General features: G+C 37.9%; 2 long non-coding RNA genes across 3 annotated transcripts; one reads left to right on the top strand and one right to left on the bottom strand.

Annotated features, from left to right (window-relative positions):
* Positions 1-37,132: 37,132 nt before the first annotated feature.
* LOC139041047 (uncharacterized) lies at positions 37,133-63,526 on the bottom strand. Its single transcript, XR_011495526.1, has 3 exons — positions 63,374-63,526; positions 61,752-62,022; positions 37,133-41,203 (listed from the first exon to the last, which is right to left on the bottom strand). It is a non-coding gene; the product is annotated as an uncharacterized lncRNA (long non-coding RNA).
* On the top strand, positions 62,351-70,173 carry LOC139041048 (uncharacterized). Of its 2 annotated transcripts, none has more exons than XR_011495527.1 (3): positions 62,351-63,321; positions 64,634-64,810; positions 68,220-70,173. It is a non-coding gene; the product is annotated as an uncharacterized lncRNA (long non-coding RNA). The 2 variants fall into 2 exon arrangements; XR_011495528.1 differs by having other exon boundaries at positions 64,026-64,810.
* Positions 70,174-72,089: the final 1,916 nt, after the last annotated feature.

Below are 72,089 nucleotides of genomic sequence, written 5' to 3'. Positions count from 1 at the left end.
CAATGTAGAGTAGATTCCAAGAGTCTACATTATGTCTCAGTTTTGTTGCTGAGCTAAATTCCTATACAACGCAAGCTGGTGTGAGGAAGTTGGACATTTTGGAAAGGTGCATAACTCATCCAAGCTTTCAGTCTTTATGCACAAGCCGGCCTCCATTTTCTTATTATGTGATTATTCCTAACTTTAAATGAAAAATCTAGCCTTTTACAACAAGTCTCAACAATTTTGTATTTGTAGACCGCGTCAGGAATTTTTGCATATATGGAAGGGTTCTTTTTTTCTGATTTAATACAAAAGTTCACAATAGCTGTACAGCCAGTTACCAATAATGAAATCCTTCATATCTAAAATGACATTCTTAATTAAGAGACTCTAGATACCAATACTTTGTAAGTTTTACCATGGTTCCTGGTACAAATCAGGTGCTAAATGCATACAAAGTAAATAAGTGAATTTCTCACCAAGTTTTGTTCATTATTTTTGTACACATGCCAAAGTACTGAGATTAATCAGGGTATTTTTGTGGGAAAGGAAAAGGACAGTATAGAGAGTTGTCTTTTATTTTCTAGTTAGGAACTTTCCAGAGCAGAGGAAGCACACTTGTTGGAAGTATTGACTTGTTAGGAAATTTTCTCAACAGTTTCCCTGAGAACATAAAAACTTTACCTTTTGCCAACAACGAATGTAGTCGAATTTCGGTTCAGTATTTACACAGTCGGAAAACTCTAGGAGCCTCAACAGTGCCTCTGGTGTTGGCTAAATGCTTTTAAATTAGAGGCAGTTCTTGTCTTGTCCTAGTTGTTTACTTAAAGCCACCTAAAAACAAATGAATGACAACAATGGAGGTGCCACTGGGTGCCAACCTTATTGAATAACTTGACAGTAAATAACTTGGCAATGACAGTCTAATGGCAGAAAACATATTCAATCAGTGTTGTAAGCATTTACAGTGCAGCGGCTTAGAGACTCCATAATGTCAGAGTAACTCGTGTCAAACTAACCCTTCTACTGACAAAAATGATAAACTTTAAACAAATATAAAAAGTAACTTATTTGAAGGTACTGGAGAGTGACCAAGGGAAGGAAGAAACCAGAGGAATTGCAAACCTTGAAAGAAGGGAAATCCAGGGGGTAAGATCCACACTTAAATGCTCTTTTTCCCTAAGGGTGCTCCCCAGCCCACTGGGGAGTAAGCAGAATAGAACTCAGGCAGAAAGCAGCAGTCTCACTGGGTGGAGGAGTTTGAGAGCAGAGGGCCTGCAGGAGCAGTAAGAAAGTCAGGGGAGAAATCCTCGATCTGTCTGGTCTTTCTTTTTCCAGCTTTGATTAGCTCCATCACGCGCATATGCAGATCAATACTCAGGCTCCAGGGCATCCTTCTGCAGAATCCTAGGCCTTCTCTGCGCAGCTCCCTACTCTCCAGCGTTTTTCCCTGTCAAGTGTAGCCACCTCAATTTCCGTGGACTCCAGCTCAGTGAGATTGCCCACTCTGTCCTGTGGTCTTGAACTCCTCCAGCAGGCAGTACACTAGGCCAGTAATAGGGCTCACCTCATCTGTTTCCCTTCTCTCAGGGATCACTTGTCTTCACTGCTAATTGTCTTCTTTTTACTGCCTTATTCTCTCTCTTTCTGCTTCTAGGACACCAATTACACGTATCTATCATTGTTCTACAGTCTTTAGATGTTCTTTTCTTCTTTTTTTTCAGCGTTTTGTTTATGTGTCTCTATGTGTGTGTCTTAATTTGAGTAATTTCTAACAACGTATCTTCATGTTCACTTTGCCTTTCATTAGACACACTGCTAGATATTTGATGTTTCTTTTTGATAGTACTTAAAGGATAATTTTTTGAACATTTTATTGCTTATTTATTGCTGGTATAAAGGAATACAACTGATTTTCCCGTATCAATATTAGATCCAGTGGCTTTGCTAAATTCACATGTGAATTTTATTAGATTATTCTTTGGACTCTCTAGGTACTCAATTACTAGTCTTCAAATTATTTCTTCCTTTCCAATCATCATAAATCTAGTTTCTTTTTCTGGTCTTATACCACTGCAAAGACCTTTAGTATAATGTCAAATATAATGTTACATTTTCAGTCTCATGGCAAAGCTTTAAATGCTTCACATTTGTTAAGTATGATTTTATTCCTAGTGTATTGAGAGCTTTTCCGATGGTGAATATAAGTACCTTTTCTGTACCTTTTCAGATGATTGCAAGGCTTTTCTTTTCTATTAGGTTAATGTGAAGAATAACGTTAGATTTTAAAATGGTAAGATGGCTTTGCATTTTATGAATACACTCTATTTTGTCATAATGGGGTATTCTTTTTATACACTGCTGGATTCAATTTACTCAGTTCGTATGGGATGATTTGAGTTTCAGAACCAAGTTTTGTTGTATATAAAGATTTATTCATATTTTTATTTATTTTAGGTCTGTATTTTTTTCTGAGAATTTAAGCATTTTATCTAAATTATGAAATGTATCAGGGCCTGTCCAGTGGCACAGCGGTTAAGTTCGGTGGCTCAGGGTACGCTGGTTCAATTCCCGGGTGCAGACTCACACGCTGTTTGTCAAGCCACGCTGTGGCAGGCATCCCTCAAATAAAGTAGAGGAAGATGGGCATGGATGTTAGCTCAGGGCCTGTCTTCCTCAGCAAAAAGAGGAAGATTTGTGGGAAATGTTAACTCAGGACTAATCTTCCTCAAAATAAATAAATAAATAAATAAGTGATGAACTGTATTGACATACAGTTGTTCGTATTACACTCAAATGTTTTATATCACATATACCCATATGTAGGTAGACATATCTTCTTTTTTATTTCCAATACTGTAATTTGAGCCATTTCTCGCTCTCTCTCCCCTTGCTTCTCTCTCTCTTTTCTTCTCCCCTCCCCCCTCTCTCCTCTCCTTTTCTCTTCTATTTTCTCTTCTCTCTCTTCTTTTTCTAAATTAGCTTTGCTAGAGACTTATGAAATTTATTAACGTTTTTAAAATACAATATTTGGAATTTGTTTTTTTCGCCATTGTTTTTATTTTCTACTTCACTGGTTTCTCCTCTTATCATTATTACGTCCCTCTGTCTACATTCTTTTGGTTAATTTCCTTTTCTTTTTCTAATTTCTTGAGATAGATACCTAGATCATTGATTCTGTGGCCTTATTTTCGTTGAATTATGCACCTGAAGCATTTTCCTTTAAGCATTGTTTAGTTGTATCCTATATATTTGATACATATTTTTTCATAATTATTTATAAGTATTTTCTAACTTCCATTTAATTACTTCTTGCAATCCAGGGTTGTCTAGATATATGTTTATTATCATCGAAACATTTGATAGTCTTCAAATATCTGTTTGTTACTGATTTCTTATTTTTTCTGTGGTATGAAAACATACTCTGAATTGTTATAATTCTTTCAAATCGATTAAGATTTGCTTTATGGCACTTCTTATAGATGATTTTGGTAAATGTTCCTTGCATACTTAAAAATAATGTATATGTGCACTATACAATTTCCATTGGGACACATTTATGAATGGAGATGTGCAAATTTTATATACCATTTTTGCTCTTCCTTTTTCACTTGAATTCCCAGTTACTTAGAGAGGAGTGGTAAAATCTCCCAGTATAGCTATGAATTTGCCTGTTTCTCCTTTTAGTTCTGTCAAATTTTATGTATTTGCACTTTGTAAATTTTAACATATTTTGTGAGTTTTTCATCATGTGCATAACAATTAAGACTCAACTAATGTAAGTGATAAAGATTCATCATTGGCTCCAGCATTATAAAACTATTGGTGACCTTAACAAAATTAGCATGATTGGAGTGGTAAGCAATAAAGGCTAATTGGAGTGCAATCAAGAGAGAATGAAAGGAGACATATGGAGACAGGTTATAAACAGCTATACTCAAAGATTTATTCTTTAAGAGCATAGAAATGTGATGGTGGTTAGAGATGAAATGAGAGCTCAAAGGAAGTTGTGTATGCGTACATGCATGTGTGTATTTAAAAAGGAAATTATTCTAGGATTTTTTATGTGGATGAGAAAGATGCACGCAGAAGAGAGAAATTTGACAATGAAGGAGAGAGGAGGATTGACTGCAAAAGGAGGTCCTTGAGAGAGTCTGCAACCCAGCATACAATGACGAGCAGTTCCTCCATTGCAATACAAAGGACAAAAGAGCAAATGGACCCACATATGAGTAGATCAGTCAATTTTGTGTCAGACACATGTGGAAGTTTTTTTCTCACTGTTTCTATTTCTTCTGTGGAATAAGAAATGTCATCTGAGAATGTGGAGGTGAGGGGATATTGGGGATTGAGAATAGAAGGGAATGGTAGGAGTGGTTTTATGAGATAGTGGGAGAATAAATAGCTAGAAATATGTAGTAGGATAAAAAGGCATCAGTGAGGACCTCCTTGAGGATGGTGGCTATGAAATAAAAGTTGGATCAGCTTCGTGTCTGTAGCCGCCCCTGACGCAGGAAGGGTTAATAATCACTGGAAAAGGCTTGCCAACAAACTGTGACCCGGAGGTGAGAAGGACGGTTAGCCAATGACGGGTAAGACCTCCAGGGGGAGGCAACCTAAGCCAAGCATCGGTCACCCGGGGGCACAGATGGAGAAACGATATCGATATCGGGAGCATGAGGTGCCGTTGCCTAGGAGGCCTTGCCTGCTCCGAGATAAAAATATACGAGCACAGCAAAAACATGATAATATCAAAACAGAGGCTGAGGGAGGGCTCCTTGAGAAATCACTAAGAATTCTTGGCATTCGCTAATTACTTCATCCAGAACACCTGTGTATGTTTAACAGACGTAAGCTATGTATATATTGAAACGCTGGTTATAATAAACTCAGAGTGGCTATCAGCCCTCTCCGCATCTATCCTGATGTGTACATTGGATTGTGACACCGACAATGTCCCAGGAAGAGAAAAACCTGAACAGCCGAGGAGGTCCAATCTAAATCTGAGGGCACGGCACAAAATTCTTTCCCCCTTTCTAAATGAACCTTCTACTCCTTGTCTGGAAGCTTATCTATTACACAGGGGTCATCCACTGCATGACTCAATTTAGTGCCATTTGCCAGACCACAGGTTTTGTGCCTACCGTAAATTTCCTGCAAATTTTGCAAACCCATTAACTTTTAATCCTAGTTCTGAGTGTTGTAAGGTCTTGATTTTTTGCTTTCAGTAGGAAATTAGGAAGGATTGAGCAGCTGATTTTAACAGATGTCGTTTTGAAACCGAAAGAAGTGGGAAGACTTGTTTATTATCCACCTGATGACACATTTCTACTTTATGAAAATGTGTCACATTACCTTGCAGAAATATCACGTCTTCACCATCACTTTTTCTATTTTGCACCTTTTTGTGTCCTTTTCACTGAATCGTTAAATATTAATCTGATTGTGACTCTCTCAGAGCTGCTGTCCAAGGATTCAATTGGTACTTCTTCGCGTCCCAGGGTCATCTAAAAGTCAACTCTCCTTCATGATGAGATGGCTCTATTTTTGTGCTAACTCAACGTGTCTGAAAAACTAATTTATGTGACAGATTAAAGTGACAGAAACAACACTCTAGGCACAGCCATTTCACATGATACAGCAGATTTCCAAAATAAAACAGCTTTTATTTCAACCTAGTACCCTCGAGAGGATCGGATACTGTTTGGCTATTAAGTCCTTCACACATCATTAATTCCCAAGCAAAAAGGTGATAAATCTCACCACAAAGCTAGTTCAGTGCACATAGGAAGACAAATAGAGCTCATATGATATCTGACTTGATCACAGACTGTAGGAACAGTCAAAAATAAACATGAAAGTTGCATACAAATTCTGGTTGGCAAGAAAAATGTAATCCATGTAAAGGCTATGAAGGGTATAAGTTCAAACATCACCTCTCCACATGCTCCCTCTCTCTGTATCAACAGGTCCACCTTGGGGCGTTACTTTCAGCATTCTATAAAGACAAACTTTTGCAGATATTTCACGGATTCAATATACATACTTAGAAGCAAGAATGGTTGTTGATTGCGTCCTTCATAATCACCTATTCTTGTAATTACCTCTTCTATGTATGGACATAATCTAGCAATGTCTTGGCATAGTTTCCATTTTGGACCAAATCAGAGACATCCTTGTGGCAGGACACACTCTGGACTTATTCCAAGTCATGAGACATTACAGCACTGACTACTTCTAGCCAATAGCCTGGCATAGCTTGAACCCCCAAGGAAGAAACCTTTATCGGCAATGCAGCTCGGGATAGAAAGTCTGAGACAAAAACCAGGTGAGAAAGCTGAGGTTGTTGATAATTTTGTGGATTTCTTTCTTTAGATGAGAGTTTAAAGAGGTTAATGGCATCTGGAGAACTATCACCACTGGTCTAAACAATGAATCCATTCAAAACGCTGTCCATGAAATGTTATGTTTTTAAGGGGCAATATGAAATATTCAGTAAAAAAGAGAAAAAGAATACTCTTGGAACCCAGTTGCAGATCATTCCTCCTCTATGACATTTTAAAAGCAAAAACCAAATTCAATATACAAAGGATTGAAGAAAAACCTTAAAGATCCACATGAAACATTTCTCATTTTACATTCAAGTAATCACTACCTAAATGGTAAAATTGCTAATTATGATGTGAGAAGATACATTTTCATTTTCTTCTAGCTGGTTTCCGATATAATGGTTGCTCACTAAAATATAATCAAGAAAATGTCTCCTGTAGTTCAAATTACCCGAATCAACTTTAATGGGAGAGAGCACAAGATGAATTCAATTCTGGAAAGTTGGTAAAGAAATATGATTTCACAAAAAACATTATTCTTGAGTTTGCACTCACATCATCCAGTACAGTATTTTCCACTTCAATTCTGCAAATCTCTTTAGTACCAGCTGTGTTATACCAGCCATGGGCATCAACCCAATTAGTGATGATGATAATGGAATAAAATTACCCCAACAGGGAAAATGCAAACCAAGTAGATTGACAAAAGTGAACCTATTTGTCTATATGATTCTTGGTGTGACACCTCTCATACTGCAAAATGAATAACTTAGTGGATCTATCCATTGCCTGACATGAGAGAGACTGTCAGGAGAATGAATTAAAGATAGGCTTCAAGTAGACTTCCTGACATTGTGACATGGACAGCTTGAAAAGTTTCCAAAGATATGTCTTACGTTAACATGAGTGCAATTGATGCACTGTTGTTCAATATTCAGTTCCTTCTGGGAAATATAAGAAAGAAGCATCCCTAATGGTGTCTGTCTTAGCAATTTGCTTATGTGAAAATATGCTGCACTCTGTTAGTAATTGTGCTGAGCTGAGATCTCATAACTCGTATAAAATGTAAGGCAGCTATTGACCGGCACTGGTATTAAAGTCCTGGAGAAGCCACACACTCCATTTTTATGCAATTTTTAAAATTAATTAATTCATCAATGATTAATTGATGAATTGATTGATTGATAATCTTTTCTGTTTTAAATACCATTGTAGGCACTCAAGGAAGGCACGGGTCATTTCAAAATGGTAAACATTAAAACAAATTTGCAAGCCCGACTTAATAACTGAAAATGCCAATAAATATCTGCTCTTTATTTGACTTTATTTTCCTTCATATGTTTTTATTATGTATATTTAAAAATACGCTGGTCTGTACAAATTTTGCTCTTTATTCAATGTTTAGACTCAAACAATGTCATGCTTCATCAATGTGTTCGGTTCCATTTCTCACTTTACCAAGGTGTGAAAGCACAGACACATTTTCTAGCTTATAGAGAGTCCAAACTGAACACTCCCTGAAACCATAACAAAAATGCAATAAGATGAAAGAAAAAATATATTTGCTTGTTGTGCCATCTCCCAACCCTCAGCTTTTTTTTCTTTCTTTTTAGACATGTTTGTAATTGGACTAATTCTCTTTAGACTTGAGCCATTTTTGGCTGGTCTAGCGTGTTGTTTTGTTATTTTGCTTTCAAGCACCATTTTTCTAAATTTAAGTGTAGTACTTATTCCTTGTAGAATCTTTGGACAGTACAGGAAAGCTAAAAAAAAAAGAAAATGCTGACAATATTTCCTTCCAGCCTTTAAATACAATTTAGAAAGTTCTCATTTTCCTGAGATAATTGGCACTACAAAAATGATGCAAACAAAATCCATTTAAAATGGATATTATCGTATTGAGGCTGCCACATTTAACAAATATAAATATACAGGACATCCAGCTAAATTTGAATGTAAATAAGCAACAAATAATATTTTTAGCATCAGTACGTTCCATATAAACATTGCATAAGACATTTATATGGGACATACGATAATAAAACTTTTTCATTGTTTATATAAAAATCAAATTTAACCAAGTGTCCTGTCTTTAATTTGGCAATCCTATAATATACAAGGGAAAGGCTGATTTTGACTTGGTTTGAAAACTATACACAAGTTATATCTTGTATTTAGCCAAAAATTGTAATTATAGCCATAATAGTGCATTAGTTCTTTAAATGAATTATGTGTTTTTTTTTTTCCTTTTGGGGTAATTTTCACTTCAAAATGGTATGCAAGCATGACAGGACATCTTTTACTTTACATCTTACTCTCCAAAATAAAATATCACACGAATAGATTTTACTAATAGGTATTTAAATGGTTTCACTTTTAAGCAGTGATAATCGTATGTCCATGTTCACTCTCTTCTCCAATGGTTATCTAGTCAAGCTTGCTAGATCCTCAGTTGTTGAAGACATTGCTGTTGATCTGAATAGCTTTCATTATCTTTTGCATTGATTCAGGAAATCTTGCATTGTTTACAAGTTTTCAGTTTTACTCTTCAATTGATTTGCTCTGTATTTGCCATTTTGGATAAACCCTATAAAAAGCAAGAGACAGATAAACGATAGTATTAATTCAATGAACAGGAACACCAATTGTTTTAATCAAGGAGAAATGTTGAAAAGGGACTAGTTTTATGAAAACGGTCATTGGTGATATGTTTTCTTGGCTTTCTGATGACTTTTGCCTTTCTTCAAACCCTCACAACCAACTGGTTTTGAAATTTTCATGATGAAGGAAAATAGCTTTACCACAAAAACTCTCATTCTACCATTGTGACAAAATGACATCCTCAGCATGGCATCTTGAGGATCCTTTCAGAAATTTTTCAGCATATGCAAAAGATTGTGAGTGTATGTCCATGTAGCTATGTGGTGTTTGGCCACCATATCTGTATAGGGTGGGTTGCTTGGGGGTATATATGCATTTACCTGTGTGTATACTTGTGTGTATGTGTATTAATGCTTCTACTTAAATATCTAAATCACAAATAGTAGCCTCCTAGACACATAGCTCTATACATTTTCTTTACTAGGTAATGAATAAGATTCTTCCCTATTAGTCATAAAAAAGCAGTATCATTCATTTTAACGGCAAATGTATTACATGAATATATACTATTATTTATTTAAACGGTTCTCCCGTGGTGGATACTTAAGCATTTTGAAAAAACTTTGCTTATTTATAAACAAATATGATTAATAATGGTAATATAATTTATAGATAGATAGGTGTAATTTGTACTGTTTCACACTGCACACATGTGGAAATGTATTTATGTGATAATATCCTAGAAATAAAATTATTGGGTCTATAAGTTAGGGATTGCATTCAGCTGTAAGAATAGACACAATATGGCTTAAACTCATAAGGGTTTAGTCTCTCCTATTAAAGGAATCCATGAGAAGGCAATACAGGACTGAAAAGCAACCATAATATTTTCCTTAGGGACCCAGGTTCATCTCTTTTGGCTCCTCCAATCACTCAGATTATGGCTTCTGTCTTCAAGTTCACCTCAAGATTCATAATGTCTGTGTAGCTCCAACCTTCGTATCCAAGTTTCAGGCAAAAAGAAGCTCTGTCCAGCAGAATCAGACTTTTTAAGGGACTTAAGAATTTAAGAGACTTTCTAGTAGTCACACAATAAGCGTTTAATTTGTATTTTATTACATAAAACTTTTTCACCTTGCGGTGCTTAGGTGCCAGGAATGTTGGGAAATGTAGTCCTCATTGCAGACACCTAAATCTATGTTCCAATCCTGACAAGAAAAGAATGAACAGTGTGTAAGTACTTATAAACCCCTGACATACTTGAACAAAGTGCATATGGGTCTTAAATTTTGATAGATATTTCATAAAGATGCCAATTTTCTTGAAATTATACTACCACCAATAATTCATGATAGTGCCTTTTTCATAAGATCCTATCAGCACATTAACATTAAAAAAAATTGGTAATCTGTCAGGAGAAAAGTGGTATTTCAATGTATTTTATTTGCGTTTCCCATTTGATTGATGAGAATGCATATCTAGTGCTATAGTTAATAGCCATTTGTATGTCCCTTTCTGTGAACATTCAGCTTATGTCTGTTTGCCATGTTTGTTTTTGGGACACCAATCTGTTTCTTACTAGTTGGTAGGAGTTCTGTATACATGAGGAAAATTATGCCTTTTGCTGTCAGTATTTTTTGTGTGTATATGCATTACAAATTTTTTTCCAAGTCTATGGCTTGCTCTTTTCATTTTCAAAATGGTGTCTTTTCATGATAAGCAGTTTTAATTTTGGCTAAGACCAGTTTATCAATTATCTTATGTTAGTGCTTTTTGTGATCTGTTTAAGAAATCTTCACTTACCCCAAAGTCACAAAAATATTTTCCTATATTTGCTTCTAGGAGCCTCATAGATTTCTAGCTTTTATTTTTGGCTTATGCTCTCATTTCAAGTACATTTTATACATGGTGTGAGGTAGGGGTCAAAGTACGTGTTTTTTTCCCAACAGATATCTACTGATTTACCATCACTTGTTAAAAATGTATTTTTTCCCCATTGAATTGCTTTGCCACTTGTGTTGAAAGTCAATTGTCTGTATATATGAGAGTCTGCTTCTGGACACTCTATTTTGCTCTGTTGTTGTACCTATCTGTATTTATGTCAGTATCACTCTCTTAATGACTTTATTTATAGTAAGTTTTAAATGAGACAGTTTAAGTTGTCAAGATTTGTTCTTTTGTTAGAGAGCTTTGTGTACTTTAAGGCTTTTATAGTTATAAATTTAGCTATCAGACTGTCAATTACTACTAAAAAAAGTTAGGATTTTGAATTAAATTTAGAAATTTGAGGAAATTGATATCTTCACATCATCTAGTCTTCCAACCCAGAAGCAGGGCATACTTGTCCATCTATTTAGCTCTTTAATTTTTTTCAGCAATGTTGTGTAGTTTTTAGTACAGTGATTTTTGACATTTTTCATTATATTTATTCCCAAGTTTTAATGGTTTTTGGTGCTAATACTAATAGTGCTGTTTAATTTCTTTTCTTATATTTAGTATGTAAAACTATAATTGATTTTTTGTATATTGAACTTGCACCAACATATTTCCTGAATTCATTTAGTAAACTTTTTTTTTTAGACTCCCTATGCATATTTTTACGTACATGTTGACTGAGAATAGACTGCTTTTTTCTTAGTATGCATGCCTTATTCTTCCAGCATTAGTACATTTTCTAGGACTTCTAGTATAATATTGAATATAATTGAGAGAGGAAACATTCTTGACTTTTCTCCCATCACATGTGGAAAGCATTCAATGTTTCTCCATGAACTATGGTGATAGCTGTTGGTTTTTCTTAGATGCCTTTATCAGATGGAAGTTTCCTTCAATTCCTAGTTTGCTGATACATTTTGTGTTGTGTATGAGCATGTGTTGAATTTTGCCAAATAATTTTTCTCCCTTTTCGAGGTGATTGTTTATTTTTTCTCAAAGGACTGAACTACTTTGACTGATTTTTTTTTATGCTAAACTAAACTTGAGTTCCTGGAATCAACTCGGCGTGTGTATGAGTGTGTGTGTGTGAGTGTGTGTGTGTGTGTATGTACTGACACACCTTCAAGGAGTTTAGTTTGTTGTTGGATCCAATTTGCTAATACATTGTTAAGAATTCTTGAGTCTATATGTGTGAAGGAAATTCATCTATAATTTTCTTTTTTCATGATGTTCATGCTCAGTTTTGATACTAGAGGTACACTGGTTTCCTAAAAACAATTGGGAACTGTTTCTTCCTCCTATGTGGTTTTTTTTCTTAACTTAATCCAGTAGCTCTGGGCCTCAGATTAAATGTTGACTATCAATGGTAAGTGTAGGAATTCTTGCCCTTGTCCTTATCTTCAGGTACACAGTTCCGTCAATACCATGTGTGCTTCTAGCTGTAGATTGTTGTTAGATGCCCTTTATAAGATTTAAGTACTTCTCCAGTTTGCTAAAAGGGTTTTTTCCATCGTAAGAGAGTGTTAAATTTTTTCAAATGATATTTCTTCATCTATGTATGTGATCACATAGTTACTGTCATTTATTCTCTTAATATGATGACTTGCATTGATTGCCTGTCAAACGTTCAACAAACCAAACTTTCATTTGTGGGATAAACCCAACTACATCATGATGTATTATTCTATTTATATTGCTAAATAATTTACCAATTTTAGTAGTAGTAGTAGTAGATTTTAACAAAGTACCACCGACTGGGAGGCTTAAACAACAGAAATTTATTTTCTCCCAGTTCTGGAGGCCGGAAGTCCAAGATCAAGGTGTCGGCAAAGTTGATTTCGTTGGAGGGTTGTGAGTGAAGGATCTGTTCCAGGCTTCTCTTTGGCTTGTAGGTGTCTGTCTCTTCCCTGTATCTTCATGTCGTCTTTCTTCTGTGCGTGTCTGTGTCCAGATCTCCTCTCCTTATAAGGACACCAGTCATATTGGACTAAAGCCCACTTTATTGACCTCTTTGTAACTTAATTACCCGTTTAAAGAGCCTCTCTCCAACTTTAGTCACATTCTGAGGTACCACGTGTTAAAACATCAACATATGAACTGCAGTGGGAACACAATTCAGCCCATGACGTCAATACATCGTAATATTTTCTTAAGGACTTTTGCTTCTTTATTCATGAGTGATATAGTATGAAATTTTCCTTTCTTTATTTTTTGTAGTGTCTGTCAGATTTTGTTATTAGGGATATACTGATCTCTTATAACGAATTGGGCAATGTTCACTTCTTTGTTTTCTAAAAAGGATTTTTTTATAACTGATGTTATTGCTTCTTTGAAATGTGATAAAATTCCACTAGGGCCTGGAGTATTCTATTTGGGAAGGTTTTTAACTTAATCATTTAAGAGATATTTAGAGGGCTATTCAGATTATCTATTTCCTCATGGGGGAGTTTAAGCAGTTTGTATCTTTCAGAGAATTTGTCCATGGCATCCCAACTGTAGAATTTACTCATACTATTTTTTATTATTCGTTCAACGTTTGTAGCACCTGCAGTGATATCACCTCTCTCATTCTTGATATTGCTAACTGTGTCCTCTCTCTTTTATCCTTGATCAGTGGTATTAGAGGTTTATTAACTTTAATGATATCTTCAAAGCAGCAGATTTAGTTTTGTTGATTTTTTAATGAATTTTCTGTTTTCTATTGTATTGAGTTCCCTTCTGATCTTTAATATTCTCTTTTTCTCTGCTTAAATTGTGCTTCATTTGCTCATCCTTTGCTCTTTTCTTAAGGAGAATGCTGAGGCTCTTGAGACTTTTCTTCTTTGTTAATAATGGTCTTAAGTGCTATAAATGTACCCCTAAGTACTATTGTAGTACCTAGTAGCATCTCACAAATTTTGACATGTCTTGTTTTTATTTTCACTCATTTCAGGATACTTTCTAATGTCCCTTCTGATTTTTTCCTTAACCCATGCTTTATCTAGAATAACAACACCTGTTTACCCAAAACTTCAGGAATTTTCAGAGATCCTTCTGTTATTGATTTCTGTCTCAATTCTATCATGGTAAGGAAACCTGCGTACAATATTCCTTGCATTCTTTTAAATCTATTGATACTTGCTTTATGGCTCAGAATATGCTCTATTTTGGAAAATGTTTCACATGTATTTGAAAACAAGGTGTATTTTGCTGTTCTTGGTTGGAGGGTTCTATAAATGTCAACTAGATCAGGTTAATTGATGGTGTTCAAATATTCCATATCTTTACTTATTTTCTGTATGCTTGTTCTATCAAGTATTGAGAGAGCAGAGTTGAAATCTTTGACCACAGTTTTGGATTTGTCTATTTCTCCTTGAAATTCTAAAAGTTTTTACTTCGCACATTTTGGAGCTTTGTTATTAACTGCTTAAACGTTTAAGATTGTTATGTCTTCCTGATAACAGAACCATTTAACATTATGAAATGACCTTCTTTATCCCTTGTGATATTCTTTGCTCCAATATCTGCTGTAATTATATTAATATAGCCATTCTTTCCAGAATTAACACTAGCTTGCATTCCAATCAACAGATTATAACTGTGTCTATTAACAATACCCTCACCTTCATTGAGAATAATCATTTTATCAAATAACCACTCATTTGATAGGTGAAAATGATATCTTATCTAAATCTGTATTCCTTAATTTTTCATGAATTTTAACATCACTTTTGTGTTTGTTTCAGGCATTTGTATTCTGTCTTACTTGTTAGTCTCCTATTGATGTTTGCCTATTTGCCTATGGAAGTTTTAACACTTTTGCATTTGGTTTGCTTGATTTGTAACCTGCTATTTCTAAGAGTTATGGCAAATGTATTTCCAATATTGTGGTATGCCTTTTAATTTCTGCAGTCCTAAGATTTTATTATATCTAGGTAAATAAATTTGTGATTTTCTCTGTGATGTATGTCATTGAATATCTGTCTTCCCAATACAAAATTAATTTAAAGGTTCTTGACCTTTGTTTTCTAAATTTTTTCAGACAAAATTACTAATCCATCTAACCTCTGAATTCTATTAAGAAAATCTTTCTAGTAGCAACAATTTATGTGATCAGTAGATACTAGTATTTGAAAGTACAGTGAATAAACCAAGTATCATGAAATGTCATTATTAAGCAAACCTAAAATTTAAAAAATATTAAACATGAACTATACCTTGTTATTGCAGAAGTTAAGGGATATACTAGTTACTCAATATTATTTACTGACCTGAATTGGAAATTTCAGGTTAGAAGTTCAGTCAAGGTGTAGTCTCTTCATGTTGCTTGTTACTCTCTTTCCTCTTTATACCATCGAGTGAGATTGGTGAAACACCCAAACTGCCAATTGTTCTGCGTTTTCATTCTTCAGTCAGTGTCCTGTCTAAGTTCCCTGAATTGAGCCCAGGAGTTGGGAAAGTAGAAATAGAGGAAACTAAGATAGACAGAGCTACCACGAAAATCTATTCTTTTACGTGTTTTTCATTTAAATGTCACCTCAACATTTTGAATTACATATTGATTAATTTTAATTTATTGAATGGTTACTATGTGCAGCCAGTTTGCTAAGAGCATTATCTGGACTATTTCATTAAATATTCACAGTGACCTTTGAAGTATGAATGCTGTGCTTACATTTTCTCAATTATCAAGTAAAGGAGAGATAACTCATAAGAATACTTTTCAGAAATGAAATGAGGATAAAGACTGATAATATGTGCAATGAAGCCAAGGGCACATCTGGTATTTAGTAAAGTCGGACAAATTAGCCATAAATATTAAATTGTGCATGTCCCATTACTTGAGCTCCAAGCTAATGTTAGTAATATAAAAAGAAAATCTGCATGCAAATAAAACCAGTGCTTACTAGGGGCAGAGAAACCTATGCTCTAACTAGCTCCATCATGAAGGAATGTCTAAAGACACATCTGTGTATAGTTTGAGGATAAGAACAGAGAGCTTGCAAGTTGTTTTCAGTTTTCAGTTGAAAACTCAGTTTTCAAGTTTGTGAACATCATAGAACTGGGGTATCTCCCATTTATTTGGTCAATGAAGAAATTTAAATACTTTAAATCTCGGTACTGTCATGTGCTCTAAATACATGATCATTGCCATATTACAGGAAATAACAAAATTGAGAGACTGTTGAGCTCAGTCTCCTGGTGTGGTAGTGTTTGCAAATTAGCTTGGGTACTTAGCAATATGGCCGCCTCCTGCTTTGAGTGCTTCCTCCAGTCATAAAGCATTGCCCCGACCAAGATAATCAACAGGAAATTTTAGGTGTAGAGTAGGTAACTAAATTGCACAAGCCGAAAAATGAGCAAGAGCGAGAGTCAATTACAGTTAGTCAGGCCATCTGACCCCTCAGCCCACCTTATTAACTACTGGGCTGTACCACTTTCCTTGGGCTCCCAAAAGCCAGGGGAGCATGGACAAGTGAAAGGTTCTATGAGCCTCTGGAAAGTCAATAGGTATTGGCTTCAAGGCCGCAAGAAGCCTATGACACTGGGAGCATTTTGGAATCCTAAAGAAAAAGTGAAACAAATATCTCAGTCTGATGATTTTATTTATCTTGTACATTCCTTTGTTCTTCTTTTTCCATATGTCTTCATGCTTAAAGTATGCCTAATCTCCAAGACCTATCTTACAATCTATCTTTAGTTGGGAAAGGCTTTTCAAATCCCCCTGTGTTTCTCTTCCCTCAATAGACTTTCAAACTTTCACGTGGTTTCAGCTTTGGAAATTGGAAAGCAGAAATGAACTAGTAAGGAATAAAACATAACAATACTTTTACAAAAACAATTAACTGGAATGTCATTTGCTTTATCCTAGTGGTCTTTAATTAATAGAAAATTTCCTAAAACAGATCATACTTTGTTCCTTGTAGAGGAGCTATAAAAATCATCACAAATCAGAGTTCTAATCAAAAGCAATTGATACCTGGTAAAAGCATTACAAGAGATACCTGTGGTAACAATTCATAAGGGCACATTTTAATATGCCTTTTTATAAGTTTTAATATTGTATAAGAATCTAATAAAGTTATATTGACCAAAACCGAAACCAATAAAATTTCCCTCTAAGTTTTCATGTCCTCAGTTTGCAAGACATCATTATCATGCTGTAAAAATAAAGTGACTGTTCAGTAATTTCAGGACAATGTAATTGCTGATCTTTACCTCTTTCCAGGGCCTCACTAAAAATCTAAATAAAGATTGTGATTTAAAAGAACCTATGAGTCTCTTGTATGGCCTGGTGCATATTTATTGAATCTCAGCTTGAAAACAGCATCATATTTAAACAACAACGGAGCTCATACTTGTTTTCTTCCCTCGGCCAGATGGTGCATCATCTTGGAAAATGCTGTAACCTGTCATGATGTATAAGTGTGATCTTGTGTGAAAAAATTCTGCAAGCTTGGGATACTATCTGGGGAAGCCACATGCTGTCTCTCATTATCTCAAATAATTAAAATTTTGCATTTTCCCTGACAACACATCATTGAGATGAACAATTAAGAATCAGTGACCAGAGTCAAGGAAGCATAAGAATTTGATGGTTAGAAAGGAAGTTTTCTAATTTTTTTCTATCGTGTATACATCCATATATGTTAAGAAGATACTAAGATCTGAGAAAGAGTTTGCTCTTGAGCATGCCCAAACAATAAAATACCACAACCATATGTGTAGAGAAAGTATGTGCATTTGGGATGGCATATAGATTTTCTTCTTGTGGATCAGCACAATTTATAAGACCTGGGGATTTATTTTTAAATGTGATTTTCTTAAATTCCTGATGGAATTTTAAGACAAAGGGCTCTGTTCTTGGGAATCAAAAGATATAATTCAAGTTGTATTTCTGCCATTTTATATTTGACCTTAGGTGAATAACTTATGTTCTCTGTCATCTGTGAAGCAAATTATGATTTTAAAGAATCTAAACCCAATATTAATGTGAGGATTGAATGAGACAATTGCTGCGAAGTAATTTATAAGCTGCAGAAAGATGACTGCGTGGCATTACTATTCTACAAAGAAGGAAAGTAATATTTTTTCTCTTGTATATCCCTTCTATTTCCCTAGTTTTTCTTAAAGTTATAGAGCAGATTACTGAGATAAATAGCTTGAAGTAGTTTAATAATTTACCAACAGTAACAGTCAGCATGCACCCAGGGGAATAGGAAACCGTTCTCAGTCTTTCAAGCAGAGAGGAGTGTAATGCAAGGAATTGCTTAACGTCAGAAGGGTAGAGGAGTGAATGGGACAGAGAGGCCACCGGAGGAGCCCAAGAGAGGAAGGGCTTATCCAGAGAGATGGAAGCTGTTACCTGCCCTGAGCTGGAGTCTAGCTCTCACATGCCCTTGCCCTGATGGAGTCAATGTCCTTGCTGTTGCTGCTGCTCTGAAATTGTACCAGTGTAACTGAACAGGTGCTCAGGAGCCTACATACCCTCTTGCACACAACTCCCAGAAGCACTGCCATATTTATCCCTTTCTCTCTATTCCAATATCTTGCCAGTCCCTCTCACTGACAAATCAAACCAGAACCTAGCTGGCAAGGGAATCTGGGATATTCAATAAGAGATTATTCCTTTGTCTTTGTCTATGAATTTCCACCCACTTGGAATCAGAGTCTTGACTGGAGCTGAAGGCCAACACGGTACACATATTTCACGTGATTTATTTGTACAGCTCATGCTCTTATCTGGTAAATCAACCAAATCTACTTAGTTTCAGACTACCACTCATGTTTAGCTTAGACTATTAGTAGAGAAAACTCACTTTCTTATACTTATTGTGGGCAAATATGTCTTACCAAAGTGTTTGTAATGTAGATAGATTTTAGACTTTCAACATGTTTAAAGAAGCTCTTCTCAAAATGTGATCCATGGACCACCTCCATCAGAAGCTCCTGATGCACTTTGTGGTAAAACAAACAAAAAGAAAACCCCAAAATAGGTATCTAGACTCCACCCTAGATATTCCAAATCGTAATCTCTGATTATAAACTCTGAGAACTTGGTTTTATTTAAGTTCTCTTTGGAGTCAGTGTCCAGTCAGTGTTCCTGCAGCAGAATAGGCACCCACTCTAGCTTTTTCAAGCAGAGAGGGATGCAATGCAAGAAATTGCTTATACAAGTGTTATATGCGCTGGTTTAGAAAAATGATTCTCAGGGATTAGGTGGTGCTATGGATTGAATAGTCTCCCCCCTAAATTCGTATGTTGAAGCTCTAACACCACCATGTGACCGTATTGGAGATGCAGTCTTTAGGGAGCTGATTAAAGTTAAATGAGGTCATAGGGGCGAAGCTCTGATCTGATAGAAGTGGTGTCCTTCTAAAAAGAAAAGGAGATCCCAGAGCTCTCTCTCTGCCGTGTGAGGACACAGGGGTAAGGTGGCTGTCCGCAAGCCAGGAAGAGAGCTGTTATCAGAAGACAAACCCTGATGGAACCCTAATCTTGGACTTTCCAGTCTCCAGAACTGTGAGAAAATAAATGTCTGCTGTTTAATCATCCAGTCTATGGAATTTTCTTATGGCCACTGAAGCAGCTAAGACAGATGGTGAGCAGGAGCGGGGCTGTGGGGACTCAGCAGAATCCTTACTCTCTACTCCTCACCTGGGTGAGAACGTTATAGAGATGCGCTGCAGCACACACTCTGCCAATGCCGGAATATCAGCTGTGGACACTGTGACCCACCGCTGCTCCCTGCATTATACAATCTCGGAGATGAAGCTGCTGGTTACAGTTTTACAAACAAATTGAGGTACGAATAGTCAAAACAGCTTTCCATTGTTTTCTCACCTACTCACCTGTTCCAACCTGTTCCAACCTGTTCTCCCTGATCCAAGGACTCGCTTCTATTTTCTCATCCAAACCTTCTGTGATCCCTGCTTCATGAATTTTTATCTCAGGCTTCATCTGTTTTATATCGATGCCTGACACCCTCAGTTCTGGAAATGTGGTTGGAAAGCACTCTCAGAAATTAATGGCCAGAATGCACTTCTCGTCAGTCTTGTCCCCATAGCAGCCACCCACGGAAATGCTGCAGCTTTTAGAGTGAGCTGAGCTGAGGTTCCGCTATGTGTATAGCTGCCCCTCAATGGCTCTAAAGCTAGCAGCTGGTGTTACAGTTGATGCCAAAATTCAATCCAACCCACTGGGCAAATGATGTTCTGCTTGATGCTTAGTGAGATATTTTCCCATTCTAACAAGCTAATATAATGATTGCACAAAGAATGCTAAGTGTTTGACTTTCATGAAAATATCTGTTGCTGTGATATGAATGTTTGTGTCATCCTTAAATTCTTACATTGAAGTCCTAATCCCCAATGATGATGATATCAGGAGCTGGGGCCTATGGGAGGTTCTTAAGTCATGAAGGTGGAGCCCTCATGAATGGGGTTAGTGCCCTTATAAAAGGGACCCCAGAGAGCTTTCTCACCCTCTTTCCACATGTGAAGATACAATGAGAAGTCAGCAGTCTGCAAGCGAAGAGGGCTCTTACCCAAACCAACCATGCTGATACCCTGATCTCAGACTTCCAGCCTCCATACCTGTGAGAAACCAATTTATGTTGCTTATAAACTATCCCATCTGAGGTATTTTGTTATAGCAGCCTGAACGCACTAAAATATCCATCATCATCCCTTTACTTTGCGGGAAGATGATTAAACCCCATTGAGAAACCTAAATATACAAGGATGAAGTACCGCTTCTAACCCTCATCCATCCTGCCTTCCGCTCTCAGCACACTGACCCCTCAGCCTCACAGGCTGCTCTTTTCTAAATTTCATCTGGTGTGTTCCAAGGTTTGTGTGCCCAATCTCTAGCTCACAATTTGGCAAGTATTACTAGACTTAGAAAACTCATTAGGGATTATTCCCTAGTCTTTGTCAGTCAGACGTTTATGTGATCAATGTGGTTTTTCTTAGCAAAATCTCTCAAACCTTCCTCCATTCTCAGTGTTTTCCCCACCAGACAAGTCCCCTCTGCCTGGGGGAAAGTGACTTCACAGAAAAATCTTTTGAAAACAGAATGAGGGCATAATTGAGGACAAAGCTGACTCAGAGGGCGAGAACAAGGACAAAGAAAGGAGAGAAGCTTCGTTCTGTGTTCCCTACTTTATGGAAGACCGAAAAGGAGCAGGAATCAGTGTCCTGGGTGCCCTCCAGCAGTGTCAGGGTAACTTGCAGTTATGGATAGCAGTGAGAACATCAGCATCCCAACGCCGCCGGCTGGAGCCTGGGAGGGGGACCAGGGCTCCAGGCTCTGTTCTAGCCACAGCCCTGCTTCCTGCTGGATCTTCTCTACTTTATAGATAGCGGTGCTGGCACTGCAGCTTCTCTAAGGCAACTGCAGCTCTCAAGATCCAATAAATCTGTTTCCTTGGGTTCGGCCATCTCCAGCTCTAAGCATTTTTAAAACACTATTTGTCTAATTAGAAATGTTTTGAGACATTGTTGAAGCATAAAATACATACAGAAAAGTAAATGTTCGTAAGAGTATACCTTGATGAATTTGTGTATACTGAACACACCTGTGCCTAGATCATGAAGCAGAACATTCTAGAAACCCAGAGACCCTCCCATGGCCCCTTCCAGTCACACCTCCCCAAAGGGTGCTATAATAACATAAGTCAAGGTAGTTTTCAATAAAATGTATATTGCCGGAGGAAAGAAAATGGCATTTTATGATGATAAGAGGATTGATTTATCTGCAGCACATGACAATAGTAAATGTGAACATTTTATAAAGGCTTTAACGCACAGGGAGTACTGAAACCCAGTCCTTCGGTTGTGCAAGTGTCCTGCTGGAGTTTTAGTTGCTCTGCTCATTGCTGACTGCAGCCTGCCCTTAGCTAAAATTCATTAAAATAGGGGACACTCATGCCACGTCATGCTCTTCTTGCTCCTGATCTCATCTATTTAATATCTGTTCGTTTTTGTGGCACTCACGTGATTTTAGATTATCTTCCCCCCAGTATTTATGTTTGTTACCTCTAGGGTAGTTGTTCTGGAAAGACCTTATTTGGCCGTAGCGGAAGTGGAACATTCATTAATGTTTTATATAGTCCCGTGTAGAAATCTTATACATCTCATTATATTTATTTACTATTTATTTGAGTGTTAAGTATTTAAATATTAGTGTAAATGGAATAATTTTCTTGAAATTTTAATCCTATACGTCTAACTTACAGTAATACAATTGCTTTTGTATATTGGCCCTGTGACCAGTGACTTTCTAAATTAACTTATTCTACTGGTTCATTGGTAGATGATTTTGTATGTCTAGGTCATAGCCAATCACAAGTTCCAGGACAAATGATAGGTTTCCTTCCTCCTTTCTGTAGCTTACACCTTTCACTTATTTCTCTTGCCTTACTGTACTTGCTAGACTCTCTAGTATGAAGTATAATAGAAATGGCTAGAGCAGACACCATTCTGCCTTTCCTTTCTCAGGATAAAACTTAATATTTCACCCCCTATACGTGGCATTTGTTGTATGTTTTTGAAGATGTTGTTTATCAGATTAAGAAAATTCCTTCCTATTTTTAACCTATTAAATGTTCTTCTCTTGAATGTATGTTGACTTACTTCAAATAATTTTTCTATATCTTTTGTGTGAGTATAGGATTTTCCTTTTATGCAAGTGTGAAAAAGTAGTGGATGTTATTTCTACTGTTAAAGAACTCTTTCATCCATGGAATACCACAATTTGGTGATATATTACTATCTATGTGTCTATGTATCTATGTTCGTATAAATCATCTGTCATCTCTCTATCTACTATCTATCTCTCTATCTACTATCTATCTATTATATTTGCAGTCAATTTTAGAAAACCACCAGTCTTTTATAACATTTTTCAGAAGCTAGAAACAGTAAGCACTTAATAACAATGTTGGTATACATTTTGATATACCATTTTTTTCTGGCTTATACTGTTTGTGTTGAAAAGTCAGCTCTTACTCTTGTCATCTCTGTGAAGGTAGTGTGTGTGTGCACGCGTGTGTGTGTATGTGTGTTGTCTGGCTGCTCTAACAATGTTCTGTTTGTCTTTAGTTTTGAGCAATTGTCCTGTGATATGGCTAGAGGTGCTTTTCTTTGAATTTACCTTGCCAGGATAGTTTAGAAATTCACGTAATATCAGTGTAACACCTTTTATGAGTTTTAGAAACTGTGTTGGCTGTTATGTACTCAAATATTGCTTCTGCCGTGTCTCTCTCATCTTTTCCTCTAGGGCTGAAATCACAAAAGTGGTAGACTTTTCACCATATCCTGTGTATCTCTTATGCTCTCTCCTTTTTCGTGTTTTACCTATTTGGTTTCTTTGTACTTCAACCTGGATATTTTCTGTTAATCTATTGTTATGAGATGAATTGTGTCCCCAAAACGTCATATGTTGAAGCCCTAAACCCTATAATCTCAGAATGTGACTAGATCTGGAGATGGGTCCTTTAAAGAAGTGATTAAGTTAAAATAAGGCCATTAGGGTGGGCTCTTAACCAATCTGACTTGCGTCTTTACAAGAAGAGGAAATTTGGACTCACAAGGGGACACCAAGAGAGCGCACATACACAGAAAAGATATGTGAAGACATAGAAAGGAAATAACACCTGCAAATCAAGGAGAGAGGACGCGAAAGAGATGAAACCTACCAACACCTTGATGTTGCACTTCTACCATCCAGAACTGTGAGAAAATAAATTTTTGTTGTTTAAAACACTGTCTGTGGTATTTTATTATAGCAACTCAAGCAGACTAAAACATCTACATTTTCCATTTTCAGGAACATTGGCCCTGAGCTGACATCTGTTGTTAATCTTCCTCCATTTTATGTGGGATGCTGCCACAGCACAGCCCAATGAGCAGTGCATTGGTCTGTGCCTGTGATCTGAACCTGTGAACTATGGGCTGCCTAAGTAGAGTGTGCAAACCCAACCCCTGTGCCACCAGGCCAGCCCCTATTACTTACAAATATTTTAAAGTCTCCAGCTGATAATTTCCATATGTATATCACTTATAATGCTGTTTCTAACATCTATAATTTCTTTTTAATGTTGTTTAGCTTTTTGTTTCTATTTCCTGGCATGACTGTTATTATTTTTTTAATTTAATGCTAAACATTGTATATGAAAACTTGTAGACGATCTAGAGAATATTATTTTTCTCAAGGGACAAGCTTTTTCTAATACACAAATAGAGTAAAGGCAAATAGCCATGATCTACTTGAGGCTATTTCTGGTTTGCCCATACTCCTAGGGCGTGGCCCTGTATTACTTTTGTATGTGTGTGAGGAATATTGTCGCTGAGCTAACATCTGTGCCAATCTTCCTCTATTTTGTATGTGAGATGACGCCACAGTGTGGCTTGATGAGCGGTGTGTAGGTTCACACCCAGGATCTGAACCCACGAAACCCCAGGCCACTGGAACAGAGTACACGAACTTAATCACTATGCCACCAGGCCAGCCCCAAGGGTGTAGCCCTTTAAAAGTCTTGGTGAAAATCCTGAATCCCTCCTCATTGCCAGCCCTAAACTCTAATGCTTGTTTTCCTAGCACCATAAGACTATTAAAACTCTGCTTAGAGATTTAGTCACCGAGCTTTCCATTTCTTCTCTGAGCATCTCTTCTATGAGTTTTTCATTTCTTCTTACATGTGCATCTTAGCAGTTTTCGAATACTTTAAGGGTAAATTCATCTTAGAATAGTTATTCACTTCTCTGTGGGTTTCCACTGTGCTGTGATCTTGGTCTCTCATGTCCCGGCTGTGTCGGTAGCCCTGAACTTTGATCTTTGCCTCCGTAGCTCAGTGAGATTGCTGCACACGTCGGGGAAATGTTTTCTTTTTGGTGTCTGTGTTTTGTGCTGTGAATCAGCAAATGCCTGAGTGGGAAAAACTGGACAGAAGGCCTTCGCCTCAGTGGATTCCCTTCCATTTGGGATCCTGGTCTCTCAAGTCCTGATTGCCTTTAGTGCTTTCCGACACATTTCAGTAGTTCTTAAATTAATTTTATCCAGCGTTTAACAGCTGCTCTCAGCAAGGATTTTGATATGACATCAAATGCTCTGTCATAATCCAAAAGGAAAGTCTAAGTGTTTAAACATATACAATGTTAACTTTTTGGTCTTTACAACATTATTATCTCTGTTTTACAGATCAGAAAAACTAAAGAAATGAGAAGATAAATAACTTGCCAACTTGTGAATAAGGAAAGCACAGATATAATGGAATCTGAGAAGAGCCGCGTTTTCGGACTGTGCTCAAGTATACAACTAGCAGTGAAACAAATTGAATACGCTCTCAGTCTGGATTTTAAAAGCTGTTATGTCTTCTCTTTTCGCTTTTTCTCATGAGATAATTTCCATCATCTAATAAAAAATGTAAATGTATTATCAGAACTCCTGGTTCTATTCCTGAGATTCTGATATGTTCCTACCAAGCACACATTGTCCCTGTGTGTGGTCACAGATGATTCATTGGAGTCTAAGGAAATTCCAAAAAGCTGCAAATTATTTCACTTGTAATATTCTGTATAGATTTGTTTTCTATATGGAAGAGTTTATGAAGATGATGTGGGCAATGAAATCAGAGCTATTGTTTTTTGGGGCTTGGGGATACTTTAGCTTTTTTGCAATTCAGTTTTTGAGATACTTAATAATCCCAAGACCAAAGATATCTAGGGGTGTGGTAACATTTTGCAAAATAGTTGGCAAGTGAAGCAGACTAGAAAACTGTTGAATGTATCCATTATCTACTGTCTCACATGTTTGCAAATTCAGAGCTGTGTTGTCCACAATTGTCAGCAATGCAGATGGCAAGGACCGGGGCATTTTACATTTTAGCTGTGAAAAAAGATCAACATCTTTGTAGTAAGGCAGACCCTTTGTGGTGAGTGTTAGAATTCATCCCTGCCGCTAAATAGTTCCAGACCTTTGAACAGTTTGTTAGCTTTGTCTGAGACTCAGTTTCCAGTTTGTAGCACGGAGATTAGAGTCTAGTGCTTCGTGTTGCTACACAGCTCTTTACAAATTTCACTCTACTCTTCTCTCCTTAATGTGTACGTTATTTTACTACACTGCTTTGAAAATCTTTTCTGGCAAGTGGTTATATTTTTGGTCTCAAATATTATCTACAAAGTTAATTCTTTAACACTCATAGAAAAAATGAGATAAAGATCATATATAGTTTGTTACCTTTTGATAAGACATTAATATAAGTGTAGATAGAATCACAAAGCTTGGGTAATTGATAAGCTCTATCTTGTGCCCTCAGCTCCCAGCGGCACCTCATGTCCCATAGCCGGTCAACTAATATTTCCTTGTCTCATGCGGAATGAGTAATGTACAGTGTAACGTTGTAACCACCGAAGATCGTTAAACACTCTTTCTGAAATAGCTTCTGACTGGTGGTTACACTTGCATTTTCTTTCCACATAATTTGAGTTACTAATATTTTAAAAGCTTTCATTCTTTTCTTCAGGCAAATATAACTAAATTACTTATCCAAATAAATTGCCAATATCAGAATTTTTTTCTATTATAACCATCTAGTTCCACTTATTACTGTTATTATTATTATTATTACCATTGCTATGCAACTTTACAAACCCAATGCTGACTCCTTGTGTTGTACCCAGAGTGTCTCAATGTGGAGGAATATTCAGCCAAACTCCTAACCAAAATTAACATTATTATTACTATTGTTATTTTGACGACGGTCATTACGATTTTTACTTGAAATTTTCCCTCCCCTTTCTCGCAGAGCAGAGTGGCTTCATAGCAGTAAGTTAACTCTATGGTAGAAAGAATAATAAAATCAACAACTTTTAACATTACCATTAATTGAAACTATGTGACAAGCCATGAGCTCTTCTCTTTCTAAAAAGTTTACAAGGTAATTATTACTTACACATTTCACAGATGAGGAAACTGAGATTCAGAGAGGTTAAGAGTCTTGCCAAGTTGATTGATAATGTTAGTGGCAATACCAAATTTAGTTTTAACTTACTCCTGTCTGACTCCACCATGGTCCACTGCCTCCCTCCTTGCACTATGGCGGTTGAACTTGGTATATCTTGAACCTTTAGTAGAGATACCATAAAGCATGAGATTTATGAATAATGTATGAATTATTAGACACGCGGCAACCATTTTTTGGCTAAACAGTTCCCATATTGATACAATGCGGGCAATCACTCACGGTAACCATCCCTTCCACTACCTTCTCTTAATTTGGCCCTTCCCAAAATCACTTTCATTTTTTTTCTGATTATGAAAGTAGTATATGATCAATGTGAAAAGCTGAAAACTATGTAAACCAAAAAATACCTCACCAAGAGAGATCACCATCGCTTCATTTGGCATATTTTGTCCAATTTTTTAACTCATAATATAAGGAAGTATTTAATTTGGCATGAAATATATAAAGACACATATGCATATTTATAATTAAGTACCATGTATCAGTTTTTTTCTGTAACTCCTACTTAATATTTTCTTGGAAATTATTTCCCACTTCATTATTTTAGAAAATTATGATGATGTTTTGGTTACATTATATCCATCATAAAATGTACAAATATGTATTTAACCTTTTCAATTTAATTAGAGCATGTGTTTGTTTTAGAAAACTCAGATATTGTTACAAACTTGGATTCTCTTCATTTTCTCTATATTATGTTAAAATGTCTTCACTGAAAATCTTTGTTTAAAAATGTTTGAATGCATATTTGTTTATTATCTTAGGACAGAAGTGAGATTTTTAACTACATGCTGAAAAAAAAGCTTGGTTCAATATGTCACTTAAAAATCAGCCACTAAATGAATAAAAATAGGATGTTTATCTTTCAGACCCTAGTGGGAGTAAATTTAATGATGAACGCTCCATCACAAGAGACTCTATGGGATGAGATTGAACACCTTAAAGAGGCAGAAGCTGACACATCTCCAAGAAAGGCTTTGCAAAATTTTGCTCCTGTACCCCAAAAGACGGGGGTTGGTAATGAACTGAGAAAGCGCCCCTTCTGACCCTGTCTGGGCTCTCATGCCGCTTTGGCATCCCAAGGATTCTAAATTGAGAGCACACAGAGGTAGCACCCTTCGCACACATACCCACTTTTTTAAGCTAGGCAGTAGTAAATTTGGCTTCTCCGAGGGGGCTCTTGAGCTGGAATTTGGAAGTGAGCAAGTGGAATAGAAGTATAGAAAAGGAGGGGAATAGAAGCTGCAGCTGCTTCTAACTGGTTTTCAGGTTCATGTGAGAATATCTAGACGACCCTTTGAGGCTGTTGAATTCCTGCTACTAGATAATTTGGAACGATCCAAGTGGGAAACATCTGGACTCCAACAGTGGACTTGAAGTTAATAATAACGTCATAGTATGTCCATTCTGTGTAATCCAACATCCACAAATTTCACTGATGTTCTATCATTAAATGACTCTGATCCGCAAAGTATTACTGGAGGCCTACAATCTCTGGAAATGCCAGCGCTAAGCTTCCCTCTCAACTGCTAATGCTCTTTTCCAGGCTTTCAACCAACTTAACTGTTACTAATTACTCAGTAATATCTAAATTGTTAACACTCTTTCTAGTTACCATCAGCCCTTTGAAAATCATCCTTCACAATAGCAAGCCTGTTAACTCATCACACAAAATTCCCTGCTCAGAAATCTCTGATTGGCTTCACTATGCCAAAGAATAAGGAGGAGCATCCTTACACGAGAATCCCAGGTAGTCTGTGAAAGAACTCCAGCACACTTTCCACCTTCTTCTTTCACAAGTCTCCCTTTCCTACTTGGAAACTCCTCAACTGTATTAGTCCTCCAGAAAACGAGAACAGATATTGAGATAGATAGAGATACAGAAATAGAAACAGATATAGATATAGATATAGATATAGAGATGTTAAAGCATTGGTTTATGCAATTGTGGAGGCTGGTAAGTCCAGAATCTGTATCTGGCAGGATAGCAAGTCAGAGATCCAAGGAGGAGAAGGTGCAGCTAGGCTGTGAAGGCAGTCTAGAGGCAGAATTCCCTCTTCTTTAGGAGATCTTCATCTTTCTTCTCTTCAGACCTTCAACTGATTAGATGAGGCCCACCCACATTATTCAGGGTAATCTGCTTTACTCAGAGCCTACTGGTTTAAATGTTAATCTCATCTAAAAGACACCTTCACAGCAACATTTAGACTGGTATTTCACCAATATCTGGATTCTGTGGCTTAGCTGATTTGACACACAAAATTAACCATCACGCCAAAGGAAACATATGTAATTTACTAACACTCAAAGTGCTTTTAGACATCTGAATTTTTTTTTTCTTTTTTTTGGTGAGGAAGTTTTGCCTGAGCTAATAGCTGTTGCCAATCTGCCTCTTTTTTCTTTTTTGCTTGGGGAAGATTAGCCCTGAGCTAACATCTGTGCCAATCTTCCTCTAATTTTTGTAGGTGGGTCACTGCCCCTGCATGGACAATGTGTGGCGTAGGTCCATGCCTGGGATCTGAACCCATGAACTCAGGCTGCAGAAGGAGAGCACACAGAACTTTAACCACCATGCCATGGGGCTGGCCCCAGAGACATCTGAATTGTTGCTATTACTAGTCTCAAACGGGGAATGCCTTCTTTTTAATCTTTTGAAATACATGAGTCTATGGTTATGTGATTGAAAAGGATCAATAACTTCCTTCACAAAACCTTTTCTGGTCTCCCCAGTCCTGAGTCATCAAACTCTTTTTCCATACCCCCATAGCCTTTTGCTTATGCTGTACCTTTAGCAATTCTCAGATCACATCTCAGATTCCAATAATTGATGTCCATGTGCTTCCCTCAGTGGAGTTTATCCTGCTGCAGTGGAGGGCATTTTATTTTGTTCTATTTATCTTAGTGAACAAATGCAAGGAGGTATGTAGAGACAGAAGTCAATAAGTATGAAGTAAAGACACAACTCCAATAAGAATTTGATTATTGAAAAAAGTTACTTTTTATTATCTCGTATTTGGAACTGCATGCAAAGGTCTTGAGGTTGTGTAACGTTCCCTGCCTGGATTTTAGAGTGGAACCCTTTCTACTGAACTGATAAACTGCAACTCCAAGGTTACTCAGGGACCTGACAGATTCAGATCCTGAAGGCTTTATGCTGGTGTCAAGGAGAGGGAAATGGACATTAGAAAAGGCCCGCCTCCTCTGCATATGAATAGAGTTGGTTACTGCGCTCCAGCCTCTGTGGGTGATGTGCATCTATGTATTTTACCCCAAGTGTAGACATCAAAGTGAGAATTCACAGGCCTCACTTCTGTCTTTCTCAAGAAGAGCCCCGGAATTGTCTCTAGGGTGAAGGGAGAGCATTGGGAGACAAAAACTAAACTAAACTAAAACAACCTACCAAACAACCCAACCTTCCTTTGTTGCTCTTGTTTTGCTTGTTTCTTCACTCTTCCCAAGTAAGTAACGAGCTCATTATAATTTCATCTCCATAAAATCCCCAGAGGATAATCCTCATTGTGTCTGCATATATTACAGAGTCACATTTGCTTACCTCTCTGGACCTGCTTCTTTTTTACTAACCTGTAAAAATTCTTGAGTACCCATGTTTAATGAGGCAAAAGAGAAAACAGTGAGATACAGAATACACAAAGCATTTTGTTTTTTTTCTGACTGACTTTTCTTTTTGTGTGGGAACATAAGTCTCTCCCTGAGCTTGGATTACGAATCAATCGTGTATGAATGACTCAAACTTGTATCAAGAGGTGGAAGGGAAGAACTCCAGCTACTAATTATACAATCCATCGAATGCTTATGACAAAGAATGGCATACCTCTCTCCCACCCATTTTTAAAATAAATAAATGTTTTTTTTAAAAATGAAATACAGGTGGGAATGCAAACTGGTACAGCCACTATGGAAATAGTGGAGATTCCTCAAAAAAATAAAAACAGAAGTACCATATGACCCAGCCATCCCACTACTGTATATCTATCCAAACAACTTGAAATCAACAATCCAAAGTAACATATGCAACCCTATGTTCATTGCAGCACTTTTCACGATAGCCAAGACATGGAAACAATCCAAGTGCCCATCTACCAACGATTGGATAAAGAAGATGTGGTATTTATATATACAATGGAATACTACTCAGCCATAAAATAGACAAGATCTTCCCATTTGCAACCACATAATGGACCTGGAGGGTATTATGCTAAGCGAAATAAGCAAGACTGAGAAAGACAAACACCAGATGATTTCACTCATGTGTGGAATATAAACAAACACATGGACAAAGAAAACAGTTCAGCGGTTACCAGGGGAAGGGGGGTGGAGGGTGGGCACAGGGTGAAGGGGAGCACTTACGTGGTGACGGACAAGAAAGAATGTACAACTGAAATTTCACAATGACGTAAACTGTTATGAACTCAATAAACAAAAAAAAATAAAATTTTTTTAAAAAATGAAAATACAATAAGCAAACATGCTGATCTACCATCAAGTGTTGAAATTATTTAACTGTTTGCCCTGGAATCTTTTTGCCTCTTATCAAACCTGAATACTGCTGGTACTTCTGGAGGAATTGTCTGGCTTCTAAAGAAACATGGAAGGAGACACAGTGCTGGTGTGGTCATCCAGACCTGGGCCAGTTGTCTGGGCCAGGTATTATTTCTGTTTTTTGGTGCAGACTTTCCCACTAACTCCATGGAATGATACGGAGCTTTAAGATAATTTCAAGAAGGGCTTGGGACGTAGAGACGGGATGAAAGTTTGCTCAAATGAGTTGACAGTTGGCTTTATCAGACATTGGTACTTGCCTTCATTTCAAAAATATTTTGAAGGACTAGGGTGAAGGGGAGTAGGGAAGTTCTCTGGGATTTCTAAATACCATGTTTTCGACAGCTCATCATTTCAAAGACAATTACACAGTTAGAACCAACAGAACTATGGAATTCTGCCAAGCCCTTTATCTTTCAGTCAGCAAAGCCATCACAGCCCTTCATTGTTAAAGCAAAATGCCTTAGGACATTTGCCTCTTCTGCAACCCCCGTCCATCTCCCCCTGCTCTCTGCTATAAATTAAATATGCATAATGTTTGTGGTGCTAAAAATAACAACAAAACAAAAGCATTCAGCGCATCTACATCAGATTAATCAGTCTATTTTCAAGGTTTATTAGGCTTCTTTCTTTATAGCTCCAATTTGTAGGGTGGGTGATTTCAAAGAACCCAACAGAATACAGTCCTTAATGTAAAATAAATGATGCTGGCAAATCAACTTACTTAGGCTGTGGGCAGGGTGGTGGCGCTGCTCTTGGTTCTTAACCAGTTTGCCCTTTGAGATAGGATAATAGATTTACTTGCATTTTTTCATTGACATGTCAATCTCATGAGGTGCATATGGCACCACATGGATACAACAGAACAACAGCTGAGGGTCAGACGGGGTCTAGGATGAACTGAGAATAGGCATTCCAGGAAATGTGCCCCAATTCCAGGTTCAAACTACCTAGCTCACAACAAAGCAAGTCAGACCAAAAGTTCCTTCTTCACCTTCCCCTCCCCAAGCAGCCATTAGCTCTTTAAAAAAGTTTGATTCATTTAGATTTCTCTGTAGACTCAGAATGACCCCACAGATCACTGATTCCATTCTGAATCCACTTATCTTTATCTTTAAGAATCTTTGTTCTGCAGATTGGCAAACTCTACTCTGTAGCTCTTAGGTATAGGAAAACAAAGGATGTGGAGAGGGGTGTTGTTATTTCTGATGAGATAATGGCAAAAAGGGGCACCAGGCAAGAGCGAACAACACATTGATTTGATCGTGTATAGACTAAGGATTTAAAAGCAAGCTGGAACATTTGATGCTTTTAGCAAAAGTCTCTAAATTTTTGGATGACCAGCTTCTTTAAGACATCAAAATACCATCTGTTAACATCCATCCTTAGCATGTAAAAGGCATGAGAAGAGATCTGTTTATCTGTTTGCTGTTGTAACTCCAGTGCTCAAAACACGATAAGAGCTCAAAATATGCTTATTACATAGTTGAATAAAATGAATGAATATTATGTGATGGTAGCTGCCATCCTATCTTCGGGGCTGAGCCATCAGCTGCTAGGATTAAGACACATCTGTGTAAGACTAAAGATCTGATGGATGAGCTCAGGAAAAGGCTATTTAAGACTGAGGGACTGGGTAGGCAGGATTCTAAAGATTTTTCCCCTAAGATTTATATCCTCTAGTTATTCAATTAAACATGAATCTAGTCCCTTTGAAGGGACTTCCCAGATGAATTAAGGTTAACACATAAGGGTTCTTAATAGGGAGAGGATCTGGCATTATCCAGGTGCACCCATCTAATCACATGAGACCTTAAAAGCAGGGAACATTCTCAAGCTGCTTACAAAAGAGGAAGTCAGAAGCAGTAAGCAGAGGAGAGAGAGGCCAAAAGAGATGTCAGAGAGATTGAAGGATGAGAAGGACTCATTGCTGGCTTTGAAAATGGAAGAAGGGGGCCACAAGCTGAGCCATGTGAGTTGCCTCTAGAAGCTGATAATGACTCCAAGCTGATGGCCAGCAAGCAAATGGACCACAGTCCTACAACCCCATAGACTGAATTCTGCCAACAACTCGAATGGTTAGAGTCCTTGGAAACATATTCAGAACCTCGAGAAAGGACCTCGACTCTGCCAAAACTTTCATTTTAGCCTTGTGATACCCAGAGTAGAGATCCAGGTGAGCCAAGACGTGGCTGGCACAGGAACCTAATATGAAAGAATTCACCGGGAAGAAAAAGAGAGATGGCAAAGCAAGCTTGATACAGGCAGAAACGTTAGTGATCAGTAGGGGTGATACTGAATTTGCTTACTGGTTATAATTCAGATTTTTCAATACAATGGGACACATGAAACATTGCTTTTGAACTTGATAAAGGGAAAGGAACAGCAAAAATAGAGATTTATCCACCAGGCATAGGCAATAGAATCTCCTGCAACCTGGGTACATAGAGTACATAGATGCCTAGTAGAGTTAGCCACGCGCAGTGGGAATATTAACCCACAACAAATGTGGAACAGGAAATGCAAATTCATGCTCCCCTCATAGCTCCGGACTCTTCGATCATTCAATATTCCCACCTGAATGACTACTAAGAATGCCATAATACTTCTCTCCTCCCAAATCTAGTTCACTCAAAGTGTACGTCATTTTAATAAATGGCACCAGTCCCTACCATGTTTCTCAGACCAGAAACCTTGAACCACACTTGGTTCCATTCTTTCCCTCCTGCCCTGTAGGGTGCTTCCAGTTCATCAATGAGTTCCTTTGATTCTAATTATATTGCAAACCTGTCACATTGCTCAGGCCCTCTACTTCAGCAGCCCAAGTCCTAGCAACGTCCTCCCTGGTTGGGAGTTTCACAGCAGCTTCTTGTGTAGCTTGTCTACCTCCGCTCTTTCTCCAGCAGGCCTCCACAACACGACCACCAATTCCGAACAGTTCCTGTGCTACACAGCAGCCAGGCATCTTTCTTTTTTCCAAGCACAAATTAGATCATGTCATTGCCTGCTTGAAATACTTGTCTGCAACAAGAATAAAATCTAAGCTCCATCCTGTGGCCTACAAAGACTTCATGATCTTGCCCCAATCTTCCTCTCCACATTTACCTTCCCCTACTCTCCCCATGTTACACTACAGCCCAGTCATATGGGCCTATTTATGTCATTGAACAGCACAATCTTGCTTCTCCTTCAGGGACTTTGGACTTACTGTGGTTGGAATTTTCACATTGTCTTCTCAGGTCTCAATTCTAATGTCACTTCCTCAGACAGTATACTCTTGTTCTACCTAGAGTACTTTCCCGAAAGCTTAACTTATTTAATTTTTTTTATAATACATTTTATTTTTAAATATATTCCTTCATTTGTTTTTTACCCGCTTGTTGATGGTCTATGTCCCTTTAAAGGACAAATATAAATTAAAAATAAGGGACTTAATTCTCTCTGTTGAAATTAAGGGAAGAGGGGCTAGCCCAATGGTGAGGTGGTTAAGTTTGTACCCTCTGCTTTGGTGGCCTGGGGTTCACAGATTAGGATCCTGGGTGTGGACCTACACACCACTCATTAAGCCATGCTGTGGTGGCATCTCATATACAAAATAGATGAAGATTGGCACAGATGTTAGCTCAGAAACAATCTTCCTCAAACGATAAGAGTAAGATTGGCAACAGATGTTGGCTCAGGGCCAGTCTTCCTCACCCCCCCCAAAAAAAAAAGAAGAAGAAGAAGAAGAAAAGAAAGAAAGAGAGAAATTAAGGGAAGAGATTCCACCTTCCCTCTTCTTAAAGCATCTACTTTAGAAAATTTTGCAATTGTAACCTCTTTCTCTGCCTCTTTGAAATGTACGTAAATCTTCTTAAAGGCCTACATAAGCATCTTGCTAATTTTACATCTCAAGAATGTTTCCTTAAGGACCTGGGAACCCTCTCTTTGAAATGTAATCATCTAGGAAGATAGTGTCCCTCTCCCCTAGTTTCCTGGGAGGATATGACCCTAACTTCAGCTGGTGATGGCCCTAAGTTATGAACTACTTCACATCATAGAGATAAGAGGAAATTATAATTATTTTTTATGCTTTTTGGCGAGGAAGTTTAGCCCTAAGCTAACATCTGTTGCCAATCATTCTCTTTTTTGTTTTCCTCCCCAAAGTCCCAGTAAGTACTTGTATATCCTAGTTGTAGGTCATTCTAGTTCTTCTATGTGGGATGCAGCCACAGCACGGCTTGATGAGCAATGTGTGTGTCTGTGCTCAGGATCGGAACAGGTGAACCCTGGGCAGCCAAAGTGGAGGGTGCAAGCTTAGCCACTTGGCCATGGGGCCGGCCCCAAGAAAATTATTTTTTAAAAGACACTAGCAACACAGGTTTTCTACCCCAATTACCAAGTAAATTTGGGGTAAACTATGTATGACAAATGTTGCTGTCATACCTCTCACTGGAGGACTAGTTAGTTTATCTTGAGAATATGCATGTAAAATGTTGTATCAGCTTACCTGCCTAAGAGAATGAGATTTCTTTCCATCTTTCAATCTCTTTTGTGGATTGACTGTGATGCACGTCCCATTTTGGTTTAATGCTTATTCAATAATAAAAGCATTTTCTTTCTCTTCTACTTTCTGGAGAGATTTTCTGGGGTGATAAGGAGAATTTATTTTTAATCATATTTTCCCCAGCATCCTTCACTGAAATTTAAGACCTACATGAGAAAGACATTTGCTATCATCTTTGATGTGGACACTGGTGCTGGGCGCTTGGTCGGTGCTCCATAAATATTTGTGGACTGACTGATCAGTAAGAATGGTGATGCTTCAAGCAGAGGCAGGACTGCTGGATGGCTGGGAAGCTCCAGGAGGCCACAGTAGTATTCCACAGAAGAGGATAGAGCTGGAAACGTGGATGAGGGCCAGAGGAACAAGATAGGGAAGTGGTAGAGAAGCAAAGAGCTTAGTGGTCTCTTTTGGAGCACCTGTGAGAGACTTCTAGGATATCTCAGACACTGCTTTGGAAGATCTCTGCAGGTGCATTAGCAGGCACCTGCAAGAGACTGCAGGACTTAAGTTACACACAAAGTTGATATTACTTCTTACAAAGTCAGACAAGGAAATGCCTTGGATCAAATGGTTCCTGCCCAAATGAAATAAAGTTCAACCCATTTCCCAATCAGTGACTATAATTTGATGGGAGATATAAAAGTTAAAAAAAAAAAAAAAAAGAGAGAGAGAGAGGCTGGCCCCATGGCCAAGTGCTTAAGTTCACACACTCTGCTTTGGCAGCCTGAGGTTCACTGGTTTGGATCCTGGGCATGGACCTAGCATCACTTGTCAGGCCGTGCTGTGGCGGCATCCCACGTAGAAGAACTAGAATGACCTACAACTAGGATATACAACTATGTACTGGGGCTTTGGGGAGGAAAAAAAAAAAAAGAGGAAAATGGCAACAGATGTCAGCTCAGGGCCAATCTTGCTCACCAAAAAAAAAAAAAAAAAGAATCCAGTTGTCATGGGGGAAGCTCCTACCCTGATGGTAGTGTTAAAAAAAAAAAACAAAAAGAAGTAGCAGAAAGAATTGTAAGGTTCTGCTTAGAAGAGAGTTGTGGAAAAGAAAATAAGGACCACTAAAATGTCAAGATAATTGTATTTGGCACATGCTTTGAAAGTTTAGTTAAATATGGAATTAAGTAAACTAGAAAAACAAATCATAAGCATTTGCATTTATTAATAATATTAGCTCATTTATAGGAAGGAACAAAATTAAATCTCCTAGATTAAAAATAAATAGATAATAAGATAGACAGCAAGCAAACAACCTTCAGCTGTGCACTTAACTCAGGGTTGAGACGTCCAGACTACATTAAGATTAGCAATGAACTTGAGCTTCAAAATATCCCTGACACTAGGCTTGTGCGGTTACAGAACTGCGCGCGTCTGCTATACGATGCTGGGATGAGGTTTGAGTTCAGAGAGGTGGGTAAAAGCGGGAGGAAAAGGTGGTCTCGTCATTATCTAAATGTTCATGGAAGATAAATGACTCATTAAGATGAAAGCCAAGAGTGGCCTATAGTCAATTTTAGACACATGTTGAGCTCCATGACGTTCAGTGTTTGCTTTTATTAGTAGCAAAGAATGATATTTCTCCTTTGTTGGCACACCCTTTCATCATTTTTCCACTAACACTTACAATTGTCCTCCAAGCATTTTTCCAGGATTTTTTGGAAGGTTTTGGCAGCATAAGATGCCCTTGGGTATGAAGTCAGCCGATTCTGAGTGCGGCTGCACAGGGACTTCCTTACAATCTTATCAGCAGAGAACAGGGAATGCTAATTGAAAACAGTCTTGCTCTCCTCTGGGTTTCAGCAAAGAGGAGATTTTGAAGAGATGAGTCACATAGCTTCAGGGAGAGAATTCAAAAGCAGAAATGCCAAGAAAGGTCTGGAGTTATAGGACTGAAAAGATTTTAATTATTTTTATCAATAAAACATGTAAATATTTTAAAAAGCACTGAATTATTGGAAGGTCAAGGAAGGGACATAAATTATTTCTTGAGGATAACCGGTTGCACCTTGGTTAGATTTTGCAATGTTTAAGACAATATGTTTGAGAGTTGCAAAAATCATTATAATTTCGACTTTACCTCTTGCTAAATGTGTCTTTAGGAAATCTACTTAATTTTCTTGAACTTTAGTTTGTTATCCATAAAATGGAGATAATAATACCCAAATCCCATAAAATTTATGAGGATTTGATATGATTCTATATGTAGGGGATTTAGTGAAGTATCTGGCAGATAGTAGGCATTCAGAAATAATTGCTATCAGCAATGGTCATATTAATAGCTGTGGATTTCACAAGCCATTTACTCAGAGGTGCAAAAAGAAAAATATTAACTCTTTTTACAGTTGAATTTAACTTCTCTCTTGAATTCCTATTGTCCGTGATGGCAGAAAGATTAATCTGGTCATCTCCAGATAAATTCAGGCATTTCTGAATTTTCATTTTAAAGTCAATGTATGACTTTCTACCCTTTTTTCTCCCTGAAGTGGTACTCAAGCTTCTGTGTGTCTGGAGGTAGAGACAAGGTATTTGTCTGTGCTCTCATTCAATTATACTCACATTTGATTCAAAATTTAGTTTTGTGTAGGGGCTAGCCCAGTGACGTGGTGGTGAAGTTCGTGTACTCTGCTTTGGCGGCCTGGGGTTCGTAGGTTCAGATCCCAGCCATGGACCCACACACTGTGCATCAAGCCATGCTGTGGCAGTGTCCCACATAAAAAATAGAGGAAGACTGGCATGTGTGATAGCTCAGGGACGATCTTCCTCACATGCAAAAAAATTAATTTTGTGTATAATAATAGGTTAAGAGTTACATTTCCTCAGAACTTTCAAACTACCTTTCCATTGTTTTTGAGCCCTCAGTGTTTTCTCATAAGTGTGAACCGAGTCTGACCCTCATTCTTTTGAAGGTGACAGCACTTTTTCCTCTTTGGAAACTTTTTTGGATTTTGTTTTTCTCCATGAAGCTGTGCAAACTCATCACATATCTAGGAGTGGATACTTGTTCTTCATCCTGCTTCGCATTTCTTGCAATTTGACAACTTGAGTTTACTTTCTGCCCTGGAAAAATCTCTTGCATTATTTCTTTGATGACTTCTTTCCATCCATTTTCTCTATGGATGAACAATTCTGTGCATAAAACATAGTCTAAACATCTACTTAGTTTCTTGGGATAAATTCCCAGAAATGAAATTAGTGGGTTAAAGTTTATACATATTTTATAGCATTTCATAAATATTACCAAATTATTCTCTTGCATGGTTGGGCCAATTTACCTTTTTTTTCTGAGGAAGAGTACCCCTAAGCTAACATCTGACACCAATCCTCCTCTTTTTGCTGAGGAAGACCGGTCCTGAGCTAACATCTGTGCCCATCTTCCTCTATTTTATGTGGGATGCCTACCACAGCACGGCTTGTCAAGCAGTGCATAAGTCTGCACCCAGGATCCGAATCAGCAAAATCCCGGGCCGCCAATCAGAACGTGTGAACTTTGCTGTACCACCAGGCCGGCCCCTGGACCAATTTACATTTTTAACTTAGTAATAATTGTGAGGATACTTAGGTACTAAACAGGTGTTCAAACACAGATGGCATTTTAAGGATCTAGTTTAAAGGACGTACAAGAACCTTAAAATCAAACCGTTCATTTTCCCTTTCTTTAGTTCAATTGCACATTAAAATAATTGTATATGTTTATTTTATAAAGTTTTGAGCAGAATATTGTTAATTTTATGTCAACTTCTATAAAAGTAAGATGGAAGTCATGCTGAATGTGTTTAAGTTTAGATATTGAGTATCTTGTGTCTTAGATTATAAATGAATTAGATATGACTTTGTAGTCTTAGCAAGATCTGGCTACAACTATGTTTAGTACTTTAAATTTGTCTCCCAAGCCCAAATAAATCAGTAAAGCCAATAATTAGCCCCAGCTTACCAAAATATGACGTTTTAAATAATCTAATGAAAATAAAAAGGTCTAGTTTCAGTTAAAATGCCTTGAAGGAGAAGGGCCAGTTGGATCTTGCTTCCCATTTTCCTGATGGTATTAATTCCTTCTGCCCCTTTGTGTGCACTTTACCCAGTAAGTGGGATTTTTTTTTAAGTGGCTGGTGTTAAGAGTGTTTATTTAAGCAGACGGTCTTAACATTTTTCTAGATAACCAAGGACCATTTGGTACATACTTATATTTTTAAAAAAATTTCTAGAGACATAACACATCTTCATTGCTTATCTATCATGCAAAGTCATTGACAAAGAAGGATATGTGTGAGACTTTTTATAAGGATAAAAATGCTTGTAATTTATAAAAGATTTATGCTTTGGATAGTTTTGATCTCCTAGATACACACTCAAATTGTGTCCATCCTGTTGACCTTTATAGTCTTGTAACAAGAGGCTCTCTCTAAATTCTTACTGAGTTTGATCGATCAAAGACACTGGCAGGTGTTTAGAGGAGGGGAGAGGAGTAGGGTTGGAGTCCCCTTTTCCCAGGCTCACTCTCTGTTGTAGGTTGGCTGAGTTTCTCCACAAAAGGACACAGCTCCTGTCAAGGGGCCCTCTCCTACACTGCAACTGGTACCTGCTCCTTCCTCTTGCCTATTCAGCGATAAGTGTGGTAATAGCTCCTCTCTGATTCATCATCCCATGCTTTGCCTTCCCTTCTTGGTTCTTATAACCCTACATTCATTTTGTAAACAGTTTCTTGATTAAGCTCCCCTCAGTTACCCTGTTGGATGTGCCATTTGTCTCTTGTTGGGATTCTGACTGTTGCACTCTCCCATGGTTTCTGTCTAATAGATGTGTCTTTCTCTTTTTGTTTATGTATAGGCATAATGACAGAAACATGAAATAAAAATCAGTATTTGCGACAAAGCAGTTTTTGCTATAAAAATGATCTGTCTTGATATCCATTCAGGCAGTTATATTTCTAGTCAACAGCAACAAAAAGGAAAAGATGAGCTGTTTCTATAAGGTAGATTCACCTAGAGGGAAGTTCTTCTGCAAAGGCTCCAAAAACAGGTCAAAGAATGAGTTTGATGCTTCCTGGTAGAATTTCCAGCACCTTCATTACTATAGGTTCATAATTAGTTGGTGTATCTCCCAAGAATGCAGGATCCAGTTCTGTGAAAAAGAAGGCAGTTTTTGGAACTAAAGGATAGTGGTTGATTTTGGTTGCTTCAATTTTAGTCAAGAACCAATGGATTGTCTTGGAATAGAAGATACCATAAACAGAAATGTCTATACCTGGGAAAGAAGAAAAAATAGCATTATTTCTTTTGATTATTGTATTCAGCTCAGTTATCGAAGTCACCTTAGTTCAAATTTCATCTGCTTTAATGGCACAAGTGATCTTTATGGATTTTTTCTTTTTGCCCATTATCCTTTTATTTTCCCCCAACATTTAAAAAAGGAATATTCAAATATATAGAAAATTGAAAGAATTTGTGGTGAATACCTTAAAGCCACCACTAAATTCTACCATTAATATTTTACTATACTTGTTTCCTTACAAGTATATCATTATTCTATGTATCCATCTATCCATCCATTCTTCCCATTAACTTTGTTCTCTTCACAGATTCTTAATAAGCTGTCATTCTCTTTAACTTTTTTGAATTCTTTTCATTCAGTAGATATTTCCAAGCTACAGAAATTTATCACACTTACGTATGATTAAGATCCTTTGACAAAGGCACCATAAAGGGAAATGATGCAAGTTAAATCTAGTTTTCTCATAAAACTGTTTGAGTAGGAAGTTATGTCCCTAAGGGATTAATGACTCACTTTAGAGAAAGGGGTACATCTATACAAAATAATCAAAAAGTATTATATTTATTCAACAATCAGCATAATTCTAATAAACAGAGCAATAATATTATGTAACATTACAATATTCAACATTCCAGAAATAGTGGAGGGGGTTGAGCATTTAGTGCCACTCTGTGTCCTTGACAGTGACCTTTCATTTAAGGATAAATATACAGGAAAAAATCATACAGCTTTAAATATCTCTGCTTGCTATTCTCAGTAACGTAGATGACTGCTTCAGAGAGCAGTTTGGTAAAATTTAATAAAAGCATACGTACATATGCCCTGCAATCCAATAATTCCATTCCTAGGAATTTACTCGTGATAAAAGTCTTACACTTGTGCAGAAGATATTTGTGCGACCATATTCATTGCAGCACAATTCGTAATAGCAAAATAAAATCTGTCCCTTAGCAAGATCAGGAGTAAGTGAAGTTGTTGCATTAATACAATGGAATTCTATTTGCAATTTAAAGGAAGTGATCTAGTCCTGCATGCATTGAGTTAAATAAACCTCAAAAAAATGTCATACTGAGTGTAAAAAAAGTTTGCAAAAGGTTTTGTGTAGCGTGATACCCTTTATGCAAATGTGTAAAATGCACGAAATAAAGCATATGGAAATTTTTAAAATATTTTGAAAAAAATAACACTCACTGCTAACATTCTGACCTATGAAATATTCTTTTTTCTTTAAGTTTCTATTCTTTCCTTTTTCCTCTATAATTAACAGAAATTACTATTCTTACTCCTACTTCTATTACACTTCATAACTATTTTTACGTGCACATAACATTTCAACATCGATATTTACTTTTTGTAAAATTGCATTGATTTTCCAGATAATCAGGTGAGTTAGCCTCTTTTTTCAGTTGAAGAGTTAGATGTCATCAGTCAAGGAGGGACTAAGTGACACGTCCAAGGTCACATACTCAGTAAGTGATAGTGCCAGAGGGAAACAGCTTTCAGATGAAAAATTAGTGGTTCATTTACTTGCTGTTCCTACATGTTAGAATGATGTACACCTGAGAATTCAATAAGTGTTTTTATTGGCAGTTAGTAACAATAATACTATTATTATCTGAATAAGGTTCTAAAACACTATGTTCTAGGCATGGTTCTAAGCACATTAGATATATTGGTCACTTGATCCTCATGACAACTCTGCAAGGAATCTACTATCACCATCTGAATTTAGCAGAGGAGGAAACAGGTGCAGAACATTTGAGAAACTGCTCTGAGTCCTCTAGAAAGAAGAGGCAGTGCTGGGATTCGAACCCAGGCAGTCCCACTCGCAGACCATGCTCCCAACCAGTGTCTCATCCTGTCTCATAAACAAATCTCTTTGTTTCAAAGCCTCCTAGTAGAGCTGCTAAGTGGCGAACTCCCTGAGGAAGCCTTCCAAAGCTGATTCGATTTTAATGAAAGCACTCTCTGGGGGCTTCCTGAGACTTTTAATTTAGTTCAATTTTGCCGAGTTTATTTCTCAGCATGCTAAAGAATTTTGTTGGCAGTACGAGCAAATGACCCCAAATTGAGCCACGGTGATAATTACTTCAAATTTTCTTTCAGTTTGTTTTTTCATCATCGATGGGCATTTTCTTACCATCTTCCTTAATGTTTTTTCTTCTAAAGATGTCAGTGTAACTATGCCACACGCCACGATTAAATTGCTAACTTAAGCTGAGGTTTAAACAAATTTTTTAAAAAAGGAGAGAAAGAGAAAGAACATTCTAAGAGCAGCAGGAGCCTTATCAGTGAATATTTCTGTGATATATTTGTAAGAAAATATAATAATTCAGTGTTTGAAATGACTTTATAGGAAAGTCACTCTGCTATTTTGGCAACGTCAGTTGGCTTTATTCATGATAGGCAATATGAATTTCCTCAGGAAATGGGCCTTTTATGTGAAGTAAAAATTCAAAATTAACGAAAGGACATACAGTGACACCCGAAGCACTCTGGTCTTGATTCCCACACAGAGGCAAGTACTACTACCAGTTTGTAGGGTTGTCCTTTTAGAGGAAGTAAATGCTTTTATTCAGCTAGGCTTACCTTCTATGCAGTGTTTCACATACTGTTTTCCCTTTAAAAAATTTAAAATCTATGTTGGTGTTTATCTACATGTATACGTATGTTGATTTTTTAAATATTTACATAGCATTCCATTTATGGGTATATTCTAATTTCACTAGTTATCTAAGGGTAGACATGTAGCACATTTAAAGTATTTTACTATTCCCCACAAAGCTGCAATGAATGCTACATTTGTAATTGTGCATATGTGCTTGTAAGCAAGCTTATCAGTGGGATGAATTTACAGTGAAATTTCTGCATTAATTTCTGGGTAGATAAGGAAATGACCTTTTCCATTTATTTTTCTAATTTACTTCTTGCTCACGGCTGTCACTATATGTGATAATTCAATTACTCTTGATTATTTGTTCATCTGCCTATCCCTTATTAAAACAGTCTTTGAAGGATAAAATTGATGTTAATAAATTTGTAGCATTAAAATAAAAAATTATTTAAATTTAAACAGTATTAGGTTAAGTAATTTGTGTAGGAAGTATACTTTGTTACAGGTGTTTTCTGTAGTTATGAGTAAGGCCGTATTTTGGAAGTTGTGTCTTTTGGGTAGGAATAGAATATATAAAGGAGCTGATTAGACTAACAATGATACTATGGCAAAGAAGCACACGTGTCAATCAGTATGATGGGAATTGCCCTCAAGATGCAGAGAGCGAGCCAAGGGGATTTTATACTGTGGTACCATGAGAGATGAAGGGACTCCTGTGCCTTTGTAAAGTTTTTACGGAAGACAATGACTGGGAGCTTTTGTGGAAGGGCATGGTTGGGAATCAAAGAGGATCTGTCGGCATCTTGGGCACTGCACTATACCTGGTGTCTCCCACTGACATAGTTGTGACCAGCACAGATGGCCAAGTATCTGGAAATCCAAATGAACCTTTCCTATCCTCTCTCTCATCATCATTGCACAATGAATACCTTGGCTTGGGTAATGTTCGTGGTGGCTTCTGTAAGTTGTGTAGGTTGTTAGTGCTTGTGATAATCCATTGCCTCTATTGTCATCTGTGGCCCTTTTGCTGCCAAAGAGGGTGGGGCCTCCCTAATTCAGTGGGATAAGGAGCCAATGGTTCTTTTTCATCGACTCACCTCTCCAGCGATCCAGTCAATAGCAAGCATAGATCACTACTCCCGATATTTATTTAATGCAATAATATCCCATCTCACATTTTTCTCTATGCCCCTAAAAACCATCTGAGCTGCTCTGGAGAGTTCTCTGGCTAGGCTAGAGAAGTAGAAAGTGGGTTTAAAATGTTTGCCAAGCACGATCTGATTACATTTTGACCAGAGATATGGGGTAAAGGATGCTATGCCAAAAGTTGGCATTGAGCACTGGGAGACTGCAAAAGTATAAACCAAAATACCAATTTCCTCTCATTCCCAACACTGTATCTTGATGCCTTTAAGATTTTCTTCCACCTTTAAGTTGTAAATATATAAAAATTGGAAGTGCTTAGTTAGCCTCAGTGAAGGCATTTTCTATGGCAAATTACAAAGTAAAAAATACTTTACATCCATGGTACAAAAAGGTATTTATGACAAGAGTAATGAAAGTTCCAAAATAAACTTTTGTATGAGTAACACCATCCACTTCATTAGATACCATATTTTAGATATTTTATAAAAGTTTAATGCTTATTTGAGCATTCAGGGTTAAATATGATGTTCCTCCTGTTGCCACATGTCTGTGGAGTGAACAGGATGAGGACTGCCTTGTGATAGGCTTAGGGATCGATCTCATATTTATGAAATGAGTTAGATGAAAGAAAACAGAATGACTGTCAATATTAGAAAGGGAACCACATGCCACCATTGATCTTGAAATGTAGGATAAGCGTTGTTGAATGTCTAGCAGGGATATATCTAAAATATTATTCTTTTTGTAAAGTATTTCCTATGAAAATTTTGTCAATTTTGGACTTCTATTAATGCATGTTTTCCTATAGACATTTATTCTTAAAACAAGGCACAAGTATATGCAAATATGTGAATTATATATATATATAAAATATATATAAGAACATCTTATAAAGAATTCTGCCTATTCTAATGTTTTTTCTTATTAATTTCATAATGGGTCAGTATATATATTGTTAAATAGTTCTGGAGATAATAAGGATAAAGAAAGGAAGTATTTATTAGTTTCTTCTACTTGCCTGGTTGCCATTAGGTGGTCTCCACTTTTCAACTCATTTAATCCTCACCCAGTACTATGAGAGGGAGTCATTAGTCCATCATTTATTGATAAGGAAATGGAGACAAAAAATTAGCTATTTTTGAAAAGACCACAAAGATAATAAGAGGCAGAGATGAATTTGAACCCAGTTGTATCTATTTCTAAGTTTCTTAGTCTTGTCCCTTCTCCCTATTTGTAAAAAGATGATGACTTCACTCATGGTCACCATTAATAATCTTTCCATCACTTACAATGTGCCAAGTTTTCGATTAAATGCTGTATTGGCACTGTCTCTAATAATTCTCACATAGAAACTATTATTGTTCTCACTTTATAGAAGTAAGAGGGATGTCAGGGAAATAAGACTGATTTCCCAAATCCACACAGATAAGGGAAGAAGAGGGAATTAAACTCTGTTAAGCTGCGTTCCTGTTGTGGTGACTGACATCACACTTCATGGAAAACAAGCAGGACTGGAGCTCACTGCTCAGTTTGAGCTTAACGGGCTATGTTTCCATGGCATTCATTTTACACTTACATTATATTTTTGCTGACTGAAATGTATAATATGTTTTAAAACATTATCATTTCATACTAAACGTTTATTTCTCAAATCCTTTTGAATTCTAATAAAAAGTATTTGATGTCCTGCTGGTATGAAAATAGCCCCATGAAAGAAAGAACCACGGAAGCATTTACAGCACCAGTGGTCTTGTCATTCTCATCATTGCTATGCTTTGAAAACCATCTCCTCTATAATTTCAAGTTCCCTTTTCTCTTTGAAGTCGTAAGCGGCTGAAATAATCCATATAAACCCTATGCAGTGTTCCTTTAGGATACCGATTTAATTTCTACATGACAACTCGAAGCACGATGTGAGAAAGTTAAACCTTTTGGATAAATTTCATTTCGTTTTATTAAAATGTTTAATGCATTAGAATGAAAGCTACGTATTACAAATTCAGGAAGAATTTTGCCACCAGGGCAATCATATACAACTCAACATCCTTTCAGATAAGAAATTTTCAAGTTATATCAGTAGGATATAATTTTCTATAATCATTGTTCTTAGCAAATAAATAATACATTTGCTTGTGAAACTGTGAGGCTAATGCATCAAGATACTTCAGAAAGTTGTGTAAATGAATATTTTAATGTTACAATTCATAAAACTGTTTTACCATCCCATTCCTTACCAAGCTACCATACAGATGATAGATAGAATGAATCAAAATGATCTTCTTTTTCTCTTTATCTTTGAGTTCAAGAATCTTACTAGCGTATGTCTTTCTCCTTATGATTTCCAGAAACTTAGCGTAATTTTGCAGTCTGTAGAAGCCAATCTTTGACCTCAGGGAAACATTCTTCAGTCATTAGTATAGTTATTGGTATATCTCCCATCAGTTTCCTTTTCTCCTTCTGAAATCTTGTGATTTGGATACTAAGTTTCTGAAACCTAGTCTCCAGATCTCATATTCTTCCCTTCAGATTTTCTCTCCTTTCATATTGTTGGTCTGTAGTTTGAGAAGATATCCTTGTATTCACTCTTCCAGGCTTCTCATCTCAGGCTTAGCAGCCATCATCCCATTCTTCCACTCATCTACTGAATTTTCTACTTCAAACATTTAGTTTTCATTTTAGAAAGTCCTGTTTTGTACGGAACTGGAATCTTCATAGCTGTTCTTCGCCATGTCATTATTATATGTTGGTGTCATCTGAGTCCTCATCTGTCTCCCCCAGAAGTTCTGTTTTGCCTGATGTCTGATCTATTTGATCTTCCTCTGCTGGCTGTTTAGATTCCTCAGATGTGTGATTACTTTGATCTCTTTAGGAATCCGCTTTGGTTGTTGAAGCACCCTAAGCAGAGGAACTCTCAAAAGGGATGGAAGTTGAATCTCCATCTACTTCTCTTGGCTAAGGGTATGCCGATAGGTAGGCATCAGGAAAAATCCTACCTGGGACCTGATTTCCTCATACTCTCCCAGCCTCAGGAGTAGGGAGGGATCAGTTCATCTTTTCAGCTCTGCTTTCTCTTTTGAAGGCTAAGGTGGTCAGGCCCATCCAGTATGCGTGCGCGTGCACACTCACACACATGGGTGTGGTGTTGTCCCCTCCAAATCCTCAGAGGTCCACAGATTTCTGCAGGGTAAGCCCTTTCCAATATCCCCCATAATCTTTTCTCAGGGGCTCTCTTACCAGCATCTCACCAAGCCCATGGAAGGAAAGACCTTCATGATTATCTTCCTAGGGATTCTTCAACCCCCAGAGCTAAAGACCTCTCTCACACCTGGGAAGCTACTGCCCCCCACAGCCACATGGACAGGTGAGCCAGAGGTATTCTTGTTAATAACGGAAAGAAGGATGCATTCTCTGAGTCTTTGCAGAATCCCTGTATTTTATCTAAGTTCTTTCCTTACCATTTGTGTTAAGATTTGTCAACAGAATAGCTGAAAATGGCATCTATTTCCTATTAGCAATTCTTCAGTACTGGAGTAATCATCAATTCAACACATATAATTTCTTTCCTGTGTTCCTTCTTATAAATGACCTGCTCTTACATATACTCCATTTTTCTGCTGTCTATGAAGTCAAAGAAAATGCAATCAACTACATAATTAAACCCTAAGTGCTCTCAGAGCTGTAGGAAATTATCTTAAGAATTCTCAGTCTTCCTAGGAAAAAGCAGACAAATGCTTGTTCTTACCTTAGTTGAGACAAGTGTGCCTCTGAATTCTTTCTAGAAATGAAAAAAAGCCAGAGGTGCTATGAATCCTCTTGGGTCAATGTCAATACTTTTTTTTAAAGTATCTTTAGGAATACGAGTGGTATTGATACAAACAAGTAGAAAGAAGGATATTTTTGGCTCAGCTTTTATAAGTATTGCTGGAAAAAAATGACCTTAAACTAGTAACATTCCATTAAGTAGAAGCAGAGACAAATAAGAATATGGGAGAAATGGAAAAATCATGTTAATAATGCTATGCTGCTGTGCTTTGTCTTGTTTAATGACAATAACATGAAGGTTCGTGTCTGTCAAGCATATTTATTAGCAGTTTCCTGGAACAAGCTTTGTTATCTAAACTAATGGACACACATAGTCTAGCCCTATATTTTCATTAATTTATAGTTTACTGATTTGGAGACACAGATATTTTATATTCAGGGCCAGGAAATACGTTGCATGTCCCCATCTATTTTTTTGGAGGTAAAGCAATATCATCAAATACCATATTTCTCCACTATTTTTTCACCGTCACTGCATCACAGAAAACAAGTTGATGCAGTTAAATCTGCAAATGGCCCACAGCATATATAATTAGCCCTCTAAGAAAGATCTGGAGAAAAATAACGTGCTAAGATGTAAAGAAGGAACAAGTATTTTCAGCATTTACTCTCATGCAGCGAAGTATTTCTACTTTTTAAGCAAAAAAACTATTTTATTGCTAGTATACTTTAGAAATGACAGTCCTATTGTTGCTTCTAATCTCAAAAAGAGTAAAAAATAATGATGAGAAATATAACAGCAAGTTCATTGAAAATCCGTGTAGCTCACTGAAATACACATCATGGGTGAAAGCATTGTGGATGATAAGACTCAGTCTCCCAATGCCTCTGTATGGTGTGATGTGGTGCATTCCCAGCTTGTGAAGCTTGGGGATTTACTTCTGTGACATGTAGAGAAGTAATACCAACCAATTCATCCTAGAAACAGACCACAGAGGCTGTCTGAGCCATGTAGACTTATGACAGTCATGTCTTTGGAAAGGTCCCTCAGCATAGCAGTGTACCCATAAAGAGACAATCTAGGGCCATTTCAAAGCTGACCAAATTTAATAAAACCAGATATTTCATTTTTCCTAGGTATATATAATCCTCCCTCTGCTATTTCCAGGAGCTCAAGGCCCAGCCTGTAGGCAACCCTGGTCTTAATCTACAAAATTTCAAAGCATTTTACATTTGCCCATTCATTGGGTTAACAAATATTTGGTAAATTTCCATTTTGTGTAGGATGCAAGGCTAAATGTAGGGTTCACAGAAATGGAAGACACAGATATGATTCCTGCCTCTTGAAGGTTTTTGGCTAAGACCTGTGGTGAGGGTTGGGTAGATGATATGCAAATAACTAAAATCGTGGCAAGTATTCAAAATAGAAATACAAGATACCATAAAAATATAAAGCAGGGGCCTGATATGAAGGATTGAGTGGGATTGTCTGAAAATGTGATATTTAAGAGGCATACTCTGAGATGAGTGGGATGTAGCCAGGTAAATATTAGGAAGAAGAGATTTCCAAGCAAATGGAACCACATGACAAAGGCCCTAAGATAAGGAGAAGCAGGTCACATTCAAGGTTCCACTGTGAAGGAAGTACAGAGAATTGTAACAACTCAAGATGAGGCAGGCACAAGGTCTGTATCCTGTGAGCAATTACAGCTTGGATTAAGGTCTCAGATCATTATCAGAAGTAATAGGATGCTACCAAATTGAGTTGAATTCTAAATCGAAAAGTGTCAAAGATTAGAAGTTGAAAAGCATTTATCTGACTTCTAAGAAAGGTTAGATTGGAGGGGTAAATTGTATGGGTGAGAAATGCCAGTTACAGGTTATTACGTTGGGTGAAACGAAAGTGATGGTGCAGACTAAGGTGGTGACGGTGAATTCAGAAAAGAAACAGATCTCTTTGAGAGATATTTTGAAGTCAGAATCACCACGATTTAGCAGTTGAGTAGAAGTAAGAGCTGAAGGAATGTGAAGAGTCAAGAATCACTTCCACATTTCCAGCATGAGCAACAGAGTTGATGGTGGCATCATTTACTGAGATAAGGAATTCCAAAGGGAAAAGAGGCAAAGATACTTGGGGAAAGACCCTGAGTTCAGTTTTAGATGCACTGAGTTTCAGGTGTCCGGAGACTTCTCAGTGGGCACATCAATAGCCAGGCTTACATATCAGCCTAGAATATAGGAGATAGGCTTGTCTTGAAAAGAAACATTTGGCAGAAATATTACACTTGGCAGAAATATTATATTGGGTAGAAATATCATGCTATGAGCACAAAGATAGTAAATGGAATCATAGGAGTGAGTGTGCCAAGGGAGCCTAGAAAAGATAAAGTGGGAAGAAAAGAAATATTTAGAGCTGAGCTCTGAAAAATTCCCAACGGTTTAACTTAGTGTAGAAGAGAAAGAGCTAGAAAAGAAGATTGAGATATTGGCCGGAGAAATGTAAGGAAAAGCCAAAAAAAGAGAGTATTTCAAGGAACACTTGTCAATGTCAAGTTCTGTTCAGACATTACATTCAATGAAAGTTGAAAAGCATCCATTGTGTTGAATCACATGATGCCACCTTAGTGAGGGCACTCATGGAGCATGGGGACAGTCAGATGGTATGTAGTGTGAGTGGTCCAAATGGTCAGTGGGAGGAGGGAAGTGGACAAAGAAGGTAGACAGCACTTTTGAGCACTTGACCATGACAGATAGCGTTAGGGCCATATAGGCTAGGGTGAAGGTATGGTTATCATCTTGGGTTTTGTTTTTTATTTTTAAGATTGGAAAAGCTTAAAATGTTTAAGTGCTGATATGAAAGCTCCAGAGATGAAACAGCTGACAATTCACAAGTGACATTGTCTCCATTAGAATCGGGGGGTACAGCTGCAGATAGGTTTGTGTGTTTGGTAACAGGAAGATCCACCCACTAGCTTACCTTTTCCCTGGGAAAGAAGAGCCACAGTCTTCTGCTGAAAATAAGGAAAGAAGAGAAAGCCACAGGGGAGGGTGAGTGGAGCAAGGAACTTATAGGAGCTACGCAATAGATTTTCAGAGAGGAAGAGTGATCTGACTAAAGAATGGTAATTGAATTGCTGGGAAGGGTTAAGAGCCCAATTCTTCCCCCATCCTCTCACCCCTCCCTTCTTTATAGCATTGCAATCACTGTAAAATCTAGATTCCAGAAAGCATCTGATAAACTTACAACGGAGTGCAAGCAATAGGTATGATCTATGATTTAGTTTATTCTTTTGCCATGATAATTTGTATTTTATTAGGGGTTATATCATAAGCCCACTAATGGCCTCCAGATTGTGAAAATATCAGAACTGATCAGCTTCTGGGAGATATTTGGGGTGGGGAGTGTTAGCTGAGTGTCTGTGGCCCACGCATTACCGTGCATGGGGAATAGAAGGTTGGCGCAGCTCATTATTTGTGCTGCTGTTTCAAACCCAGATTTGTCAATAACAATTAACACTTCAATTTTAATTTGTCTATCAGTTCACCTTGTCAGTAACTTCATAGGAGCCTGGGGGCATGGGACACTTTCTAAAACAGACAAACCCAGATGAAGTTTTGCAGAATGAGGCACTGGGAAACCAGGGAGCATTTACATTGTGAAGGAGAAAGAAGCTTCAAGACAGGAGGATGCAGCAAGTGCTACAGGCTGCTTTGAATTTTATGTGCAAGATGATGTTGTTTATTATCTAAATGTTGCAGTTTCAAGTAAGGCCTCAGGGGTCTGATGAGAGCAATTGTGCTGTCAATTCATGGTGGCAGCTGGGACAGCTAACGTAATTCTCTCAGGCGCAATACAGTTGTCATTTGGCCCTGCCAGCTCTCGAAAGAGGAATGTTCAAGGCCCTGGGAAGAGCCAAAGGGAAGGAAGCCATTCCCTCTGCTGTTCTTGTAGATTAGGAGTCCCAAGTCTTCACCTCTGCATTAATTTGTGGAAGGCTTTTCTCAGTCCGGGAAATTCGAGTCTGTTTTGAAGGTTGGATATGAGACAGCACAGTGGTGAAGAGGCTACACAATTTTCAGGGACCAGAGCAAAATGAAAATGCGGGGCTCCTTGTTCAAAAATTATTAAGAATTTCAAGACAGCATGATAAGCGCTAAACCACACTCAGGGCCCTTCTAAGTTGGGGCCCTGTGCAATTGCACAAGTCACACACCCAGGAATCCAGCCCTGATGATGGGTAATGACTGCTGTAACTTGACCCTGGCTTCTAAATGTGGGTTTATTTATCACTAACCCTATGACCTTTCGTAAGTCACTTAGCTTACCTATTCTGTAATTCCTCAACTGTAAAATACAAGGTCAAGCAAACATTTATTAAGCACCTATTTTGTTCAATTACTGTGCTAGTCGCTGTCGCTGTATTGCTATGAACACTCAAATCACCACCATTAACCTCACAGAGGATTTATAGTATACGAGGCAACTGAGAGTAAATAACTAATTTTAAAATTAGTGATCTAATTAAAAATATGATGAGAGCTACAATGGGAAACGACTATGGACGATGATATATAATTTGATGGCTTAAGGCAGTTTTAACCTGGTTTGAACCATTGTCAATTTCAAAACTTTTATTAATAGCCTTACTTTAACTAATAGAACACTATTTTGTGCCAGACACATAATTAAGTTAGTTAATACAATTACCAAAAGAAGTAGATACTGTTAATAGCTTTATTTTGCAAATGAGGAAACGAATGAGAGAGCTGAACTTTTCAAAGATATTCTGGCTAATGAATGGTGAAGCTGGTTTTGATTCCAAACCGAGTCTTGTGGCCAGACACTGAAGCCTTTATGTTGTGTTGGGGCCCAGGGCAGGCTGCCGCAGGATATCCTACAATGGCATATGAATTATTTTAAATTAAAGTTATTTGAGAAGCAGTCAATGCAAAAAGGGCATTTTGACCTTCTCTGTTCCCCCTGAAAGCAGGAAATAAATCTCTCATGTGAAAGGTATCTGTCCTGTACCAGGAGCTAAGGAGACATCTTTATCATCAGAGATGAAGAATTCAGGGCCAAGAAGATTGTATAAACAAACCTTGTTACTTTTTTACTAATTTACTACCCCAAGCCCAAACTCTGCTTGGATTCCTTGTTAATTAAGCACCCAAACCTAAGTTTCTTTGTCCTGTCAAATACTCACAAATGTATTGCTTCTCTGGGTGAGAAGCAGAAAAGCTGCCTGCCTTGGTCACTTTTCTGAGCATCATTTTTATGATCTCCCGTACACACATATTAAATTGGGTTTTCTCTTGTTAATCTGTCTTGTGTTAATTTTATTATTAGTGCAGCCACAAGAACTCAAGAGGGGTGAGGAGAAGATTTCTGCCTCCTCAACACTGGTATCCTACCTCTCAGGACATAAAAATGATCACTCAGTAAACAATAAAACCAGGCAGCTCTCATTAACCCTGGGGATGGAATCTGAAGACCCAGATTTTCTTGCTGGTTCTCTGTGGACTGCCTTGTGAAAAGTCTCCTACTACCTTCATTCTTTCATTTCCTCATTTCTAAGGCAAGAGTCAGCTTCCCAGGGATTGCTGTAGGTCAAAGCATGTAGATAAAAAATATTCCATATCTTACAGCATTTGCAAGGGGAGAAAATAAAGTTATTGAACACTTATTTACTATTATCTACCTATTACACCTATCTGTCATCTAACTACTGATCTACTACATATAGTTACATAAATGATACTTCAGTGGTACCTAAATCAGTATTTTTTTTTCAAACTATAATTAGCATTTAGCTAGGAATACCCAAGGAATAGTTAAACTCTATTAAAGACTAATGCCAATAGTTGATTTGCATAGATTTTTCTCTTTTTTAACCTCTATTTTATTTCCTCTTTGCTTAAAATTTTATTTCATAGCCTATTTGTATGAAAACACCACTTTTCAATAGTTTTAACCTTTAAAAAATATTTTTTTTCTGATTAACTTACATCTGAATTTTTTAAAAGAGCTTTCAGTTTTGTTTTAAAATATTCAATCTTTGAATTCCATTTCTCGTATATCTGAACATTTTACAGAATATTACATAGCGAAATAATTGTTCATTCTTTAAAAATAATATTCTTGGTCTGCTCTCTTTTAGGATTGTCCAACACCAAGGCAAAAAACAAACTCTGTTTCTCATTAGTGCCCACAGATAGGGCATTATGTCCATGAGACGTCAACTGTACTTTAAAATTTGAATGTTAATTCTTTTCTGTATAATTGCTACTTGCTCTTGACATTTGCTTGTGGCAGTGAAAGCCCTTTTCCCCTTTGCTCATCATGTTAATTTGGTTTCCTTTCTGTCTCTGTCCAGTGGTTTATGTTATACTTAGACTGAAAAATATACTGCATTCTCTTTACCAAGTTGTAATAATGCGCTCCCTGCTCCCATGACAGATGTGTAGCTCAGTAGGAACATTATAAACATCACACGCCAAGATGAGTAATTTCCCTTTTTTGCCCCTAGTGTTTGGCATCTTTTATAAGACAGAGTCAAGAAAACTGAAACCCAAATCAGGAAATTTGCATCCTGTATAATCAAAAATAAGCCTATCTTCGGTATCAAAAGATAAAAAAAAATTGTTTCCTATATTCCTGACCTGCTACCAATGTCTTTTATGAAGCAATTTTCAATGTGGAACTGAGATGGGAAAGCAGTCAGAAACATGAGCTTCTTTTTTGTGCTTTCGGTGTCTCTGGTGTTAGGTTGGTTTTTGAATGGCTTTTATAGCCAATTTAGCAGTTTCTTATCTAGACAGCATTTTTAAAAATTTTCAGTTTATTTTATGAATAATAAATCCTCAGGGTCCCCAGTGTTTTTCTCTGAAAAAATAGCAAACATGCTTATTCAAGGAGAGTGTTTCTAATGGACAGTTATAGGAAGCATAAACAAACAAAAAGGTGGACAGAATAAATTAAACCAGGTGTGAACTAGGGCTTTTTTATATTTTTAGCATATCTGATTTTCTTTTGTACTTTTCTTTTTGCAAATATAGCATCAACTGATCTCCAGAGCAGCTATTTTCCCAACTGCAAATCAATTTGATTTGAGATAACAAAAATATGCATTACTACATAATACATACCAGGCAGGAAAGAAAACCATAAAAAGAACTGTGTGTACTGAAACAGCTAGTCAGAAGCTAGTCATAGTACAAGCAATGTGAGAATCTGTGAAAACTATAAACGAGGATCTTTAGAAGTGTTGTCACATAATTTCTATTTGCCTCAAATTGTGGACTTTGGCAATCACTTCTATCAACCACATAGTCTGTCCAGCTTCAGGAAGACGCAGCAGGCTAGCTTCACAATTAGAAATCACACATAATGTTGAGGTACCACCATGTAACTTGTCGGGCTTCTCTCTCTGTGTGTATCTGTGTGTTTGCTCTAACGTCCTGCAAAATATCTAGACACAACCTTATATGACATTTTACATTTAAAGAATAATTAGAATGTAACATATATCACTTCAGCTGCTATCAATCAGACAGGGTAGCAAATTCAAACCTAAACTGACATGTACTGGAAGAAGAAAGTTTTCAAGAATATACCGATTATGGGAAGGGATCATCTGTTAGGAAAGCAGCAGTATGTCACGTCAATACAGCACCCATAAGTGTGAGAGAACTAGATAGTTTTTGAAGGGATAGAAATATAAATGGTGACAAAGGGTCATCTATTTCCTTAAGGCAGTCATCCAAGCATGACCAGAATATGATTTTTCTTCTCAGAATGAAAATGTCAGGATCCATGGCCTTTCTCAGTGTGTGTTATGAAGGTCTAGAAGTTTCTTTGGGAAGTTATGTGAGACACAGCCAGAGAGACATGAAGCCACTTAATGGGAAGCCTGACTAGGAGTTGGAATATGAGCCCTGAGTTCTTGCTAGTAGAGCCAAGAGGGGTGACTGAGGGAGAAGGGTCAGTGATGAGGTCACCATCATCATTGCTGTAGCGACATAACCAATTTAGTGTGGAGATTTCACCAGGCAGGAGGTCCTATCCCAGCCCAGGTGGGAGGGTAGTCATGGAGTAGTAGAGGTGTGTGGGATCTCAGCACAGGCCAGGGTGGGTAAATGCAGAAAGAAAAATAGGACATGAAAACCTTTTTGCCATTGAGGACAAAACAAACATCTTCTTAGAAGTACAGAATACAGATAAGAAAATGTCAAAGCAAGAACTGAAAATAAAATAGTGGGAGCAATAGTCTCAACTTTAGATGGAGAAGAGTTGAAACTATAATTGAAACTACAAAGAAGAAAAATCTTTTAGTTTGTAAGATGAAATCTATCACCAACACCGCTATTACTGTTACTATTTGTGTAGGCTAGAAAAGAATGCCATTTCCTATATGGTGAGCGGACGGGAGTTTGGGAATGGTTACAGTAGATCTCAATTAATTGAATGGTCAATTCTGAGACAGAGAAGAACGGCCCAGACATCTCTGTTGGTGTTTTTAGGAGCTGGTCTAGCACTCACAGCTCTACCACGTTGTTCTCCTTTTGGAAATAAATAATTTCACAGAACACTAACATCAGACAAGGTCACTCTACAACCATGACGAAGCGAAACAAAAAGCAAGACCCCTTCATAATTTTGTCTAAGCACAGCAAAAACCAAGTCACTGTGAAAACCACAACAAATAGCCAGCTAACAAATATCCCTCTCTTACCTTTGCTCTGGTGTCCCCTTGTAGACAAAATGTATTATTCCCAATCATAGAATTGTCCATTTTCTAACAGCATCTAATATAGAGAAAATCCTTGCTTCCTTGAACTTTTCTCCAAATCACCTAAAACACACTCTAATCCTAGAATAAGTCCTTTTCGGAAGGACTCACTCTTTATTTTTTGGTGAGGAAGACTGGCCCTGAGCTAACATCTGTTGCCAATCTCCCCTTTTTGCTTAAGGAATATTGCCCCTGAGCTAACATCTGTGCCAATCTTCCTCTATTTTGTATGTGAGATGCCACGTCAATACCGCTTGATGAGCGGTGCATAGGTCTGTGCCAAGATCCTGGCCTGTGAACTCTGGGCTGCCAAAGCACTTAACCACTACACCACGGCCAGCTCCAGGACTCACTCTTTTACTGAGAGGTCTCAAGGTTCTCCATGATGTACAGTCTCCCTCACGGCAACTAATGATAAACCCAACTTGTTGAGCCCAGACATGCTCCAGGTGGTCTCGGCTAGAGGTGCACGTGTGACTGTACCAAACACTGTGTGTGGCCCATAGGATAGAGCAATGAGGAGGACGGTGCCAATAGGTACATAAGTATCACCATAGAAGGGATTTTCCTGTTTTCTTCACTATGTTCCCCTAAGAGAGCCTAGCACATAGGCTCAATAAATATTTGTTGAAAGAGTGAAGTAGCTTTCAGTCTACCGGCTAGCTCAGAACGTAGATCAATGTGAAGTGCTCAGTGGGGAGCCAGACACATGCAGAGCGTACAATTAATAATAGTTTATTTCAGATTATATTAAATTCAACAGTAGTTATCCATCCATGTAAGCTAACACTATGCTTGTGTAGTGTTGAGCCAAACATTTGTTTGTGATCTTTGCAATAAATTATTTTACCTCCAAAGTTTCAAGTCCATTAACCCCTTCAACGTATTGTAAAAGTCCAGCTTTAATGCAGGGGTTTCAGCGTTTTTATGCAGCTCCAATCATATTGTCCCACTCAACATTTTCTGACCTTTCAAGATCCTGTGTCATTTAGCCCACTGTTCTTTGCACTTGAAACTGGCTTTATCTCCTTGATTAGGTTAAAGAAATCTTATTTATAATTCCCTTGCTGAAATGCTTCCTCTTAAGTAGAATAAATCACTCTCACTTCTCTGACCTGAGGAAAATGCATTGGTATATTTTTCTATATTACTAAACACGTTGTGTTATAGTTATTTTTGTTAGCAATTTCTCACCCTCTTCCATGAAAAGTTCCTATGGAAGGTAGTGCATCCATTCTTTTTCTACCTCAGGCAGCTGGGGGCCATGTTTATGCTCAGTACATGGTGAATAAATGAATTTGTGGCCTCCCAATTATTCTTAACTATATTCAACTGTATATATCACTTCCCTCCTCAAAACATTTAATGATTTCCCTGTTGCAGGATAAAATCCACACTTCTTTACTTGACATTCAAAACTCCATAGCATATTGCTTTTAATTGTCTTTCAAAGATACATTCCCTCACTCCTCTAGATGAACCAGTTACTTTCATGAAATTGGTCTCTGCATATTTATCGTCATTTTTTCCCAATTTGTTTCTTCCAAATTGATTTATTTTCCTTTTTCCTAGCTAAGACCTACTTTCCCTATATTCTGAATAAATTACTACTTGCATAATTAATTATCACTGGTATGATACCATGAATACTAATGTACAGATGATGTGTCTTGAATCCCTAGGACTTCGCACATCATGGATATTTAATATATGGTTAATGGCAAAGATGTTGATGGTAGTGCTGAGGAGGGAGCCCAATAGATAGAGAAGAGAAGCTTCTACATACTCTTGAGCCAGGATCTACTCTCAAGAATAAAATAGAAAGAGAAAAGAGCAGGATGATGAGAGAAAATGAATAGCCTTTGTTAGACATCAACTGGTATTGAAGAGCATGGTGGTGAGGAGGCAAGGGTGGGCTGTATCCTGAACCAAGGGAAAGCCATGTGATTCTCTGAGGTTTATAGTGATTTATCAGTGCCTAACCAGACGCTAGAGTTTGGGCTTTGAACATTGAAACTTCGTAGGTAAACTTCAGGACATAAATTACTCAAGTACATGTCTCATTCTTTTTAGCATTGCTCATCTGAAACCTTGTAATGCTACTCCTTCTCCCCAGCTGGAACTCAATCCTTTAAGAAATTGCTCACATCCTTGTCTTGTATTATTTTCTGCTAGACCTTCATAAAATATGTCTATTTTTAGGTGCCAGTGAACATGACATTCCTTATTCTCCACTCTTGCCCTGACAACCAGGAATCTACACATCAGTGGGGGTGATTCTTCAAAGAAATAGCATCCCATCTCAGGAGTATGAAATTTCTGTGAAATATCTTTGCATGCCATTCGACTTACTTCTACATTTCTTTTTTCTTCTTCTACTCCAGGCCCGAAGATTCTTGAAACAGTTCACTTAGTTTTAAACTATTTATTAACCATTACACAGTCTATCTAAAACTCACAAAGACCAAGGTTAGAGCAGAAATAGCAAGAATAATAAGCAATGAGTGCACTCAAATTCAATGCAGTAGGAGTTGTGCTTCTAGTGTAGAGGAGAAAGTTTCTAAAACTCACTGTACGATGACTTCCAGTTTCTGGTTCCGCATGCAAGAAGCTTGGAAGTCATCATTTTGTCCTAACTAGAAGTAAAAAGCTGGACAGACTGAAAAATCAATAACTTCTTCTTGGATCCATAAGAGAGGGGAGCACACAGGGCAAATCCAACGTCCTCAGTCCTGGAGGGACAGACAGGTGAATACGGGGAGTCAAGACTGCCAAAGCAGAGACTCAAGAGAGGAAATCACTCAGGGAACCAGTGATGGAATAGGAAAACCTGAACGGTAATGGGTGGATTGCTGAAGGATCAGTGCGGATGACTCTGAGAGTTAAAAACTCCATGCGGATCCAGTCAAGGGGGCGAGTTTTGTGAGACTTACCTCTAGGAGCTGAACTAGATTCCTAAACAAATATCAGAGAAAAAGACCCTTGGGCTTCTATCAACCAGAAGAGGAAAGGAACCATCTTGAAACTACATCAGGGCCCTCTGTTCTTACGGTCTGCCCTCAGGGGTAACTGGTTAACCAGAGCCTGACCTGCTAGAGTATTATCAGAGCCTAATTGACCTGGGGAAGGGAAATATCCAACTCGCACCCACTTTAACCATCCTGTCCCACATAGGGTGGAGAAAAATACTGAGGAGCACCTGTCAAGTTCGCAGTTCAGAGGCACAGGCTCACTAAAAGACAGAGACCTAATCATACGATTATACAATGCCGCCCCTCCCCACACTGCTCACCACATTATTAACGGTCTATCTACAGAAGTTGCTTGTACCCGGTACATCACATACAGCTATCAGTGAGAGAGAATGGGATAGAAAAATGTATATATTTGACAAAATAATGGCCCCAAACTCCCTACGTTTTGTGAAAGACATAAATTTAGAGATTTGATAAGTTCAGTGAGACTCAAGCAGGACAAATTCTAAGGAAAATACAACTAGAGACATAATAAGCAAACTGCAGAAAAGTAAAGATAAAATCTTGAACCTAGCCAGAGAAAAGCAAGACGTTTCATATAGAGAAAGAATGCAACAATTCCAATGACAATAATGTGAGATTGGCAATTAGAATGCAGGTGCGATTGTCTTTTAATGGCATGTTGTTGAAGGCAGGACAAGTGAATGCAACTCTGGCGCCGCTCAGAGAACTTGTCAGCTAGGCTAGTGAGGAGCTCCAGAGCAATGAACGTCCATATGAGGAGCCACAATGGGCAGAAATGGCTTGGCTCTAGAGTACCGATTATGCTCAGTCATCGGCTGGGAGTAGCCTAGAGAGAGCTGCAAGAAAGTGATAGTGGACCCTGAACTTGCAGCAGCTGAACATCGTCAGCTCTTCCCTTTCTCAGAGCAAGTTCTCTCCTAAAAGAGATCTAGGCAGCACACTCTCATCACCACGGCATGTATGAACTGGACAATTTATATCTCACAATAGGGTGTTAATTTGTAATGTGTTAAAGACTTGTACCCATCCATAAAAGAAAAAGCTTCCATGAAGCTAATATGTACGTTAAAGACTATATCAGTTATCTAAATCTATCTAACAAATTATTCTAAAATTTAGTCATTTAAAAGGACAACCATTTTATTTACTTCTGATTCTGTGGCTTGGCATTTTGGGCTGGGCTGAGCAGGGTGGCTTTCTGTTGGTCTTACCTAGAGTCAATCACATGGCTGCAGTTGTCTGATGGCTCAAGTGGAGCTCAATGGTCTAAGATGCCTCACACTCAGGTCCGATGTGTCTCTCTCACACTAGACTTGGCTTCTCCACAAGGACCTCCATGTAGTCAAGTTCCAATGAACAAGCACTTGTCAAGTCTCTGCTTGTTTCACATTTGCTAATGTCTCATTAGACACATGGCCAAGCCCAGAGTCAATGAGTCGATGTGCATGGATACAGGAAAGCAAGATTCACTGGGGGCCATAACTGTGATGAATGATGATATATTAGGAATGAAAAAAAAGAAAGGTGAATATGTCTGCTGTTCGCAGCTAAGTAACTAGAAATATTGTGCTTTGATTGACAAGAAAGGCAACAGGAACAAAGTGATTTATTTTGAACATAGACATTTTAAGATATTGACCATATTTTATCCCGTGATTGCAAATGTTAACTTATTGCTGATATTACATTATCTGTCTCTAAGTCAACAATGTTTCTATGTTTTTCAAACATATAAAATTGGTATAAAAAAGAGGGGCCAGCCCGGTGGCGCAGGGGTTAAGTTCACATGTTCCACTTCGGCAGCCTGGGGTTTGCTGATTCGGATCCTGGGTGCGGACCTAGCACTGCTTGGCAAGCCATGCTGTGGCAGGCGTCCCACATAGAAAGTAGAGGAAGATGGGCACAGATGTTAGCTCAGGGCCAGTCTTCCTCAGCAAAAAAAGAGGAGGATTGGCAGCAGATATTAGCTCAGGGCTAATCTTCCTCAAAAAAACAAAACAAAACAAAACAAAATTGGTGTCAAAAGAGAACAAAAGATTGAGTCCAAGAGATGCAGGTAAGCTTTCTCAGGTAAGCTTCATCATATGAGGAAGCTTGTTTTTTTTTTTTTTTTCGGTGAGGAAGATTCGCCCTGAACTAACATCTGTGGCAATCTTCCTCTATTTTCTATGTGGAATGCTGCCACAGCATGGCTTGACAAGTGGTGTGCACCTGGGATCCCAACCTGCAAACCTGGGCTGCAGAAGCAGATCATGTGAACATAACCACTACGCCACTGGGCCGACCCCAGAAAGCTATTGTTTTTAATGTTAATTTCTGAGTTTGAGTCTAACCTGCTGATCTGAGCCCATATTTTAAACTTCCAACTCTCATTAAAATATCCACTGAAATTACTGGAGGCTTACATTGGGAAAAATTCACACCTCTACAGAAACCAGGGGAAGATATATCTACCTGCCTGAAATAGCAACAAATTTGACAAAGATAGAGTGTAGACAAGCACATGATATGCTGTTAGAAAGAAGACTCACCCTGAGGAGCCAAGAGAAGGAGTCACGTGGACTCTCAGTAAAACCCCTGATGTAGAGTACTAGATAACAGATAGTGGACAGGCACACGGAAGATACTACAAAGAGAAGCTTTATCTTTTGATAATTTCTGAGATATGTGCAGTGGACAGAGACCGTAGAGAGGATAACTTTAATGTAGAACCAAAAGCATGAGCTGGAAGTAATAGCATGCTACAAAAGAAGAGGTTCACTGAAAAAATACTGGCTCCAGGTGAGTGAATATAAGTCAGATAAAGAGTCTGTTCCAGAAAATTTTGCATTACCTTAAGGATGAGGGGAGGAGGGAGCGTTGGTGTGTCCTCGGCTTCCAATTTCTTTCAAGGGAGATTGTGAATCTCTTGTATACAAGAACTTTATGAAAACCTCTTAGAATTTTACCGCGCCTGCTGGTTAAATTGGGTGCTTGCCATTATATTTCCCACTTAAATGTTTGCTGAGCTAATGAGATAACTCAGGAAGTTGACTCAAACGTTTCACTCTTGGTTTTTCAACTTGGTTCTTGTTCCTTCTTAATAAAGCTGAGAAGCTCTAGTTTTTATGCTTAGGTATCATTTTTTAGAACGAAAGCTGATCTTCAAAATTATCCCCATAATAGCCGAGAGGAATGGAATAATGTAAATTTTGCTTTGTAAAATGGAAGTGTAGCAGAGCATGAACTATATTTCCTTTCCTTTTTTAAAAAGGGAATAGTCATTTCAAACATCAAACAATGTTTTTTAGAAAATTCTGTCTATTAGAAAGGGCTTTATAGAATAGGAAGACTAGTTGCCAATTTTGCATGAACAAATCTAGTTCACTCTTTCCCTTTATACTTGGAAAATAATCTGTTGTCCTCTCCTTCCTTGCCTCACTCAGTGTTGCTGTTGTTTTATTTACTTGTTTTTAACTTCCCTCTCTCATTTCTCATGTTTTTAGAGACAAATGATTTTTAGAAGCAAATGGACATTTGAATATTTTCCAAACAACATATATCCTGAGCTAAGAGAATATTCTTCTGCTAAATCATTTTGTTTGCAATGATTTGCACGCAGTATCCCAAGTAAATAGTTCAACAATAATCCAAAATGGAAATATTATGCCCATTGCTCACATGAGAGTATTTCTGGACAAGTTCACAATGCCGGTGACAAAGAGAACAAGGACTGGACCCCAAGAGTCTCTAACCACACCAGCTATCAGCCACAAAATCGGTCACAGAGTCAATTAGTTACAAATTTATCTGTTCTTTAAGAACTAGCTTTCCCCACAATTTTAGATATCAATACAAAAGATTTCATTATTTCATCTATGTGAAGCAGCCTGAAAAATTTTGTCAGGCTATCAAAATAAGATTTCAGGAAGAAACATTTCATTTTAAAATTTCGTTTTATCTGCATGAGTCATAGTCCCATCTCCGTGGGGTTACTCCCCCTGCTCACCACCACTTCCTCTTCTGCACTGACAACAACCACAAAGTTGCAGAGTGTTTAGCGTAGAGTACAGCACTACAGAAATGCCTAAGAAGATTCTAAATATTCTTACAGTTGGCTGGCATAACTGTGGACAAAGTGACGTCAGAAAAAAAAGAAAGACTCTAAAAACTGTGATGGAATAAACTGTTTCACAATCTCCTCCAATTAAATTGTGAGATGCTGGACCACCCTCACTTGTGGGGAGGCAGTAATTGGTTCACAGAGCAACCAACAATAACAACAAAAAAGGTAAGTTTCATAATTTCTAGGTTCAAAAGGTACCACTGGGTATACAATAGAACACACTAGCAAGAGAGTGCAGGGGCAGAGTCCGTTCCTTCTCCACATCCCCACGTCTCTCTGCAGAAGGTTCTCTGATTCAGGGAAGAGAGAGTTTGGGATATAAAAAGCTTTCGTGGAGAAATAGAGGCTATTCTCTGTGTTCTCATCAACCGGGTGCAAACCTGGGGAATGGGAAATGATCGAAGGAAAGCATAATATCATTTACACTGATGGTTTCCATTATGAGATGAAAAGAAAGCAGGGAACTTAAGCCCCATCACCTCTTTCCTAAGTGGGTCTTGAAGACAGGAGTTCAGCAGATCTCCTCAGGCCACACAGCCACGGAGGGGCACAGGGATGGCTGACAGGTCCGTGAGTCTGAGAATGAGGCACAGACGATCTTGCCTCCACTGCTCGCTTTCCATGCCATGAGGAGGACGTGCAAGGTTACAAAAGGGAAGAGATTGTCTAGGAGAGCAAGCCACTGTGTCCACCTGGCACTTGCATGGGTGTGGACGTGGCAGCAGGCACTGCAGGCGCACTCACAGATCAGAAGAGGGTGTTGGGGAGATGTTGTCCTAGCTCAAAGCAAGGAACTTTACGTTGAGTTGTACAAGTTCCCTTTTGCATACCCAAGTTTGCTACTATGCAAATTTATCCCACAAAAGCCATTGATGCAAACTCCAGGTTAAATATATCCAATGTCAAGAATGTCTTATAAGAAAATTAAATCATGGACCAGTAATATGTGAGCACTTTTCTAGCCTATTGATGAATTATACTGACTGACCCCCATGTACCTATGTCCTCATCTGTAGAAGAGACATTTCTATAAATTATCCTACTTCCCAGAGACAATGTCGCAATTAAGTTATTCAGAAGGAGCCATAATTATTTAATCTTCTCTTTCCCTGAGCAATTTTACTTCTATTTGCTTGGAACCTTAACACTGAGGGTCAGAACAGAAAAAAAGACTTGGAGTATGTATCACCATTTTATCTTAAAAAGGTAATTATAACTCAGAATCAGATTGTCTTGGCAACTTCATATCTCAGGATGAGAAGAAATGTACCCAAGTGGCTAGCTGAGTAAAATGATTGCTCATTCTACCTGGGGAAAATCACGCATCTTTGGGTGCAGACTAGAGAATTTATCATAAGTATTCACACAATACTTTTATTAAAAGGATATGGAAATAGATACTTTTTTTTCTTAAAGAGAATAAAGCTATCCAAGAATAAAAATTTGTATGACCTCATTGTTGATAAAGCTGACACTCATTTCCTGAGCACCTGCTGTCTCAGGCATAGCAGATAAAAGAGGAACCGAAACAGACTAAAATTCTTGCCATCATGATAGAAGATAAAATAAAGGAATAAAATATAGAATGTTTTAAAATATAAGCAACAGAAGAAAAATAACGTACAAAACAATCTGTGAGAATATTGGGTTACAGTTTTAAATAGGTGGCCTGAGAAGTATGCGTCTGAGTAAAACAGGAAAGACATGATGGGACAAGGCCTGTCGATATCTAGAGAGAAGGCTGTTCCAGGCAGAGGAATAGCAAATGCCAAGACCACAAGGCAATGACCTTCCACAGACTTCTCCACCAGTCTCCTTCACAGTCCTACATCAGCAACGAGGCATGCTGGCGTCCCAGACTCTCTTGCAGACTTCATCTTGTCCACCCACACATGCTTTTCTCTGATCCACCAATTCCTCTGTTCAGACCCTTACGTTCTCCAAATTCTTGCGCAATTGTGCAAGATTTTATTCTTTTATTCCATAATACTAATGGTGGTTCTGCTTCCCTGATCAAACCCTGGCTTTTTTGTAGTCTCATACTTCAAAATTCAAAAGTCACTGAAGCGCACTGCAGTGTGAGGAATAATTCTATCAGGCCTGGAACTGACCTGAGCGATTTGGCGTGGTACCTGCACAATCCCAGTCCCTGGTCAAGAAGTGAAACGTACTCATTCACAGTGTTATGTTGTGACCATGGGTCTGAGGAGTTTGGGAGCAGTTTGTACCAGCTTTTTAGCATTGTTCATTGATAACAGAGGGATTCACGACTTGTACCTGGTCTCACTGAGACCTCCAGTGGGCTCTTGCTATTGGAGCTGGTGACATAGTAAGAAATATGCCTACCTGACCAGCAAGGTATAAGAAGCCCCAGCCAAGAGTCTTGAAGTTGTCCTAAGTTGTTCTCTGGGCATGTTTTGACTTTTGGACTCTTGGAGTTGTCTCTGAGTAGTTCTCTGCATATATCAGTGGTTCCTGATTCAAGAGGGAAAAGCAAGTCTGATATGATCCTACAGAGGGTAGACAATTGGAAATTAAACCTGCCTCTCCAGACTCCTTGCTGGGGGGCATCCTTTGACCATGATGTCTTTTCTTTAATTCTGCAACTAAAGTGAGTCCTTTTCTTGCAATATTGTAAATTAATAAGCGTTGCTATTTGGGCCTACTGAGTCTGTAGCAACAGAAACCGTCTCACAGCCGCTCATAGCGCATACGTGCAGAGAAAATTCTCCCTCCCATCCTTGTCCCCCAGCCACTAAGTTTGCCTTCCTGGAAGGAAACCAGTGTCATAAATGCCAAGTGAGTCCTTCAATAGGTATTTTATGCATATTTAAGCAAATTCATGTACATAAATATTTCCCCCTATTTTACACAAATAGAAGAATTTTGTATACTCTGTTTGGTTCTTTGTTTTGTTTCAAAGTCATATTTTAGGGAGTTTTGATTTTCCTGAGACTTATTTGATAAGAAGTTACAAGATCTGTCCTTATATAGAGACTAAGTTTCTTAAATGCAATGATTCTTGGCCCCAGTTTTGTAACTTTTGCCATATGTCTATACAGTGTGTATGAGCTTGAGAAACAACACTGAAGGTCAAAAAAGTCACATCACGTTGTTTTGTTTTCCTAATAAAATTAAAACCACTACTAAACTCCCTCAGCAGGGTTAGGCAATTGCTCAGTCCCAATCACGTTTGGCAGGCGGAGGTCCCTTCCTTTCCCTAGTGTTGTGTGAGAATCCTGAAGGATCGCAGGATGGAAAAATGGTAGGAGGCTCTGCCCTGTGTCCATGGTGGTGGTCACTGTGCTGCATACCTAGTTGTCAGCAATACTGGGCGTCCTGTGTTCCTCCGTCCGTGGATGCTCAGCATTCTCCCACAGAGGTCCTCTTCAGCTGTGAGAAGAGGTTGGGCCAGTCTCTTGTTGCTACTTTCAGAGCCACAGCGCCCCCATTCACCCAACCCCATAATCACAAGTATTGTGTGCAAGAGAGCCATGGTCTTATTATTATTATTATTGTTATTTACCACTCTCTTGGGAAAAATACGAAAACCTGTGTTTACTTTGCTCTCTAGCTCTCTGTTTTAAGGGTCCGGTCACTTCACCTCTTACAGTCCTTGGAGCCTTCACCTTTCCTGGATAATCCATGCTAATGGCCCGCAGTGGGCATGAAATGCAAAAGCTGTTTGGGAACTCGCCTCCCCCTCTGCACAGCCTTCCGTCATGCGCCAAAGTCTCCGGAAGTGATTTAATAGCATTTAAGCTTAGGCTGTTCTGCTATTTCCATTGTCACAAAGGAAATGTCACAAGCCTTTTTCCCATACCTCCTGTTAAGTTCCCTGCCTCCACTGGTAGAATAATCATAAATCTGGTACTGAACCTTGGACGTCAGCCATCCTTCACACTGTGTCTCCCTTCTGCTGACTCTATTATGTTGGGTTTCAAAGGTTCTGAATAGATTGTTCCAGAGGCTCTGGAGCTGAAAAAGATCTAAAAACATCGACTCCTGTGGTGTCAGGTTTTGGTTGTCTTTGAGCACAGCACTCATCTGCCCTGGCAGCTTCAACATCCCCACCCCCACTCCCACCTCCTCAAGAAATAACCAGAACAACAAAGTTGTTCAGCAATTTCTTTAAACTTTGGAAGGATTTGTTTGAAATGGGGAAACCATATAACCTATGAAATAAATTCTTTCTATTTTTGTCAAGAACTTCTCCAATTTTAATTTAAATTTATCACAGTATTTCTGCATGGTTTTAAAGCAACTTTAGCAGCACACGATTGTAATAGGTTGAATAATAGTCTCCCAAAGTATAAAGCCCTAATCTCTGGAATGCTACCTCATACAATAAAGCCTTTGCTGATGTGATTAAAGATGTTGACACTGGGGGATTATTCTGGATTATCTGGATGGGTCCTAAACGTAATCACAAGTATCCTTATAAGAAGAAGCCAGAGGGAGATTTGATCACACACGTAGAAGGAAATGTGAAGATGGAGCAGAGAGAGATTTCAAGATGCTGGCCTGGATGATTAGTGATGTGGCCACAAACTAAGGAATGCCAGCAGCCACCAGAGGCTGGAAGAGGCAAGGAACAAATTCTCCCCTGCAGCCTCCAGAGGGAGCACCGTCCTGCTGAGACCTTCATTTGGCCCAGTGACGCTGATTTTAGTTCTGTTGTTTCAAGCCACCAAGTCTGCGGTAATTTGTTCAAGCAGCCACAGAAAACAGATACAGTAATAAAATACCATTTGAAAAGAGGCATGCTTTAAAATGTGGCCATTTAAAGACGTAAAGTTGAAGACAAGGCTTCAAGATTACTACTAAAGAAAGATCATGTTTTCCAGCATTCTAGTTCTTTTTTGCTCTAATTATGCACCATAAAAGCTTTCTCATATGAAGAACTAACATTTGTTGAGGGCTGACTATGTGCCCGGTCCCAGACAACTTATTTAACACACATTACCTGGCTTAATCTAAAGCAATAACACAGTTACATAATTATGCTCATTTTGCTTAGGAGAAGCCAACTTTGAATCAGGGTAAATTCATTGCCCTGGTCACACAGCTGTTAGTGACATTTTCTGAAGAGCATCTTGGGGCACCTGTGCAAAAACCTGTACTGTTATGTACAGAATGAATTTTTCACAGTAATGGTTTATAATTATACAAACTTACTTTGTCTTGAAGCTGTCTCACATTCTTAGACTTGGTAGAACGTTATATTGACAAGACCTCTTTAGCTTTTTCTCTGACTATTCCCAAGAATTGTTTTGTGTAAAGCTATTTTTTTATTCCAGGGTATGAATCTCAAAAAGTTGGGAACAGGAATCAAATAATAAATAAAAATTAAACGTAGAAATTCTATGTGAAATCAGACTGAAAAACATTTTGGAGGGACATTTAAGAAAGACTTGAATAAATGAAGAGATAAACCAGATTTATTTTGGGAAGAAAAGTAGTGCAAATCTGTGACTTTTTCAAAATGAATGTGTGTATCATTTAAAAATATAATAAAGAATTTTTTGACAAACTACAGGATGATCTGAAAATTTAACTTGAAAAATAAATGGACAAAAATAACCAACAACACTTAGTGAAAGATCCATAATTGAGGATTTGCATGATCAGATAATAAAAAGTATTCATATCCTACCATAAATAAAGGTTTATTATTGATGTTTGAATAGACAGAACAATAGAACAAAAGAGAAAAGCCAAAGGTGAACTCAAGTACGTATAACAGTTTAATTAGTAATCAAGTTGCTATTTAAATGAGTGAGAAAATTGTGAATTATTTAATAAAGAGACCTTGAACAACTGATTACATATTTGGAAAAATAAATGAAGTTAGAAATCTATCTCACAACATTATTTGAAATAAAATACAGCAAAGAGTTAAATGAACAACCACACAAAAGAACTGAAAGGGAGTACTGGTAAGTATCTTATTTCAGGATGGACCAGTGCCTTTCTAAACCAAAAGAAAAGGAAGCGTTCAGTAAGCGACAGTCACTGCTGCATCCTCTTTGAAGGATCCTTCTTTCATGACTTGACCCAGGATTCAGCTCTGGGACTTCTCTTCTTTATCTACACTCTCCCGTGGAGAGCACAGGCACTTCCACTGTGTTTATACCCTGGTGATCCCCAAACACTTATCTCTCAAATGCAGCCCCCCTCCCAGACTGACACTCAAATATCCACATGACTACTCATTGAATCCAATTGGCTGCCGGATAGACATCTCTAAACAATGTTGCCAAACCACTATGACATCACCTCCACATCCCGCCAAACCTGCTTTCCTCCCAGTCCTCTTTTTAATTGCCATCCATTTAGTAATTTTTCTCTTTCCTCCAACCTTGCATAAAATCTTGTTGGCTCTATCTCCAAAATATATCTCAAATCTGACCTTTTCTCATCATCTCTATTGCTACTCTCCTAGACTAACCTATTATCTCCTCTTGCCTGGATATCTGCAATAATCTCCTATTTGTTTTCCATCTTCTACCTTACTCATCATACAGCTGGTTTTCCACACTCTTTAAAAGGGATTTTTTCTTTAAACCAGAGATGTTAGTCTTCTGTTTAAAACACCCCAATGGCTTCAAATGGAACTAGAACACCATATGAATTTTTTAACATAACCTACAAAGTCCTACGTGAGCCTGTCCCTGTGTACCCAAACCTCCAATGCTACCACCTCTTCCCTCCCCCACATAATAAGCATCATCTAACCAGTCACATACACGCTTTCTTGTTCCTCGGATATGCCAGGCTTTTTCCTCCTGCATTTCCTCTTCTCTCTTCCTAGAATGCAATGCTAACTCACAAGGCTGACTCATTCTTATCCTTTCATTCTCAATACAAATGTCAACTCTTCAGCAATACTTTTCTTTATCCTCCAATTTCCCCATACCACATGCCCAAGTCAGCCTCTTTCACTTTTTATCTGGGTCACTTTCTTCAGAGCTCTTATATTATTGGTAATTTATTTTTTGTTTCCTTCATTCACTGAACTGCCGGGCGTACAGAAGCTGGTCAATACATATTTATTAAAGGTATAAACTAATATTGAAGAGAAAGTTAGAATTTTTAAAATTCATAAAATCTCAAAATTCTGTATCAAACCTCATTATAAAAATTAAGACAAGTAAAATAACTTAGTAAAAAATATTTACGAATATAGGGAATAAATGATAAGTTTAGCATATAAATACCTTAAAATTTAAAGATGATCAGCTTCATGGTAAAACAACGGTCAAACAAAACAAAGGAAACAAACAAAACAAGGAAAAAATAGGTAATTTACAAAAGAGTAAATACAAATAACTATTAAAACAGGCAAAATTAAGCTATTAATAAAAGAAATGCATATTAAAACAAGAAAATGCAATTTTTGTCAAGTCTACAATAATCTATAAATTATTTTATCAATTATACC

The sequence above is a fragment of the Equus asinus genome, chromosome 19 (assembly GCF_041296235.1).
Source record: "Equus asinus isolate D_3611 breed Donkey chromosome 19, EquAss-T2T_v2, whole genome shotgun sequence".
Classification (NCBI taxonomy): Eukaryota; Metazoa; Chordata; class Mammalia; order Perissodactyla; family Equidae; genus Equus; species Equus asinus.
This window is presented reverse-complemented; position numbering and strand designations above follow the sequence as displayed.